General features: G+C 37.0%; 8 protein-coding genes across 13 annotated transcripts in view; 3 read left to right on the forward strand and 5 right to left on the reverse strand.

Annotated features, from left to right (window-relative positions):
• ALA3 (aminophospholipid ATPase 3) overlaps positions 1 to 10,027 on the reverse strand; it is an 11,470-nt gene extending 1,443 nt beyond the window's left edge. Inside the window, exons 1-24 of the mRNA XM_021977368.2 lie at positions 9,614 to 10,027; positions 8,553 to 8,618; positions 7,833 to 7,894; positions 7,371 to 7,452; positions 7,013 to 7,123; positions 5,930 to 6,007; positions 5,718 to 5,814; positions 5,449 to 5,555; positions 4,998 to 5,063; positions 4,698 to 4,819; positions 4,477 to 4,576; positions 4,289 to 4,366; positions 4,072 to 4,188; positions 3,607 to 3,756; positions 3,393 to 3,497; positions 2,921 to 3,063; positions 2,275 to 2,376; positions 2,104 to 2,167; positions 1,801 to 2,013; positions 1,453 to 1,618; positions 1,238 to 1,317; positions 898 to 1,137; positions 312 to 533; positions 62 to 229 (exon numbers count right to left, since the gene is read on the reverse strand). Of these exons, the coding sequence (XP_021833060.2) occupies positions 62 to 229; positions 312 to 533; positions 898 to 1,137; positions 1,238 to 1,317; positions 1,453 to 1,618; positions 1,801 to 2,013; positions 2,104 to 2,167; positions 2,275 to 2,376; positions 2,921 to 3,063; positions 3,393 to 3,497; positions 3,607 to 3,756; positions 4,072 to 4,188; positions 4,289 to 4,366; positions 4,477 to 4,576; positions 4,698 to 4,819; positions 4,998 to 5,063; positions 5,449 to 5,555; positions 5,718 to 5,814; positions 5,930 to 6,007; positions 7,013 to 7,123; positions 7,371 to 7,452; positions 7,833 to 7,894; positions 8,553 to 8,618; positions 9,614 to 9,778 (2,904 nt within the window). The 5' untranslated portion in view covers positions 9,779 to 10,027. The remainder of the gene's footprint in view (positions 1 to 61; positions 230 to 311; positions 534 to 897; positions 1,138 to 1,237; positions 1,318 to 1,452; positions 1,619 to 1,800; positions 2,014 to 2,103; positions 2,168 to 2,274; positions 2,377 to 2,920; positions 3,064 to 3,392; positions 3,498 to 3,606; positions 3,757 to 4,071; positions 4,189 to 4,288; positions 4,367 to 4,476; positions 4,577 to 4,697; positions 4,820 to 4,997; positions 5,064 to 5,448; positions 5,556 to 5,717; positions 5,815 to 5,929; positions 6,008 to 7,012; positions 7,124 to 7,370; positions 7,453 to 7,832; positions 7,895 to 8,552; positions 8,619 to 9,613) is intronic.
• A 1,146-nt stretch (positions 10,028 to 11,173) lies between these two features.
• Positions 11,174 to 14,301, reverse strand: BPEP (transcription factor BIG PETAL P (BPE)). Its single transcript, XM_021977367.2, has 6 exons — positions 13,485 to 14,301; positions 13,048 to 13,245; positions 12,814 to 12,879; positions 12,499 to 12,567; positions 12,322 to 12,393; positions 11,174 to 11,665 (listed from the first exon to the last, which is right to left on the reverse strand). Exons 1-6 carry the CDS (start codon positions 13,815 to 13,817, stop codon positions 11,540 to 11,542), a joined length of 864 nt encoding a protein of 287 aa, XP_021833059.1. The 5' UTR covers positions 13,818 to 14,301; the 3' UTR covers positions 11,174 to 11,539.
• Positions 14,302 to 20,399: 6,098 nt separating this feature from the next.
• Positions 20,400 to 28,922, forward strand: LOC110772882 (RUN/FYVE domain protein). 3 transcript variants are annotated; one of them, XR_002529164.2, is made up of 14 exons: positions 20,400 to 20,716; positions 20,795 to 20,839; positions 20,920 to 21,018; positions 21,170 to 21,280; positions 21,446 to 21,620; positions 21,711 to 21,767; positions 22,069 to 22,205; positions 22,314 to 22,373; positions 22,472 to 22,549; positions 22,976 to 23,049; positions 23,484 to 23,649; positions 23,750 to 23,833; positions 23,992 to 24,197; positions 28,234 to 28,922. XR_002529164.2 is itself a non-coding variant. In XM_021977365.2 (13 exons), exons 1-13 carry the CDS (start codon positions 20,624 to 20,626, stop codon positions 24,076 to 24,078), a joined length of 1,266 nt encoding a protein of 421 aa, XP_021833057.2. In that variant the 5' UTR covers positions 20,400 to 20,623; the 3' UTR covers positions 24,079 to 24,367. The 3 variants fall into 3 exon arrangements, 2 of the variants coding, with proteins under 2 accessions (XP_021833057.2, XP_021833058.2); XM_021977365.2 differs by lacking the exon at positions 28,234 to 28,922 and having other exon boundaries at positions 23,992 to 24,367; XM_021977366.2 differs by lacking the exon at positions 28,234 to 28,922 and having other exon boundaries at positions 20,401 to 20,716; positions 24,022 to 24,367.
• A 1,567-nt stretch (positions 28,923 to 30,489) lies between these two features.
• On the forward strand, positions 30,490 to 34,861 carry LOC110772881 (uncharacterized). 2 transcript variants are annotated; one of them, XM_021977364.2, is made up of 9 exons: positions 30,490 to 30,989; positions 31,510 to 31,590; positions 31,690 to 32,184; positions 32,681 to 32,816; positions 33,104 to 33,266; positions 33,871 to 33,999; positions 34,155 to 34,349; positions 34,453 to 34,575; positions 34,683 to 34,861. In XM_021977364.2, exons 1-9 carry the CDS (start codon positions 30,776 to 30,778, stop codon positions 34,788 to 34,790), a joined length of 1,644 nt encoding a protein of 547 aa, XP_021833056.2. In that variant the 5' UTR covers positions 30,490 to 30,775; the 3' UTR covers positions 34,791 to 34,861. The 2 variants fall into 2 exon arrangements, with proteins under 2 accessions (XP_021833056.2, XP_021833055.2); XM_021977363.2 differs by having other exon boundaries at positions 30,491 to 30,989; positions 31,501 to 31,590.
• A 121-nt stretch (positions 34,862 to 34,982) lies between these two features.
• On the reverse strand, positions 34,983 to 37,144 carry LOC110772880 (uncharacterized). The gene has a single exon (XM_021977362.2). It carries the CDS (start codon positions 36,989 to 36,991, stop codon positions 35,042 to 35,044), a length of 1,950 nt encoding a protein of 649 aa, XP_021833054.1. The 5' UTR covers positions 36,992 to 37,144; the 3' UTR covers positions 34,983 to 35,041.
• A 323-nt stretch (positions 37,145 to 37,467) lies between these two features.
• On the reverse strand, positions 37,468 to 40,752 carry LOC110772892 (Vps51/Vps67 family (components of vesicular transport) protein). The gene is made up of 6 exons (XM_021977381.2): positions 40,425 to 40,752; positions 40,011 to 40,108; positions 38,867 to 39,911; positions 38,056 to 38,769; positions 37,833 to 37,969; positions 37,468 to 37,693 (listed from the first exon to the last, which is right to left on the reverse strand). The coding sequence occupies exons 1-6, from the start codon at positions 40,596 to 40,598 to the stop codon at positions 37,504 to 37,506; spliced, it is 2,358 nt and encodes a 785-aa protein (XP_021833073.1). The 5' UTR covers positions 40,599 to 40,752; the 3' UTR covers positions 37,468 to 37,503.
• A 366-nt stretch (positions 40,753 to 41,118) lies between these two features.
• LOC110772863 (glycerol-3-phosphate acyltransferase RAM2-like) lies at positions 41,119 to 43,648 on the reverse strand. The gene is made up of 2 exons (XM_021977346.2): positions 42,903 to 43,648; positions 41,119 to 42,295 (listed from the first exon to the last, which is right to left on the reverse strand). Exons 1-2 carry the CDS (start codon positions 43,512 to 43,514, stop codon positions 41,396 to 41,398), a joined length of 1,512 nt encoding a protein of 503 aa, XP_021833038.1. The 5' UTR covers positions 43,515 to 43,648; the 3' UTR covers positions 41,119 to 41,395.
• Positions 43,649 to 46,532: 2,884 nt separating this feature from the next.
• LOC110772893 (hydroxyproline O-galactosyltransferase GALT6-like) lies at positions 46,533 to 50,437 on the forward strand. Of its 3 annotated transcripts, XM_021977382.2 has the most exons (7): positions 46,537 to 47,837; positions 48,011 to 48,243; positions 48,324 to 48,614; positions 48,717 to 48,845; positions 48,934 to 49,107; positions 49,859 to 49,966; positions 50,086 to 50,437. In XM_021977382.2, exons 1-7 carry the CDS (start codon positions 46,976 to 46,978, stop codon positions 50,293 to 50,295), a joined length of 2,007 nt encoding a protein of 668 aa, XP_021833074.1. In that variant the 5' UTR covers positions 46,537 to 46,975; the 3' UTR covers positions 50,296 to 50,437. The 3 variants fall into 3 exon arrangements, with proteins under 3 accessions (XP_088103617.1, XP_021833075.1, XP_021833074.1); XM_088247491.1 differs by lacking the exons at positions 49,859 to 49,966; positions 50,086 to 50,437 and adding an exon at positions 49,370 to 49,852 and having other exon boundaries at positions 46,533 to 47,837; XM_021977383.2 differs by lacking the exon at positions 48,717 to 48,845 and having other exon boundaries at positions 46,535 to 47,837.
• Positions 50,438 to 68,620: the final 18,183 nt, after the last annotated feature.

Here is a 68,620-nt window from a genome sequence, read left to right on the forward strand (position 1 = left end):
AATTTATTCTACAGATGCAGTAACATTTGGCATTATTAATTGTCTCGAAAGAATAGAGTACCTTGTCAAAAAGGCCAACAATGATTACAGGCAAGGCTGTGAATATGACATTATACAGTGATTGAAACCAATCATCATAAAACCTTTGACCAGAAAATCCAGTTTGAAAGGTGAACCAAAATTGAGTCAAAGTGAATGTAAGATTCTTGTAAAAGAAGTATGTAATAACCTGAAAAAAGGCAATAAGATTTGTCAAGCTTGTAACCACCCAACAGATGTTAAGTTTTTTGTACATTAAAAGAAATCCAAACCTTGCATAATCTAATATATGACCACCGTCCATGCACAAGCAGTAAATCAGTAAGAAAGCGGAACTGAGCAATAGCAAAATCACTAGCCATCACTGCTTGCATTCCTTCTTGCCCACTTATTCCAACGCCAACATGAGCAGCTTGAATCATGCTCACATCATTGGCACCATCACCGATGCTAAGTGTTATCTTCCGTGCACCTTTTTTTACCATACTCGTCACCTGAAGACAGTGGCAATGCTTTTAAGAAACTACATCATTTTTTATTTTTTTTAATAGGAAACACACAAAGTATGTAATCAGAGAAAGAACTACACTGCATCAAATTTTAAGAACTAAAACTTGTTAACCCCCACTTCGTTACTGGTTCAATGGGTACAATTCCTGGAAGCTATTCTAGGTGTTTTCAGCTTCCAAGAACAGTTATAATGATAGTGTTACATCCTAAATTAAAACAAGTTATAAATTCAATTTTGATCATAAAATAGAAATTCATAAAGGTTCATTATAAATTGAGTTCACTTTTCATCATCTGCTAATTGCTCAAACAAATAATGCTGAAGTTCAAATTCCATTAAAACCTCACCTGTGCTTTCTGTAAAGGGGAAACTCGACAGCAAACAACAGAGTTACAATTCAAGCTCAAGTTGAGTAGTGTCACTCGTAGACTGGGGTCTAAGGCATACATCAAACATTTCCCATCTATCACAAGTGCTAATTTTGGTCCAGTAACAGTGTGAAGATAGTTCTGTGCTTCCTCGAGGCACCTCCTTAGCTGTTTTTTGACTTCTTCTTTAATGACACGTGCAATTTCCACTTGGTCTCCCTAAATCAGCAAAGTGCTATGTAAATGGAAAATACCATGGTAGATAGTGATTTCTAATCTACATACAGGCTAAACGTGTAAGAAGTAAGTTTTTGCATACCCTGTTCTCAACTTCCCTAATCACATCAGTTTCTGAACTGATAATGAACTGTTTCATTTCATTGTTGATCAAATTGCATGCTGCACAAAATTTACAATGAAAAAGAAATAATATCAGAGAGAGAGAGAGAGAGAGAGAGAGAGAGAAGCAAGCAAATAACAAAGCTGAGACGGAAGGTGAAGGGAAGCACCAGCTCTCATAAGATACTGACTTACCATAAGCTATATTTATTGCAGTTTCCATCTTGTCCCCAGTTAGCACCCAAATCTTAATACCAGCTCTTGAAAGAGTTTCTATACAATTTGGAACTCCTTCTTGAAGCTTATCTTCGATGGCAGTGCATCCAATGAAAATGAGATCTTTCTCTATAAGTTCAGCCACCTTCATTGATTATAAAATTAATTTGCAATGAGTTAACATCAATTTCAATAAAAATAAGAAGAAAAAAAAGTGTCAACAGAAGAATAACGAAAACAGAACTCAAAGAAATAAAGCTAATGAAAACAAGCCAAAACCAGAAAATGACAGCTCTTCAATACAAAGCCAGATTCAACAGAACATACCTCATCCAACTTCTTTTCACGATCCCGTAGAGAGGATTTAGCCTGAATAAATTTCTCATTCCAGCTTTCATATATATCAGGGCTTAAATCTCTATAGGCCAGGCAAAGAGTACGTAGTCCAGAAGATCCAAATAGTTCCAAGTGTTCCCTAGATACTTTTTTTAGATCATCCTGTCCATCAGCCAATCTCTCGTATATTACATTATCAGCACCCTGTCAATAGCAGGTTCCTGGCGTAATGTCAATTTCTTTGCCAACTGCTCAGCAATTTCATCCAATATGAAAGCCTCAATAAAGTATTACCTTGCAGTACAAGACAAGCCTGCCATCTGGATAACGGCATACAACAGACTGACGCTTCCTCGTACTAGTTATGCAACAGAAATAATGTTAGTGAAATTAACCATGAAAATATAAAAGTACCAGGCCCAAAAAAAATATGTAAACATATATTTATGTAAGGAAATAACCCACCTATTAAACTCAAGCACATTTAGAATCTCGTAAGACACATCTTGTATTTTACCAACTTTCTCAATGTGAGATTCACGAACATATATCGCAGTAGGAGTACGTCTGATAGAAAAAGAAACATATCAGCCTTAAAGTAAGATGGACTAGCCTACTTTTAGAACAGCTCTGTCAAAGCACTTCTAGCAGGACCAGCAAAAGAATAAGAACAGCGTTCTTAGCACCAAAAAGAATAGCCACATTTCAAATAAGATGGAATTTTATTTACAGATGAGATAAGATGGAAACAAAATTATGAGTAAAACAAAAACAAAGTTCAGTGTTATGTAGGGCCCGTTGGTTTCTTGTTAGAGATAGAGAGGAAATACATAAAGGAAAAGAGAGATGAAGGCTGGTGGAAGAGATGACGGAGAAATAAAGAATGAATAAAACAAAAAACTTGAAAATGAAAAAAACTAAAAACAAAAAGAAGCTAAAAACTAAAAATGGAAAGGTTACCAAATGGCCTGTAATGAGACCAAACTGAACCTCCCCTCACACAATAAAATAAGCCATTTTTCATGACAGGAAAACCTCACAGAGCCAGATCTTAAGTTAAGTATGACATATAGCATTCCCATAAAATAAGACGGAACTGAGAAGTGCAAACCTGTAAAAGAAGAAGCCGAAGTTCTTTGCAGCAATTACCAAAGCGGACTCATCAGGGGATGCAGCTTGATATGTGATTTTTTCTGGGGTCTCTTCACCCTCAGGAAGCACAGTGTGACATATAGCAAGGCATCTGAAGAATTCCTACCAATAGAACAGAAACGATCAATACAATTGTCAAAGCTAACAATTTATGATATGCCTTCATGGTATGTCAGAGACTCTGAGTTAACAAATTCAGTCATCGCAAGAATAAGCCTGTATGAAATTCCCTCTAAAAAATAAACTCCTATAAACCATAAACCAGATGGAAAAGAAAGAAACACACACAGATGCAAACGCTATTATAATCCAAGAGAAAAGGGAGAATAAGAACTCCCAACATTGAGCATGCTGGAAGTAACTCCATGCCACAATGACTACACGGAACAAAAGAATACTTTAATAAACTTCTAACAACTAACAAAATCTACCTTACAAAGATCAGGATTAGGCTCATTCCTCCAAGCTCCTCGCATAAGCTTGGCATCATCAAAGTTAAATCCCTTCTCATGTGCTGTATTGGCTGACTTGTACCCCTGCAAGAAACATTAGAATCATAATTTCATTCAGAGGAAGATTTTTCCATTTCATATGTATATAAAATTAACATATATAATAGTGAGAGAGTGAGAGAGAGAGAGATACCTCATCAAGTTTTATACCATTCCGCTGTGCTACTCCCCTTTCTATTTCAGTGATACCAGTTCCATAGACCTCTCCTCCAATTGAACACTTGAAGAACTCCATCAAGTTTCTTGTTAGAGTTCCAGTTTTATCAGAAAAAATGTATTCCACCTGACCAATAGAAAGACTGTCACCCTTGAAAAACAGCATTTTAAAGTAGAAAATTGATAGAGATTCAAACAAGACCATTCCTCAAAGAAACTAAAAAATTGTAAATGTTTCTCCATTCTAATAACAGATATGACAATAATCACAGTAATTAATAGTAATAACAATAACAGTAACTATATAAAGACAATGAAAATAGTGACATTTAAACATTTTTCCCGTAATAATAACTTTTAAAAATAGAATAATATTAGGATATAAATAAATAAAAAAGAGCTTCTGCGTCCTGAATTAGAAAGCCAATATGGGATAACTTACCTGTCCAAGTTCCTCATTCAAATTTGAAGTCCTAGCCAAGGCAGGGGTATTGCTTTCAACATGGTACATGCGCAAGTCATTATTGATATATTGGGTAGACTGAATAAATTTGATCATCTGAAATTGATAAAAAGAACTAATAAATTTTTGAACCCGTCAAAAATACCATTTTACATTGTACTAGCAGGCAGATACAGTACTAAGCAAAGAAACTTGCCTCAATAGAAACGTAAAGTGAAATAGGGATTATAGTTGAGTACAGAGTAATGAGGGTAAACATCGTCAGAATGATAACCTATATGACCAACAAACAATATAAGCAAAAACAAATGGTAAAAAATGAATTGCTGAAAAAAAAAAACCCCACTGTACAGCAACTGTTTTAATGTAGATAGAATATGTTACCAGAAAACGGTTATCAGGGTCAAATGAGCTGTATGCTGAGTCCTCATTCTTTTTTCCCCGGAGACCTAAGTAGTAGTACTTGTGGTTGATGAATACACCACTGTAGAATTTCATACAGCAAAAACATCCATCATGTGGAAAACTAAAAAAGGAATTCGACTGGCAGGATAACCATCAAAGGAAAATACATAATTAAATTACAGAATAGCATATTCTCATACCTGCTTATGGCTCCAATAAGACACATCATAAAGAGAGTAGCAAAAAGTGCGAGTATAAGTTTGTCAAGTTTCCTCTCCAATGTACTTCTTTTGGAAGGAACATTCATGGCATTCATCATAACCTGCAATTTAACCAAAAATTGTAAAATTTCTATAATTCATAGACAGAAGATGCAAAAGCAAGGGGCACATACAAATAACATAAGATGAAAATGCAAGCAGCTTCTAATACAACACATAAAACATATAGGTGGGCGATAAGAAAGTTCTTTTAATTTACTGCACTTCATGATAACATACCTTGGTTTCATGACCTGTAAATATAACAGCCCCAACCATGTACTCAGTGTTCCTGAGACTGCACCCCTGAAAAAAAACATAGCAAAGTCCCAATTCCAATGAATTTTCCAGGTCAGTTTCACAAATTGATACGAGAGTCAAACTCAAAATCAACATCAAACAAATAATGCAACAATATTAGGGATCAACAATACAGAGATTCACAAAATGCACAATTCTATATTTAGAATACAAAGAAAAAAGTTCATGCATGGCAACTAGTTCAATACAAAAGTGAAGTGCAAGAATGTACAGTTTATTAAAAGACTACTGCTATCGGCTGCAAAAATACATTTACAGAAAAAAGGGGGTGGAAATCCATGAGAAGCTATCAAAATCACATTCTAAAATAAATTCATAATTGTCAAAAGAAAAACAAATAGAAGTATGAGAAATAAATCACATATCATACTCGCAACATAATTTCATTTGGAGTGAGAGGTAATGTTTGCTTGTCAATGATGAGATTGCCAGTGAATGTGTATAACGAATTGTTAGGTTGTTCACACTGCACTTCTCCTGCAATTAGGAATAGAACGTTCATTAGAATTGAAACAAGTGACACATCAATTCAGCAATCAAATTTCACACCCATCACATTTAACATGAATACTTAAACCATCGGTTACAAATTACATTTATAAAGACTTGCTAACCAGCGGGTTAACTAGAATACTTAACCTTTGAATTCAGATGCTTTCTCAGGAGTCAAGTAATCCCAAGTCTTTTCTAATGCTTTTCTTATCTTCAAATTAGTTTCCCCATCCAAATTTGCAGTCTGCGACCAAAAGCAAAATATTTTTTTTCAACAAAAAGGGGTAAATCCATAAATATTAATCATAACAAGAATACAATTTAGTTAAAAAACTAAAATGGATAAAAGAATCAAAGACCTCAATGTAGCAGACACCATCAGGGTTTGTACTAGCAAGAAATAGTAGATCTGCAGGGAAGAATCCGTTCTTCTTAATCTAAAAACCAATACAAAATATCAGCTTCTAGGTAAAGCGATTATAACATTCTTTTTTTAGCGCAAACAACATTCAAAAATATAAGCAGAACAAGCATTTTAAAAAAAATGCAAACATCCAAGGAAATATGCATCATTTATCTGCTGATTGCTAGAAAAATGTTCATTGTAACCGTATTAAGCATTACTCAATCCCATATTTCAAAAACTTTGGACAGCAAGGAGAGAGAGAGAGAGAGAGAGAGAGAGAGAGAGAGAGAGAGAGAGAGAGAGAGAGAGAGAGAGAGAGAGAGAGAGTTACAATTAACAAGAACTTCCAACGTTGCCATCACAAGACCATGTTTAAAAACATCATCACATTGACGAGTTAAAACTAAAGAGAACATCCAGCCATTTCATATATCTCAGGGTCATCTTTAGACACATCATCAATACAACAATGCTTCTCAAATAGCAACAATCTCTATTCTGTAGAATTGTGGTCAAAATGACCATGCTTTAGCTCAACTGCAACACACAGTAGTTTCTATCCCCAAACACCCCCTTTCCCACAAAGAAAACCAACTCCCACGGACTTCAGTTGTTTATAGTACCTATCATTGGACACCGAAAAATAAACTCCCATGGAATTGAGTGGTCAACTGTGAATACGAAGCAAAATTTTTACTAAAAAGATGCTCAGATAATTCACACGCCAGAAAAGTTCTACAATAAACTATGATGAGAATAGAAGTGTAAATAAAAAAATATGATAAACTGTTAGAAACAATCAGCAGAAATGAATAAAAACACCACATATGAGATGATGCTCAAATGCTTATGTAATATATTGGTGGGAAATTTTTTGTCAGCCCCAGGGTCGGGTGGGGGACGTTTTACAACATGCAACAACTATCATCATCAACAGAGGCGACAACCACTATCCCTATTACAGCTTAACACAAAATCATCATAAGATGCATCAAATACATTTCATAAAGGATACATAAGAATGCAGTACACTCACCCTGACAATATCTCCAACCTGCAACTTTTTCCAGGGAATACTTTCCCATTTCTGATCTTGCAAGACATCAACTGAATTATTATTTATCGTCATATCATTCTGGAAGCGCTTCTGTTTTACATAAATTAAGAAGAAGAAAAAAAAAGTATAATTAAGCATTTGTCCTCACTTTCATACTTAAATGCATAACTAGAAGATAAAACTTCAAAGCTCAGCTATCACAGAGAGAGAGAGAGAGAGAGAGAGAGAGAGAGAGAGAGAGAGAGAGAGAGAGAGAGAGTAGATCTTGGAAACACAGAAAAAAGGTTATAATGAAAATCAAGGCTGCATAATATAATAAGCAGCAACTGTTACTCACCCAATCCTCAAATGCTTCCTTAACAAGAGAAACGAAAAGCACCAAACTCAGAGGGACCACATTGGTTACAGGATGCACAGGACTGCAATATTAGAAATAGTTGAGAACACCATGCGTAGAATTGTAACAATATTATAAATTATTAGGGTAAATCAATTGTAGTCAACCCTTCATATTTAGTGACACCAAAGCAATTGTTTAGCAATATTCCAAAAGTGTGATTATGAATTCAAAGAATCTGAATTTAAGAAAATATGAATTCAAAGCTCCTTGTTAATATGAATCCAGGCAGTTTGAGTAACAATTTGCGAATATAACCTTGTTAAGTTTTTTACAGATGTCATTTCTGGTTAATTTGGAAAAGTAAAATGATAATTGAGTTCTAAAATTTTCACTCTAGTGAATAACATACTCTTCATGAATCTAACAAGAGGCGTACTAAACCAATTAAAGTTAATATACCTGATTGGCGTTGTTGACAAAATTGAGATCGTGAGAAAGTAGAGATTAGCTACCCGCCTGAACTGTGAATGTAAACACAGAATTTATCAGGATCATGACAACACAAAATCGTAGGTATTGGCAGCAATGAACTAACTTTAGTCAATTTCTTTAACTTATATGTAACCTGTAGCAATCTGATGTTCCTACAATTCATTGCAAACCAAAATGATAAGCTTAAAAATGCATCAGCAAGCAAATTGATTTAACAACACCTAAGACAGAGAAAAAAATCATTGCACTTGTCATGGGAAGTGATGTCTACGTTACTAAAGCGTTACCTATCTGAGTTCTTTTCCCCAGGATATAAAAATTTCACACAAACACAGAAGATACTGACTACGGCATCATATCATTAGTTACATTATGATAAACAGAAAGTAATAAGGACAGGAAAATAATCTTTGACAGATAAAAGTTTAACATCCAAGCTAAAACCTAAAATCAATTTAATTAAAATTGCCCTTAATTTTGAGATTTCCAACTTTAGCCCCCAAGGAATGTATCTCCTATAGACTCTTCTGGTCCATCTAGTCTAGTTTCAAATATCCAAAAGAACCATAATAAGAAGTTGTCTTAAAAATAAGGGTCAGAAATTTCCATAGCAAATCACATAATAACTTCTAAATTCCAATATAATCATATCCATCTAAGTAGCCTGGAGGCCAATAGATAAATTACCTGTTCAAAGAGTCCTTTCGGCAAAAACGTAAAGAAGTTGTACTTCGTAGTTGATATAGAATTCCCCTGGAAATATTGAACGCATATTAATTAAAACTGAATACAAAAAAAAAAGAGAGTCGGATGCAAGTGACGAGTAAGCAATATGACATCAACACAAGTGCAAACATTACCAATTCATGGATATCATAACAAGTAATTGATATTAAAATTCCAACAGACATAGGTGAGTGCATAAGGAGACATAAATTATAACTCCAGTATGCTCATACAGCCTATTGGTGGTAAACGGTGCAGGTAAAACAAATTGCTGAATCCATTCACTGCGCTAGAAAATCTTGACTACAAACATTCTCAACCCTGAGAAAGCCAAATCCTAATATTTTGTGCTTCTATCCAGCAGAAAAGTGGGCAACTAACACTCTATTTTCTTCACGAACAATCAATAATAAAAAAATTTGGCAGACAAAGTAGAATGCTAGTGAAGCCTCAATTGACAATACTGAATGGAAAACCACCCACATTGATAATTCGAAACACGCTGTAAATCTTTCTTGCTTTCTTTTTTATTCCCTTATTGTTGAGGGCAAGATTTAAAAAATAAATTAAGAAAAACAGCTACGCTGGAAGCAGCTTAAATTTACTCTAACAATAGTATTGTGCTTTGCATGACCCTTGCCCGTTATTCCTTAAACCATGAGTAAGCTTCATTTAGTATAAACATCATTCTAACATTGAAACAAATAGCTTCAATACCAAACCATCAATCATTAACCACGACAACTAATTCAATATCTTATTTCTATGAAAATAAGCCCCCACCCACCCCTTCTTGTTGTTTTGCAGGAAAAGCCTAATGAGTGAAAACCAAATTCTATAAAAAGAAGAAATGGACGTATCAAACTAAGTCAGTGAAGTTTCAATTTTCCTATGTCAAGTGAGGAAAAAATCAGCAACCCAATATTTCAATTTGTGTTTTCCAACCAAACAGGAAAATGAGTAACGGAGAACCTGGACCTAAAGACACCCAAAAAAAACAAGAAGAAGAAAGGATCACGAACCGGGAATCTGACGGGGAGATTGGCCTCGCGATCATTGCAGAAAATAGTGCGGTGACCCGGCGCCTGGGGCTGGACTCGTCCAAGTCGAACCGTTGACGTACGCTCGGGCTGCGAATTCGAATTGCGACCCAGCCGCGGTCTCGAGGACCGATTCCATCCACTCATCTTCGACCCGATCCGAACTCAACGACGAGTCGTTTCCAACAAATATTCTCCGATCGGTCTTCAATCGTCGTCTTCTCCCTTGTTCTCTGGTGAAATGGTGGTGGTTTAAACACCTTAAGAGCCAGAGGAAGTGCGTGCGTATTCAACGCCCCCTCGAACCTGTCTTCATTTTTTTTTCTTTTTAATTTCTTTTCTTTTTTGAGCGATTCGCGAATTTGGTTTCTTTTGCTCTTTCGAATTACCGAGTAATTTTCTCAGCGCGTATGGTAAGAGATCTGGCGGCTTTCTAGATGCCGTGGTGATGGTGAGGGCCAAGGAGATGGGACTGTGATTTCACGCGCGAGTGGGAGCGTGGCCTCCAGGGTCAATAGCTTGTGCGCAAAGGAGGACCTGGTAAAGGAAATAGTCGTGCGGCGTCGTTTCGTGGTTGCCGTTACTTATGAAATCCCAACCTGTAGGATAATGTAACGGTCAGTTGAGAGACTTGAAAGGAGACAGAGGTCGTGGAGGTCTTGGGGCGGTTGACGGCCTTATATAAAGTTATAACTACCCCCGTGACGTTAGGTTTTTGCAGCCGGGGACATTTTTGTTCTTTCACTACCTTTTTTTTCCTAAAGAAAAATAGCTGAGACTAAAAAGACATACACATATTGAGGTCCAGTTTTCCGTTATAGGGCGCATTTTAAACTTTATTACCTTTTATAATTTAAGATTTAATGCCTTTCTTGGAGAAGGGCTTGTTAGATAATCATTTCAATTTTAGTTTTTAGTTTTCATTTTTCATTTTTCATTTTTTGTGCTAGAGTATAAAGGAAAATGAGAGTGAAAATAGGAGTGAGAATGAGATTTGAGAAGATGATGAGAAGGGAGGATAGGAGGGAGGAGTAACAAAAGTGAAAACAAAAACTTGAAAGTGAAAACAATTTCAAATATATTTCAGTTTTCAATTTTGTTACTCCTCTCTCACATCCTCCTCTCTTATCTTCCCTCTTAAACTGATTTTCCAAGTCCAAGTCCAATGTCCTCCTTTCCCCTCAAATTTGTGTCTCAAAATATCATGCAGGCACATGATCATAATCAATTTTCCTAAGGATGTTTGCATAGATCTTTTGAAATTTGACTTGTATGGTTTACAAATCCCATGTGGATCTTTTGTTGTAACGTTGTTCTTGTTTCAAAAAAGAAAGAAAAAACTTTATTGCTTATAAACATTTACAATACTATCTGTCCAAAAAAGCCCAACCCACTGAGGAAGCTCCACAAAGACACAAAGGCCCGCATCCAGGGATGAGAAGAGACCCAAGTCAATATGGATTTGCAGAAAGCGAAGGCGTCATTTTCACTTATTTAGGGTAGTTTCAGCTTAATAATAGTTCAAAGTTAAAACAGAGTGTACATCTGAAATATAGAACAAGCAGCATTCTTTTTGCAAGAAGGCTACTCATTTTCCGGAGGTTGTGTTTGGGTATTTATAAGGAGAAGAATGTGTAGCCTGCTATAGAGGATATATCAAGTTAAAAAGTTCAATTTTCCAACACAAATACAAATGGAGAGATGATGTTTAGTAACTTTAACTAAGTTTGAGCAGCCTTTCCGTAGACAGCCAAAACCACAACTCCATGCTCTGATGTAGGATACGAGAAGGAGGTCTTCCTTGATTTAACATAATGCGGTAGCTGTATACTTTTTTTAACAGATAATGAAGGAGGAGGAAGCATTTGCCTTGATGCTTTTATTCCTGGTCGAAGAGGACGTTCTAGGCTATGTTCTTTCAAAACCACCACCAATCTGCATGTGCAACCACTCCGGTGAAGAACCCCGACTATACTCCCTCGGAGGTTGTGTACCAAATGCCATTGCAGCAGTATCGAATGTTTGTTGACCGAACTGCAACGATAAATTGATCTGTTACTAGAGTGATAGTTCATAAAATAGAGGAATGAATCACCTCCCACATATTTTTTTGCTTGACCTAACATAAACTTTACCTATAACTAAGACTCTAACTGGACACCGTTGTCTATCCACACATGTTAGAATTATAACTTCCAATATTGATCGATACACGGAGAGGAAAGGATAACCAGAGAGGAAAGGAGGGATGCATTATTTTGAACAAGGTTATATGAAGAGAATGGAACTGTGGTCCAACAATGTTGACACACCTTATCAGAACATATAAATCTGGGGTTTCCCTCATTTAAATGGACAACGATGGATAACAACGTAGATGGAGAATCTCACATACAGTAAAGAGGTACTCGGGGAACTTTCGTTGTCCTCTTGCTCTGGTTTTACTTTACCAATTTCCAAAGAAGACTAAACATAGAAAATTGATGGCATGTGCATGTTTAGATTGATGACTTTGCACTATCTGGAAAAAGAGTTTCAACCATGATATGCGCAATAATACAATGGCATATGGGAAAAAGTTGCAACTAGCAAACAAAATGGCACTACCTATTATGATGCATTCCAATAGAGAAAACGTGACGACAGGGCAATTCCAAGCTCTAACAAGGATATGGAATGTACGGACTTACATCTTTAGAAGGAAACACCTCAATTCCGGGGTTCATTCTTGTATTGACTGCTTCAAGCTTCATTGACAGGAACTGCAACATCCCCATACATCGATAAGGCTCAATTATAAGATTACATGTGGGAAAAATTCATAGTAAAAAATGACGGACCATAATGAATTGGAAAAATATTCATACCTCCACCTGACGCTGTAGTGATTGGATGTAATTAATTATCTCATCAAGGACCAAGGCTTTCCCAATAACCTGAATTAGATAACTTGCGTTAATCAGCAGTTTTCTACCATGTTAAGCAAAGGCTGCAACTAAACGCAATACAATCGATGCAGCATGTTCAGTTCTGATGTCTAACTGGGTTGCAGACTAAGAGAAAAAATTATAAATTAAAACAAAAAATAAGAAAAATTTCTTGCCAACTATTTCTAACACATTTTCATGCAATTAGGTGTTGACTAGTAGATGAAATTTATTTTAAGGATGGCCATACCATACCTTATTACAACCAGGGACCAGATCTTGGAGAATTTTCATCCTCTCACTTATCTTTTCTCTTCTGGCCTGTCAACCACAAAGTTCCAGTCAGTATCTCTCATTTAATAGCCCAACATAGCAGATACAAATTTCCATTGCTTAAAATTCAATACATCTGCATTATGATTATGACTTGTAAAAAATAAATTAAATTAAAAACATCACAGCTTGTTGAAGAGAATTGAAGTAAATTACTCTTTCTGCAAGGCTGTGGCTATCAGTAGCTTGACCCCTCCTAGCTCGCACATGGATATAGTCCTGCTTAGGTGGATCAGGGGGCTGAGTACTTTGTTCCACCGGCTTCCCTGAACTGGTTTCTGCTTCGGCTTTCAACTCACGGGTCTCATCGGTACTTCTTGCTGCTGTTTTAAGCCTTTTCCCATCACAATCACTCTGGCATACCAAAATATATATAATTTTAGAAATACTCGCAATTAAAGAAGCAGCCTTGCTCCAATCACAAATATATAGATTTAGAAATTTGCAAGAAGTTTACGTAGCAAACAGTAAATAGCACATTTATACTTCAAGTTAATACAAATCAACGAACACCAATAATAGTAACCAAATCATAATTAGCAGCAAGCTAAACAGAGTTTAAGCAATTGAATTATATTGAATGAAGGACGTACCCCGCCAATATGGCCACTGCTTTTGGGGGACTCGTCCTCTGCATCGCGCCTTTTCCTCGCGGCACCGCCACCGTGGCTGCCTCTAACGTCCAAGCTCATCGGATTCGGATCACTACCGGCCAAGACGTCCCGAATCGCACCCGAAACGTCCCCAAACTGCGCGAAACTCTGAGCGAAGTTCGGCCTCCGCAGCCCCAGCGCACCTCCTCCTCCAGAATCCCCGACGCTCGCGCCGCCGCCGTTCATCGGGAACTGCCAGATCTCCGAGAGATTAAACGACGTCGCATTGGCATTCGAGAAGGAGCACTCGTTGACGAGCGTAGGCGGATCCATTTTCACACTCCGATCCGATTCAAGTTCGGGTTTGGATTTGAATTGGAGTTCGAATAAATGTTTGCATTCGCCGGATTCAAATATTAAGTTAAATCTTAGCCGCGAAGAGGAAAGAGAGTGTTTTTTAATAAGTAGTCGCTTCGGAAAACAAGATGAGAGAAAGTGAGAGCATTTAAGCTAGAAATGGATAGCGAGAGGTAGAGAGAGAGGAACTAGGAAGAGAGAGAAGCTCTGCGTGATCTCCTTGGACAGTGGAGGTTGGTTCGCACTGTGCCTACTGCGTACTGGTGAGTTTTCCCTTTAGTTTTCTCTTTCTTTCTCTTTCCTTCAATTTTCACAACACACACTATTTTCATAGACAGCGACCTCGGTAGTTGCGAAACCAAGTCACTTCCAGTGAGAGCTTTTCTCGGAGCCTCCAGCGTTTCACTGTCCCTTTCTTTTCATGCCCTCTCCCTGCCTTCTCTCTCACTCTTCTTCCACTCTTATGTAAAACCTCTGCCTCGCTTATCCACCGTCGGATCTAAATACAAGTCCAGTCAACCGCATTGACGGTGGGGGACGATACCCTTTTCTTTTTTTGTTATGAAAGAAGATGGGGTCGCGCTCACGTTTTCACAAAGTACAAATTCAAAGTACTCTCTTCTCGTTTCCCGTCTCGGGTCACGATACTTTGGTTATCTGAGTTAGATTAAATTGGGCTTTTGCGTAGGTTTGATTAAGGTAGCTTATGATTTCCTAAAAGGGGGGCTAGTGGGTTTTGCAATAATTTAATCATTGTTATGATTATGATGTGTGTTATGGGTCTAATTAATATTTAAGATTTGACTAAGCATAGTTTTAGATTTGATGTGTGTTAGGGGATGAATGGGACCATTTTTGGAAGCTTGGTCCACCCCTGTCTATCATGATCGTTGTTACCCAAAAGGGAAATTGTTGCTCTTTTATTTTTCTGAAAGAGGAATGCTAACCATCTTCTCTCAAACCTTCTCTTTTGGACTTTCTTTCTTTTTCTCATGACATGTGTCTTTTTCTTTACACTTAAAATAATGTAATTAGGGCTCGTTTGGTACGGCGGACTGTTTTTTGTCTGAAAGACTCCAAATGGAGTAAGGAGAAACATTAGTTTAAATCGAAAATTTGGTATGCCAGAATTTTAGGATTTTTTTTCTTCAAATAATCAGACTCCAAAGGCAGTAAGGGATATAAATAAATATAAATAAAATTATGAACTTCCCTTGGAATCTGATTATTTGGGGTTTTTTTAAAAAATATTTTCAGTTGTTACTAAAAATGCTCTTTAACTTTATTTAGTAGTTAAAAAAAATGCAATTAATGAACTTCCTTTCGAAGGAAGTCTTTTTTCACATTTTTTATTATTTAATTTTTTACATGTGGTAAGAGAGTTGTGAAATTGTTTTTGAACAAATTGAAGGATAAAACATTTAATAAGGGTAAACTTGGAAAAAAAAATTGTTAGCTTGTTTGATGCATTAGTTACATTGTTTTAAGTGTAAGGAAATAACACATGTCATGAGGGAAAAGGAGAATGTCCAAAAGAGAATGTTGAAGAGAAGTTACTAGCATTCCCCTTTCTGAAATTAGATATCTCAATCCCAACCCAACCAATCACATTAATTGTAGTTAATTAAGTTGGATCCGGATCCTTTGTTCTAATTTTCTCTGTCATGATCTGCTTTACTTTTGTTCTTCATACGTCACCTCATTAAAATTTAATTTAGAAAAAGAGGACCTGAATCCAATTAAGTTGGAGTAAATTAGGAAGCCTCAATATTTTTCATTCATTGCTGTTCTGTTCATCTCATTGCGTTTGAATTTCTATTCCGAAACAACTTTCACAAAGAATCATTACCCTTCAAAAGCTTATAGGAAAAAGAATCCGTAACAGCGATTTTGGCACTCACCAAACTCCATTTTGGTAAACTCCACGTGCAAATAAGGATGTATGCATGAAATATTGGGCATTGCCTTTTGGGTAAAATAAGATTCTCATTTCATGCGCATTTCTCTACAGCTTAGTAAGTTCCTTGTCTGTTGCACAAGTGCAGGACCACTTGTCAGCAGTACTTCCCTTCCTACGACTAAATTTGAGAAATTCTTCAGTGTGATTGTATGCTACGTGTTATTATTAATTCATTTATATTATAATATATATTATATTGTAAGTTCATGCAATATTAATTGTCGTCCGATATTTGTTGGTGTGAAATTAGTAACGTCATGTGCCGGTGTGAGTAGTAACCTTAGAGAAGAAAACTTGTGAATTAAAAAATAAAATTTTGGGTGAGTACTCTGGACAGGGTACGTACTTATCTTTAACAGCTAGCATGTATGGTTCAGTACTGAAAAAATTAAAATGCAAAGGCTCTGGCATTGCTCTGACCTAGTTTGGTATATGCAATTCTCATTTGTAAAAAATAAAGAGTGATGGATGGATATGACGAATATGCCAAACCTTTGCCCCTTTCTAATATCAATTGTGGTTAGGCATACGTAGTCGCAGGAAAGGATATGTTGCTCTTTCTCTAGATAAACACTTGCATAAATTCAACTCGTGCAATTCATCTATTTTGTCACGTGTGCTGATTGTGATACTGGTCTCTGCTTTGTCGTCTTTGGGATTGATACCCGATAGATATGGATACCAGCAAAGCAAGGGAAAAGCTTGATATCGTATAAGATGATGATGATATATTTTACCGGTAAAAGGTTTATAACTTAAGTAGTTAAGAGTAGCAATCCTAATATGTTCAAATTATATGCTCCATCGTTGTCGGTTAAGGCATGTGGATCTGGGAGACATGATGTTAAAGAGCACGTGCTAAATTCTAAGAATTACTGTTACATGGAGGAATTAATTCAATCTAGCATCGCATGTGGAAAGTTACTATAAATGGTAATGCAAACGCCGTCCATTGAGTTTTGTTTTTTAACTAGGAGCTAGGAGTCTACCAGCCTCCCCTGCCATTTTATGCCAGATGCTTGTGCTCTGGAATTTCTATCGATTTTTTATTATCTCTTTGGGTGGATATATATCAGTTGTATACAGTACGTACTAAGACAGATGGCTGGATGTGGCACACCATATGATGATGTGATAGTACAAAGCAGGGGCGGCCCTGGGGTGGCGCAAGTGGCGCCACCGCACAGGGCCCCCGATTCTTGAGGGCCCCGAAAAAAAATTTCTTTATATTATATATATATATTATTATTATAAGAAATGTATATATACTATAGCATGCTAATTGTTTGCATAAAAGCGTATGTGGTCGAGTTGGCTTTCTAGCGCGCCTCTACTTAACAGAGGTGCCAGAGTTCGATTCTTATTGAAGTCAATCAATTGCCTTTTTATATTTTTTTTAGCATTATAACAAGCTTTACATAATTATAAAATAAATAGAAAATAGAAACACCTTTAAAAAACGGGAAACATCGAAGGTAACCACCAAACGGAGTATATATATCCCCCAAAGACTTTCTACTCCTCCCCTATAGTTCTTAAAAGAAAAAAAAAAGTTTTCTCCTCTAAGAAAAGTACTTTCTTCATTCAAAACAAAACAAAAAAAGCTTCATGACTTCTTCTTTCTCTTAAACTATGATTTTCTAGTAAGTAATCATCATCATTCATCAATCTCTCTTGGTTCTTTTTTCAATCCTTTGAAATTTTTTGTTATTATTTCAATTTCAAGAATTTCAACACTAAAAAGAGAAAACCCTAATTCCTAAATTCATAAAGACCACTCAAAATCAAATAGGCATATTCAAATCTCAATTCAAATTCAGGTATGCATCTAAATTTCAATCTATATATTACATGACTTATTTTATTAAATTATTATCATGTTGATGATTGGTTATATGAGAACATAGTTTTTAGAAATATTTATCTATTTCCTGTTGGGGTTTTCTTCCAGGTTATAGGGTTTTGGAATTTTTCTTTGTAATCTAAACATGCCACCTACTAGAAAATACGTTTCTGGATATACAAAACGACTTAGTTAGTCATTACATGTTTATTGATGGTGACTTTTAGTTCTAAAAAAAAAATTGTTTATGACATTAAGTTATGGCAAATTTTTATTTATAGTATTTTTCGTATTAGATTATGTGAGGCCCCAATTTAAGTTTCGCACAGGGCCCTCAAAATCTCAGGGACGGCCCTGGTACAAAGGGGTAAAAGAGCTTTGCTCCATACGCATTTAGTCGACTTTCAGCACTTTGTAAGATCCGCACTAACTAACAACTTTTGGTAGATGATTATTAATTAAATTAACATTTAAAAAACAGTGTTCATGCACAAGTGAGTAACTCTCAATTATCCAAGTCCATTTATGAAGATCTTATAATATATATATAAACCGCGCATGCAATTGTCCATTTACTTGGATAGTTGAAAATCATTGTGAGAAAACGTCATAAAATAAAACAATCCATATATGTGAGAAAACAATCGTTCATGCATGGGCAATTGTCCATACATCATAAAATTATTATAAATCCCACATTTGCAAAAGATTTGAATCATTGGCAAATAAAGAGCTTACAGATACTTAATGGTACCTACTATGAGCAGAGCCAACCTCGATGATTAAGTGTTTGATAACTGTAGATGTCAGAGCAGTTTATGGATTATGCATAAATATTGTCTTTTCAATGTAATGTAATATGGTAGATGAGATGGGTTGGTCCCTACTTAGTGGTTGATAAGTGGTTTAGTTGATTCAATGCTGAGTTAAGTAGTTGTTGTGACACATATATATATATATATCTCCTTATTTTATTTACCATAAAATAATATTCTCAAGTCTTTTATTTTGAGTGATCATAAATTATAAGGGTTTTGTAACATCCATATTACAATGGGTTTATAACTCAATTGATTAAATTAAATGCATTTATTTATGCATTCAAGGTTATTTATTAGAATATCATCTCCTTTAATATCGCTTGTATGTATGGAAGAGAGGGAAAAAAAGAAGAAGTCTATACATATGCAAAATTGCAAACTGGTAAACAGCCTGTGCTTAGCTGCACAACATTAATATTTTGGACTTTTACCAGATAAAAAGAAAATGGGGTCGTGATTTTGACCATATAAATGAAGCCCAATGAAAAGTTGAGTGGCCCAGACACCTGGCTTCCCGGAACACATTGTCCACGCTTCCCTCTCACTATACTAATAATTCAGAGGTTTTGATCCAATTGGCATGCTTTTTCCATCAACACGAAAACATGCATCTAGATTCTCATCAATTATTATAACTATTTTTGAATGAAAGCTGTAAATCCTGCTTATTTGGAAGATAGAAGCATAGAGAAAGAGCAATGCCAGACAGCCTAGCTGGACAAGCAGGTGGGGAACATATGTGATAAGCTTTTGAATTCTTCTCGCGACGGTTTCATCATCTTTGTGACCCATTTGGGCACCCATATTTTCAACACAACTGTCAGTGTCCATTACATTCTGTATGGAGTTAGCTAAGTTAGCTTAGCTGCCTGCACACTGCAAAACACTAGTCAATCCATCGGTCAACGGTAAGAGAAATTGGCTTAACATGCCATCGAAAACCAACCCTAGTTGGTTTAGTGGTGATACATATTTTTTCCTAATATCTTAAGTTCGAATTCGTAACCCCAGCATTAAAAACCAAAAAAAAAAACAAACAAGATACCTAATAATTTTATGATATCATAAAATTTCAATACGTAGCTAGCCAATGAGCCAAGCATCTCAAAAGGGAAAATGTCATAATTATTGATGTTATTGAAGGCGACCTGATATTGAAGCATCAAGTAATATCAACAACTGGTTATCTGTATGTTACCAGTTGGTAGGCCACATATGGAGCTTCAAACACGAAATGTCATGCATGAGCATGACTCATACATAATTAAAAAGGGCCCCAAAATTATTAATTTGTAAATGACATAATGGTTTAATAAATCCTTCAACAACTAAAAAAGGTTTTTTAGAGCATCTCCAGCGCAGGAGAAGAACCGGGCAAAAGGCCCCCCTTGCAAGCCCAAGCAGCTCTAGCGCTGCAGCCTGCAGCCTGGTTTGGCGTGGGTCCCACCAGCCCGGGCAAGCCCAAGGGCAGGTTTTGCCTGGGCTTCAAACCGAGTTTTGTGACGTCATGCTGACGTCACGCTGACGTCAGCGACCAAAAAAATATTTAAAAAAATTCAAAAAATATCCAAAAAATTTTCAAATTTTTTTTTTAAAATACCAAAAAATTATAGATGCTTTCCCTATAAATACATAACAATTTTATTTACTTTCTAAATTGTTTATATTTTGTTGCATAATATTTTTTTCCTTTCTTGCCTTAGACTTGCCCTAGACTTAGCCCTTGTGGGTGGAACCACAAATGCAAAGGCTGACACTATTCACGTGAATAGTGGCAGCCCTTGCTTGCCATTGCCTTAGACTTAGCCCTTGTGGGTGGAGATGCTCTTAAAGAAGAAAAAACAAAATTCCGACCAAAAAACAAACAGAACGATAAAAAAGGGGTTATATCTCAAATAATTAAATAATTAAAAGTAGTTATCACTAAATCCGAGCTCCTTTATTCAAATTTCCCCGGCCCTAATATCAATTGTGTAAAATAAAAAATTAGCATAATAACTCCATATTTCAGTGGCGGGAAAGTGTAATGCGAATTAGCGGGGCCATTCGATGAAAATTTCAATCGGGCAAAACCAGAGACCGAAAATTAAATCCCTCAAAACTAAAAAGTGGCATGCAGTGCTGAGGGCACAAACAATTACAATTTACACAGGTAGATATGGAACATTTTGGAGAGAAAATGGAGTTGCTTAAATTCTCCAAATTCAAGCTCCAGCTTCGTACGCTCATCACCGAAGTCCGAGAACTCAGAGTAAGAATTATCATCGTCTTCAACACCACTCTCTCTCTCTCTCTCTCTGATCGGTTTTTGGTGAATACACATCTCCAGGAAAAGGAACGCTCTGCCACCGAGCAACTTAGTCTTCTTATTCAGGTTAAAATTGAAAATCAACTTAAACTCTTTCTTTCAAATTGCATTTTACTTCTTCGTATTAATGAAGTGTTTGGAAACAGAAACAAAAGCAAACCGAGGAAGAATATGGGAGGAAATTACAGGAATCGCAGGCTGAATTAGCTTCCTCCAATGAGCTGCGCCAAAAACTCGAAAGAGAGGTTCGTCAAATTACGTAAAAATGTTTGCTGCTGAAGTGTTTGTCGAAATGCTTGTTAGAGATCATAGTCAATGTGATTTTAATAGAGCTGTTCCCCCCTCTTTTTTTTAATCCTTTTCTCCAATTGTTTTTGTGAATGCTTGTTCTTTCAGGCAAGGTACCTTCAGAATGACAATTCTATGCTCGAGAACAAGCAAAAAGAGTTGAAAGGAACGATACAAACCCTACTCCAGTCGAGGGACACATTCGTTAATGCTTATGAGGTTCGTGTGTGTGTGCCAATTAGCAGAGCCTGTCTCTGTGTATATTTATATTGTGTGGAGAGAGATTACCATACAATATTGTTAATACTTTTTAATTCCATGGTGAATTTTTAATCCTACATATTTAACCGACACATTACTCACTGGCATCATATTCGTGTACAGGAATCCACTTGTGAAATGAAACGCTCAATTCAGTGCAGAGATAGAAAGCTTTCTGTCCTATCTGAGAAGATTAAATATCATCTATTGCTATTTGATTCAATAGAAAAGGAGGCAATGTCTGTAAAGAAAGTTGTGGATAACGTGCAACGTATCGTGAGTGAAAAAGAGGAAGTAGGCAAGGAGCTCTTTGAATTCTTAATGTATGCTTATATTGAATTTGAAGCTGCAGTTTCAGATTCCTTCTAACTTGCTGCTTTGTTAACAGTAGCTGGCTTAAAGAGCAAATTGGATACTGTTTCCACATTTGAGAAAGTATATATAGGTAACTCCGAGTTCTTATTCACCTGCATCTAATAGTAATCTAAGTACAAACCTTGTTGATTATTTGGGCTAGGTAGTGAAACTTGTGGGTCATGTCCAAGGAATTAACTTAACTAGGGGCTGTCAAAATAATAATAATAAATTTTTTGGTGTAACTGTTATGCCAGAATTCAACCAGTCTGTACCATTGTATATCAACTATGGATGTTGCAAATTAAGTTATTCTATTGTTCAAACAGAAGTTGTTGGATGTAATACTTGATACCATCAATAATTTATTGGACATGAACTATGTTATGCAGAAAGGATCTGTGACCTCGAAAGCAAACTGAATAATTATGAAGGTGAGACTCGGAGAAAGGATAGAGTCATCTCAGAACTAGAAGCACAGATGGAGGCAGCAAAAATTTGCAATAACAGCCAGACACAAATAGAAGAGATATCCACACCAGCATTTAACATTCGTTTGTTTGATTGATTCCTAAAGTATAACCTACTCTTTTAGCTTAGTATTTATCATCAACGCCTTGTCTTAATTTACCCTTACCTTCAGAAAATTATATCATCAAAGGATGTGGTCATACAGAATTTGATGTCAGAAAAACAGGTTTAAATTTCAGATTTTTTCATTATTTATTTTCAGCTTAGATCTTAATGACTTCTATTGTTGAATTCTAAACTCTACTTGAAATATTCCATGATCAGGCATTGCATTTTGAAGTTGGGAGTTTGGGGATCATCTTAAGGAAGATTCAAGACACTATTAGAAGTATGAATGAAGAGGTAGAGAACGTTTGAGTTTGATTTAAACATATGAGTTTCTGCTTCAAAACTTTCCACCCGGGACCATAATCAAGTTTAATTATAGACAGATACTGTATTGATGGTAAATATATATGGACTTAAGACATCTACCATTGCCTTGTCTAGAGATTAGGTATAACCTTCCATTCTGTCACCTGACTAATATATATACAAAGTTGTTTTCTTGAGAATAATTGTCCTTGAGCAATTCTATTGAATCCCACATTTCTAATTGGTAATTCTAATCAATCAATGTTATATGTGATATTTGGTGCGACTTCTTAAGTTTTTTGTTTTTCTCTGTTGTAATGCATCTAGAACCTTCCCTCAGTATTTTCTTGATGGATCTCTACCGAAGAAACTCATTGCTTCCTTTGTGGGAAATGTCTGTAATTTATATGCCAGGATAAAGGGGTAATTTCCTCAATGCTGGAACGCCAAGGAGGATGCAATATGATTTTGACGAAGGAAGATAATAGGTAGAACTAATATTGTTATCATCCATTCATGAGTTGTATAGCCGTTTCCAGATTTAAACTTACCAACCTGTTTCAATATGAGCTGTAATGTGATAACAGTAGAAAGACATCTTATTCTCCCCATTTAAGATCTATATCGTCAACTGCGTTTATTAGGTGATTGTAAATCAAAGGTATTGTCCAGTTGTCCTATACAAATCAATACATTGGAATGCAATATTGGCATTCCTGTTAAATCTCCCAGCAGGCATGCTTGCATCTTGCTTGTCGTGCTTTCTTTAGAAAACAGGAAATTGTATAAACTGTTCTGTGATTGGGGAAATATGTTCTTATTGGAGATAATAAACAAATACCATAATGCAACATTGGTAGTCGTTTTGCTTTTGCTAGGTCTCGCTGTTATATTTTAAGGAACATTGTTATTGTCCTTTCAGGATTGAAGATGCAGTCAACAACAATGCAGAAAAGTCGCAAGAAAAGGCTTATGGGATAGGCGTTGGAGGAAATACAAGTTTTTCTTGTTCACCTATTTCTCAAAAGTACAAGTCAGCTGGCAACGACTTACAAGAGAACAATGACTTTGACTCCTGTGTGTCAGAGGCAAGTGAATTTTACAGGTTGTAAATTGAGAAACACTCTACTCGGCTATTCTATATACTAATGTAAGTGTTATTTTCCTTATTCAACAATGCACTGGCAGTTTAACTGTTCTTCCCCACAGTCAGCTTCCTCAAAACCTCAATCAGGAGCTACTCTTCCAAGTGCCTCAGTAAATGATAGAAAGGTATGAGGTATTGTCACCTTGTGTCACATTAGCTGCTTTAATGAAGTCAGGCTGAAATATTTTTTCTCAACGATACACACGACGATTTAGTAAAATTTAGAATGAATTATTTTGATGCATTAGCAAACAGCTCAAACTAGTTTGTTTGACTTGTTCAGCTTGCCAAACGTAAAATTTTCAATATTCAGGATAATTGCACAGCATCAACGCATATAGATTCAGAGTGCTCAACAACCCAAGATTAAGCCTCACATAATCCAAATTAGGTTCGTGGACAGTACCCATCAGATCATTTTCATCATGGGAAGCATAGCTGCATAAGTAGGAGGATGCAAAGACGCTGGGAGTTGGCATCAGAAATTAGGTAAATTCTATAGCTGTCTTAAAATAGTAGATATTGTGGATGTAGAACAGGTTGGGCTATGGTGACTTGAGCCCACCCTGTTGTTTTATTTTATTTTTTTGGTGGGCTGACCTTTCAATGCTAGGCGGTTTTTAAGAATCTCTGGTGTTGAAAGCTTCAAGTTTTTTTAACTCAATTTCTATGAGCTCAGGCTGACCTCAGCTGAGCTAAGCTAAACCTTTGGATACAATTCTAATCGAAATGCTCTATGAGGTTATATTTTGAATCTAGGACAGTGGCCATTGTTACAAAATGTCAACCAAGTGAGTACAAAGTTCATTAGAGAAACTGAAGCTTAATCAAACATCTATTTCTATTCAGACAATCTTCCTTTTATTAGAGGAGGCTCTCTAGTCTCTACCTAAATGTCGAAAACTGAATTAAAGACAGAAAAATTAGATAAAAAATATGTGATCACGTGCTGAACATTTGCTCATTTCAGGAAAATCTAATAGGCATCACACATATAGGATAAATTAAATTGGGAAAATACTTCCCTCATTACCTATAAGTAGTAATTTCTACATTTCTATTAATGACAGTATGTCATGAATGTAGAAATTTTTCTTTTTGTATTTTTGTTGAATTCTTTTTGAACATGAAGAAGGCAAATAATATTCATTAAATTAAGAACATTAGGAAGGAGGATTGTGTGTGCATGGTTGGTCTGTGAAGTGTGAAGATTGTTGTGGATCGGTGTTTGTTAATGGGCATACATACAGAAAGTTAAACCTAGATCCATGTTAAGTTGGCGTGCAGCTTTGCCCGGACGGCACGTGAGTCAACTACTGTTTCCCAGATGACATTTAATGATTCCCTAATTCGAGAAATGCCCATGACAAGTAGTAATTAACACAGTCAACTTGGTTTAATGATTTTGCTGATTCTTTAACTTTTAACTTGTTTTGGTTGATCCATAACCATGAATCTTGAATTCTCTTTTCTCATCTCTTTGGGCTTAGCAACTTGGATATTTTGAAAAGTTAATCCCAGGAGGAATATAGAAGCTGGAGAGAAACAAAAAATTTAGGCTTTTTTCAGCTTACCCACCAAAAACTTTGGAGTAACGGCCACTCCAATAAATTTCCAAACAAAATGGACTTTGGTTCCCAATTAGGAGAAAAACTTCGTTAATTGAATTAGCGCCTCTAGGTGTAGTGCAAAAGAAGTCATGGTAGATTTGGTTTTGTTAACTTAAAGTTAGACCAGGCATTAAACAAGGGTCATGCTAGGGAGACCAACTTGGGAGACCAACTTGGGTACCAACTCTCTAATAGAGGTGGAGCCCACCAATACAATGGGTCCCACGCTCTATTAGAGAGTTGGTATCCCAAGTTGGTCTCCCAAGTTGGTCTCCCTAGCATTTTCCATTAAACAAAGAGATGGAGGAATCTGAATCAGAATTAACAATAGCAGACAATGCTAAGCCCAAGACCATAAATGAAGATACTCAAGATTTTTTTAGCTATCCACCTTATATTAGGAATATCACTTTCTTTTCTTTTTCTGTTTTTTTTTCTCACAATAATTGCTTTACTTCTCTCGATGTTGGAAGAGATCACGAGTTCAAATATCCTCTCCATTAACTTAAAAAACAAGGGTTAACTCACTACTTATCAGGGGCGGCCCTTAGGTAGTGCAAGTGGCACTACCGCACAGGATCCTCGAAAATATTTTACTTGCATATTATATATATTAATATTATAAACATTTTATATATTCCAACGCGCAGTACATTGACACAACAAGCATGTGTTTGGCTCGTTTGGTTTCAAGCACATTTCTCTTCATTTAAGGCCTTTTCGAGTAGAAATAAAGTCCTTGGGTGTGCATTTTTATTTTTTACAGACTCTTTTTTTTCTTTGTAAAAACATTTATATATATAAAAAAAAACCATCAGTATATATACCCTCATGCTTTCACCTCCAATCAACACCAAAAGGAAAAAAAAAAGTTAATCATCATCATCATTCCTCAATCTCTCTTTGGCTCTTTTGTTCAATCCTTTGAGAATTTTTGTTTTCATTTCAAATTCAGGAATTTCAACACCAAAATATGAATATCTTATGTTCTAAATTCATAAAGACCACTCAAAATTTGTGCCATTGTTGATGATGAATTTTAGTTATATAAAAATAATTGTTTTATGACATTAAGTTATGGAAAATTATTATTTTTACTATTTTCATATTAAATTATGTGAGAGTCTTAGTTTAAGTTTCATACAGGGTCCTTAAGATTTGCCATGCTACTTATTAGGTGTGCCTTCAACATTAATTAGGCTGTGAAACCACAATTCAATGTGATTAAAAGTGTTTACCTCTATACATAGGTCCTATAAGATTAAGAATTTAATAAATTTGTTAGATATCAACGGGGTTGTTTTGAACAAACTTTAGTCAGCTATTAACAAACAAAACATATTTACACTCATTACAAACTTTAAGTTTTTCATAATTTGTTCCACTACGAGGTTCAAGAAATATGAGACATTCATTTTAAAGGTGTAGTAATTGAAATAGTTGTGGCAGCAGCATTCACACAGGACGTGCAATGCAATCCCCATCAAAGGCCCCACTTCAATTTCTTGTTCCATACATAATGCGGTGATTGCTGTTGCTATCCGTGTCAGGCACGAACGCTTCCTTATGGAAGTTTTCGTGTTGAATGTTTGATGTTCGTATTCATTAATTGATTGCTGTTCAAAATTTTGGATTTACTGCTGCAACTTGGGTCCCTGCCATTGCCAAGTCACGTACACCACAAAATAATGTAAAATACTTTTGGTACATCCAACATTTCTAGTTGTATCTCATATTTTATTATTTAATCTAGGCTTATTATCACAAAAGGTCCCTAAGGTTTAGGAAACTATCAGATTGCATCCTTAATGTTTTTTTGTGTCATTGGTGGTCCTCAAGGTTAATATGTGTAATCACAAATGGTCCCTGCCGTTAGGTTCCGTCAAAAACTCCGTTAGTTTGCTGATGTGGCATATATATATATATATCACAAAACATCCCTGAGGTTTACACATCTATCACAAATGGTCCTTGCAAATTTTTTTAATTTTTTTCATTTAAAATTCATAAAATTTTGGTTTTTTTTTTTAAATCTTATGAATTTTAAATTATTTTAAAATATACATTGTATTTTAAATACACATGACACTATATTATTTTAGATGTGGGCTCCACATATATGTCACATCAACAAACTAATGGAGTTTTTAAAAATTAATTTAAATTTCATAAAATTTAAAAATGAAAAAAATCAAGGGTTTAGGGTTTATAAATGGTCCTCAAGGTTAAAATCCTTATATAAATGGTTTTTTCATTTTTAAATTTTTTGAATTTTAGATTATTTAAAAAAAAAAACTTCATTAGTTTGTTGGTGTGGCATATATGTGGAGCCCTCATCTTCAAAAATATAGTATCATATGTATTTAAAATACAATATATATTTTTAAATATTATAAAAAACAAAAACAAAATTTTATGAATTTTAAATTAAAAAATTAAAAAAATTTGCAGGGACCATTTGTGATAGATGTGTTAACCTCAGGGATGTTTTGTGATATGTATATATGCCACGTCAGCAAACTAACGGAGTTTTTGACGGAACCTAACGGCAAGGACCATTTGTGATCACACATACTAACCTTGAGGACCATAAGTGACACAAAAAAACATTAAGGATGCAATCTGATAGTTTCGTAAACCTTAGGGATCTTTTGTGATAATAAGCCTTTAATCTAAAGTTGATATTTGTTTGGTTGGACAAAGCAAAAAGAAGTATCACTAAAAAAAATAATATATAAGTAGATAAAATATGAGTAAGACATTGTAGTTTTTAGCATTAGTTCAAAGTTTCAGTATAATTTATTTTTTTATAAAAAATCACTTTTGGTCTATGTAATTCGCCGCTTTTTTCACTTTGGTTTTTGTCATTTCAATTTGGTTGTGATTTTCTGTAAAATGTTTCTAACGTCTGTCAGGTTTTGGTCATGTGCCCCTCATGTGGAGGGGCAATTTCGTCAAATCGTGCCCACCTTAAAGGTCTGAAAAGCTGCCCTCGAAAATTTTGTGGATTAGGGGGTTCTTCGAAAATTTTTAGTTACGGGTTTTGAATTGGTTCAATTCATTTATGGTTTAGATCTAGGGCAAGTAGAAGGTGTTGAAGACGGAGGAGCTGGCCTTTGTAGAAGAGCTCGTCGGCGGGGCAGAGGATGTTGGAGGATTTTCTAGGAGAGAGAGAGAGAGAGAGAGAGAGAGAGAGAGAGAGATGGTGAACTCGAAATCTGAGAAGGAGGAGCAAGAGAAAGAGTGGTTTGGGGAGGGCGACAGGGTTTGGGATTTTCGGTGGGGATGATGAATACGATGATGCTTCTTCACTTTGATCATGTTCATCTCATCAACTTTTCTCATCCTCATCTCCATTATATTTGTTCGAAGCAAAACCAAAAAGAAAAAAGAGGGAAAAAGAAGGGGAAACTCCATAATGGTTTTTGCGAGTTTGAGAGGAGATGATATTAATGGGTTTTGTTTTAAGGTGGAGTTTGGGTGGCGGTTCGTGTTTTGTACGTCAAAAGTGGTGTGGATCTGGAGTTGGGTTTTGATTTGAGAAGTTTATTTTTATTTTAAATTTTTTTGTATTATTTATATTTTAAAAAGTTAAACTTTTAATCATTTGTGGACCAAATTACCCCTGCACAAGTGACGGAAGTTACAAACATTTGACAGAAAATCATGATTGTCCTTAAATTGCTTGAAATTAGAAGTATATAGGCAAATTGACCACATTGAAACGACAATGACCAAAATAGTAAAAGTGGCAAACTACAAGGACTAAAAGCAACTTTTTGCTTTCTGCCTTTTTTTTTTAATGTCGTGGTTGATATAATTTATGATAATAAATTTTTTTATTCAATTTAAAATTTGACTATGTGTCATTTTCACTCAATATCAAGTCGCATTTGATACAATATAGAAAATTAGTCTTTTCTTCAGCGTACGCAAAACACAAATACAAAGAACAAAATTGTAGAAGTGCGGGCTTTATAAAATGGAAAATACTTGTCTCTTTCTTCTTTTTTTTGGTGAAAATCAAGGTATCCCCCGCGTGATTGCGGGGACTAACCCCCGAGGTACTGTCGGGCGCAAAGCGGGGACCTCTCCCAACAAAGTCTGCTCTTTCTTTGGGAGTGAGGAATTCCTACTTTTTTGTTAATTACAATTTAAAATTTGTGTCAATATTTATCCTTTTATGTTTTTTTAAATAATTATTTTGAGATATAAATAAACCATACACAATTTAATTTTTATAAACAAACCTAAAAAAAACCCAAAAATAACAGCTGGCTTTATTTTATTTTATTTTGATTATTAAATTACTTTGATGCCCTATTGAGTGTTTTGGGTTTTTTATGAGCTTTTGGGGTTGGGCTTCTTTTAAGAAATCGATGACAGTTTTATATTTATAAGAAGTTAAAAGCATTTTTGTTATGTTATAAATGGACTTTGGGTGTGTTTCTAAAGTTCATTTCATATAATGTATTTTTATAATTTGAGCCCCTATATTGGGTATAATAGTGAATCTCTCAATTATTTTTGCATATGTGTTAGACTGTGATTTACAGGGAATAGAAATGCCTCCTTATCTTTATAAAATTAGAAATAGCATGGGTTGTATTTATTTGTTTTTTATTTTTAAAATATCTGGAGTATCAAAAGCAAATCAATTTTGGTTGGTGAGAATGAGTGGACAAAACAAAAGCGTTGAGATCTTTAAAATGAATTTCCCCTTCCTCTCCAATCCTCCTATCCTCCTATCCACCTCTACCAAAAAAAAGTTCTTCTTTTCGTTTGTTTCTCTTTTATTTATTTATTTATTTAGCTTTTATTTTTTCCTTTATTATTAAAACAAATAATAATATATTTTAATCATTTCAACAGAAGAGGTACATAGAAGCCGACCTTGTTGTAATTGTCGAAGAAGAAACTGTGAGGCCATGGCAATTCGTGGACTGACCCAGAGGAGCTGGAAAGAATAGACGACACATCGTACACCAAGAAACTTGTACAATGAACAACGTAAGCTAAACGCCAACAATAACATCACACGTTCCCGTGTTAAGGGATCACCATATTGCGCCACGTGGAAAAATGATTGTCGTTATGTGGGCCCCATCTTCTTCAACCTCCCCCACCCCACCCCAACAATGACCAGCCGCTATTAACTCATGTCATGAGATGCCTTTGTGCTTGTTTGGCCTTAGCTGCCACACCACACCATAACTGCCGTCACTGCCTTTGTTTCTTTTATTTGACTGCAATAAAAGCTTTCTCCTTAAGCTTTGGTTTCACAAAAGAAAAGAACAAAATAAAAAACAAAAAACAAAAAACAAAAAACAAAAAAAACAATAAACAGAGCAACAACCAACAAACGGTAGCTCCCTTCACCTCTCTCTCTAACTATAATTATGTTATGGTGACGGTGTTTGTTGATCTCTGAGTGAGTGAGAAAGAAAGAGGGGGGGCATGGGGGCGTGTGTGTCAACGCCGGACCGGTGCGTTGGAGGGAGATTGAGTTCGTCCAAGAAGAAGAAGAGCCGGAAGAGGAGGAGAGATGGGGTGAAAAGATGGGCTAAACAGTCTCCGGGTCGGGCCGCCCGGTTGCCTGAGGGATCACCGGACAGGTTTGATGGGTCTGCTCCTCCTGATCGCTCCACCTTCAACAACCCCACTTTCCAAGGTTCATTTTCTTTAATCTCTCTCTAGAATGGGATGCAAATTTTGGAGTTTTGATTTAGTTTGTCTTTTGGAATTCAGTTCTGGGATTCTCTTCTTTGGTTGAATGGTTTGGTGGTTGGTTTTATTTATTGGAATTTGAGCTTTCCAGAGCCAGAATGCTAGTTTTAATTTTCTTTGAGACCAATTGATCAATTTAAGCTATGTTCCTGTTTTCTGGAAAAGGTTCAGTCTTTAAGAGGATCCTTGGGTTCTTTCTGGTGACTAACAAGCTGACCACCTTCCCAATTGGAGGCTTTTGAAATCTTCCTCGGAGCTAATTGATAGACAACAAGAAGAAATTGCTTATGTTGTCTTTGTCTTTTATTACAAATGGCATGTTGGAATACAATCTCTCTGACAAACTAGTCAGGCTTTGGCGGCATTTTCTTATCAAACGTTTTAATCCTCAAATTGCATGTTACTGTAATTTTTCCTTACGGCCATAGCCCCTGATTTTTATTAAAATGTGATAGCATCCACAGAAAGTATCGAAGAGGCATGGTTTGATCCAGTTGCAATATTTGAATCGGACTGCGATGAAGATTTCCAAAGTGCTCCAGATGGTAAGTTTTTGAAATTTCAGTCACATGTGCATTCTTTTTCTTGTTCTGATTTATTAGATGTCTTTATACTTGAATTATTGAAACTCTTATTATTTGCAGAGATGTCATCTTTAAACGGCTTTGACCGTGTATCTGTATCTAGTAATTCGTCTGTGAAAGATGCCAATTGTGGAGAGTATAATGTCAATGGCCTCCATACCTCTTCTACTGATCGAATGCATAAACCAGGGGATTTTTCAACAGAAAATTCTGCAAACAACTCTGTCACTGTGGTTTCTCAAAGGAGCAATGTCCAGATCATGAATGTTAATGACGTTGATACCCAAACTAAATTTAATGATCATTCAGCAATTGAAGCAAATGAACCTGTGTTCCTTGATGAAATATCCTCCTCTGTGGATGAAGCATCTGCCAAAGAGGAAGGAATACTGGATAATTGTGGGATTCTTCCAAGCAACTGTCTGCCTTGTCTTGCGTCAACCGTTCCCTCTGTTGAAAAGAGAAGGTCACTAAGTTCTAGTCCACCGAGTGCAAGGAAAAAGGCTGCCTTAAAATTTCCCTTCAAATGGAAAGAGCAAGCTAATGCAAGTTTATGTAAGAACCAGAACTATCTTTAAGTGTATTAATATTTCACATGCACACAGTAGAAACAAATAGGATAATTTTTTTTTTTGTCATCATTATTATCTCGAGTATGCATTTTCTTTAGTCTTTAGCCGCAGTCTTGTTATTCATCAAGTAGTTATCCTTACGCTGGTTTTTATTCCTTTATCAAATCACTTGCATTGCACCCATGGGATTCTCAGTGTTTGGTTCTTTTCAAATTTAATATTAAATTGTCATCCACAGTGAATTTTCTCTTAGTACTTGGTTAAGTAATGTTGATCCATGACGTATTTTCTACCATCTCTCCTAGTTCTTTCCTCAATTGGTCGTTGATATTTACTTGTTAAAAGAAATGGTCATAATATTTTATGGTAGTTCTTAGTGTCCATTCATTGTAAGCATCTTGACTCTTTTGTCTAGTATAAACATTTCCTATTGTAATTCCTTTAACCCTTTTCTTTTTTTTATTTATGTTCAATTCCAGTTTCCTCAAAGATGCTTCTGCAAAGACCAATAGCAGGTTCTCAAGTTCCTTTTTGCCCTATAGAAAAGAAAATGTTCGATTCTTGGTCACATATTGAGCCAAATACATTCAAAGTTCGAGGACCGAATTATTTTAGGTAAGATTCTCAGAGGAAAGTGTTCAATTGGTTTACACACTAGTCCATGTATATATGTACATTCATATAGCATATCAGACATTTCATATTCTGCGCATACATTCAGACACTTTTCTTTTATGTTAACATAATCTAATGAAAAAATGTCAGTAGTAATATTAGTGGGCATCCATTAACATATAAAAAATTCACTGTCATTCAAAAATTGAGATTCACTTATGCAGATCTATTGTTGCCAGAACTATTTTTCCACTAGACCATTGTAATTTGATCTTCTTTTATCGCAGGGACAAGAAGAAGGAATTTGCTCCCAGCTATGCTGCATATTATCCATTTGGTCTTGACGTATTTTTATCTCAGCGAAAAATAGATCATATAGCTCGTTTTGTGGAACTCCCTATTGTTAATTCTTCTGGAGATCTTCCTGCCATTCTTGTTGTAAATGTACAGGTATTTTTCTCTATCCCCCACCCCCTCCCTCTCTCCCTTTCTTCCTCTCTCTGTATGAATGCATATTTGTCTATTTTAAATTAGCCAGAGAATAATGGTTTTCAAGCTCCTAAGACAACTTAAATCCTTGTTTGCAGTAGCCTCAAGCCATCCAGCTGGGATTTGAAATTCAAAAATAAAATAAATAGGATAATTTAAATGCTCTCTAAATTGCCCAGAAGCTGTAACAAGTTAACAACTGAGGAGTTATACCCTGGCACCTATCACATTTATTTACCACACATGATTCCAACTTTAAAGCTCTCCCACTCTACCACACCATTCACTACTTAAACAAAGGCCCAGGGCCGTGTAAATCTATCTTGCTTGTAGAAGTTGCTCCCTTTTTTTTCTTCGTATGATCGTTTTGTTTCAAATTTTAAAGTTTTAAAGTTTCTGGTGGTGGAGTCATTTGTCATTGAATCTGAATTCAAGAGTTAAGTGGTTGGGGTAGTCAGTCTAGATACGTTGTGTTTAGTAAATTAAATGTACATGGAATTGCTTTCTAGAAGTGTGTAAAACTTATTCAATTATTCTAATACTGTCCTTTTCATGAAATCTACAGGTGCCATTGTATCCTGCTGCAATTTTTCAGGGTGAGACTGATGGAGAAGGAATGAATTTTGTTTTGTACTTTAAGCTTTCTGATACATACTCCAAGGAACTTCCACCTAATTTTCAAGAAAATATCAGAGTAAGATGGAGCCTTTTGAAGTTTGCATTGCAGCCTCAGTTCATGCTGAACTTTTTTGTATATATCATTTTCGCAAGTGATGATGACGGGGCAGTCATCCTAGAATGATGCATAATACTTTTATCAATTCATATCTGTGCCTTTTTTCACACCAGAGGTTAATTGACGATGAAGTTGAAAAGGTCAAAGGTTTTCCTGTGGATACAATTGCACCCTTTCGAGAAAGGTTGAAAATATTGGGACGTGTTGTGAATGTGGAAGATCTTCACTTGAGTGCACCGGAGCGGAAGCTTATGCAGGCTTACAATGAAAAACCAGTTCTTTCACGTCCTCAACATGAGTTTTACTTGGTGAGTGTATTTGTATTGCTTAATTTTTTTTGCCCCATTCTTCCAAATTCGTCTTTGGACGAACAGATTCTGTTTTCTTTTTATAATGAATACCTGAATTCAGGGAGAAAACTACCTGGAGATTGATTTGGATATGCACAGATTTAGTTATATCTCTAGGAAGGGGTTTGAAGCATTCTTGGATAGGCTAAAGCTCTGCATCCTGGATGTTGGCCTCACAATTCAGGTAAGTTTGTCCAACAGGTTAAATTGAGTCGTATAATTCACTTTGTGTTTTTCATGCTGGCTTTTTGAACTTGTTCATTTATATCTCACATTTGCATTTTAAAACAGGGGAACAAACCCGAAGAGTTGCCCGAGCAGATCTTATGTTGTATACGATTGAATGGAATTGACTACATGAACTACCACCAACTGGGGTTGACCCAAGATCCCCTTTGACCCCTGTAAGTGTTGGGACAATGTAAATCTTAAAATCAATCATTAATACAGCAAAAATTCAAGAGGTTTCATCTTTTGTGTAGTTGTAGACTCTAGTAATCTCCAATGAATTGAGGCAACAAGCATGCCATAGCAAGTGCAAAAATCATCACAGCCATGCACTAATTGTAAATGTTTTTATAAATAAAAGAATTTGGAACTAAATGTAAAAGTTATTTAGGTGGATAGGCCTTCATGAGTTTTCAAACACATCAACCAAACCATGTAGGCTTACAAGGAGGGAGAGGCTTTCCACATAAGCCTCTGTTTCCAGAGTAAGAGCTCTGGGGAAAGTCACTCAAGGGTTTACCCACTGGGATTTCCCCGACCAAAAGATTGTCTGATAAATCTAATTGCTTCAGCTTTCTCAACTTCAAAAACCCATTTGGAATTTTACCAGCAAAGCGGTTTTTCTCCAACTTTAGCGTCTCTAACATGCTTAAATTCGCCACGGCCTCTGGCAAGTTGAAGCCTAACTTGTTGGAACTCAAATCCAGACTTTGCAGTAACTTCAGTCTCTCTATGGATGTTGGAAATCTACCTTGCAAAATGTTGTTTGATAAGTTGAGAAGCTGAATGCCACGCTGAGCTCCTACCCCAATTTGCTTCATGCCACTGGAGAATTTGTTATCAGAAAGATCAAGATATGTTAGTGATCCATCTGGGAACCCCTGTCCTATCTCGAAAACTCGGCTCATCGAGCCCGATAGCTTGTTTCCATGGAGATCAAGCACACCCAAGTCGTGCAAGTTTGTGACTGAGTCAGGGATCTTTGAAACAAGTGAGTTCCTGGACAGGTTTAATAAGTAGAGCTGAGCAAGGCTTCCAACTCCAAGCCATGTTGGAATGCTTCCAGTAAGATTGTTGGCTGATAAGTCCAGTTCCTGAATTGGACTTGGAGTTGAGCGCAAGAATACTGGAATGTTGCCCTGGATCCCACATCCTGCCAAGTAAATCCGAGAAAGGGACGGCAGCTCCGCAAGCCATTTTGGGATGGAGGTGAGGCTTAAAAGGTTGAATGACAGATCGAGCGCTTGAATATTTTGGAGGGAAGACATCTCAGAAGGAAGTGGTCCTTGGATCATGTTATGAGAGACGTTGAAGAGTATAAGCTGGGAGAGCTGACCAACTGATTTTGGTATTTGACCAGAAAATTGGTTGCCATTAAGGTATAGCTCTCTCAAAGCTGATAAATTACCAAAGCTAGAGGGGATTGCTCCCTCAAGCTTGTTATTTGCTAGGGAAAATCTTTGGAGGGAGACCAGATCTCCAAATGTGGGTGGTATTTTCCCTGTAAGATGATTCGTATGCAGCCTTAAAAGCCTAAGAGAAGACATTTGGGCAGAGCTTGATGGAAATGGAATTGGTCCCTCAAGATAATTAGTGTCCAAGCACATAACTGAAATGGAAGTTAAATTAGCCAATGAAGGTGGAAGATTCCCAGCCAAGAAATTGCTTGAAAGATCAAGCTCTTCCAAGACCTGCAACTGACCAATTCTCTGTGGGATGTGACCAGTTAGAGAATTGTCATGAAGATCCAAATATACCAAACTTGTCAAATTTGTAAACGAATCAGGCATGCTACCCAAAAGTCGATTTGAATACAAACTTAGCCTCTTTAGATTCTTAAGGCTCCCCAGACTCGATGGGAGTGACCCAGAAAACTTATTCTCAGGCAGCACAAGTTCTTCAAGTTTTGACAGCTTACCAATGCTTTCTGGGATTGCTCCACTGAGGTTGTTGCCATAAAGAACGAGCCTTCTGAGCTCCGGGAGGTGAAAACCTATGAATTTTGGAAGTGTCCCAGAAAGACCAGAGAGCCCACCAAGATCTAGGACTTGAAGAGAGGCTAGGAGGGTAATTGAAGAAGAGAACAAGCCTTCCATCTGGGCTTGGAAAGGAGAATCATCAGATGAAATGAAAGCGGATAGATTTATTTCTGCCACTCTGCCAGTCCTATTATCACATGAAATGCCTTCCCAGTTGCAACAATTGCCACCAACCCACTTTGCCAGCCGGCCTGAAGTGTCAACATGAATTCCAGACTTGAAAATGGTTAGGCCTTTCAGGTCACTTGGGTTGCATACTTCTTTTAGTCTTGGATTTGCCTCTCCAAATGTTAAGATGGTGATGAGCACAACCCACAGCAACTCAATTGTCATTTTGTTTGCACAGAAGGAAATGTGATTTTGAGAAAGTGTGTTGAGTTTGTAGGATTTGATTTTCTCTGTTTTTTTCTGGGTTAGAGGACAAGTTATTAACTAGAGTCAAAGATATCGATTGTGCTTTCTCTTTTTTGTCTTCTTTTCCCTTTACAGGTTTTACTGCTCAAAAGCATATTTGTGTCTGCACATGATGGTCTTCACCAAAGAAAGAAAAAAAAAAGAGCATGCACGTGATAGCCATGCTTATTGTTTAAAGAAGTCAAAAGGATCAAAATATTATACATCCAATTAATCTGAAAAGTGGCAGAAATCTCTCTTTTTTTATCTTTCTGTTAAACCACCAAGCACCAACTCCACTGCTCTTTCTCACCCCTAAACTCATCATCACCAGGTTGACCCAAAAAAAAAAAAAAACTCATCATCACCATGAAATGATGATTCTAATTGCGGGTAAAATTTTGAAGACAAAATCCTTGTTATCAACAAATGAGTTTGTCAACAGCATGTTACTACTCTCTATAGTTGTGAGCAAAATTGCTCTCACTTCCATGAGAATAGATGGATGATACAGATTTTGCTGATACTGATTGAGTGGGGCTGGTAACATCTTGTTCTACGTTTGAGAAGTTGGCTTTCCCAGTCAACATCTTTATTGCTATTTGAGCTACTTCAGCAAACCAGTCATCCTCTGGCAACACACTGCCAAAAGAAGAAAAGAAAAAGAATGTGAATTAAGGTATACAGAGCAATGCTGATATTCTCTGATTAACAAGCATTCATAACATTTTTGTTTCTTTAAGCTATTTTCAATTAAGATTTTAGCTTTTACTTGCTGTACCTGTACGGATCAACTCCAGTAGCTGTAACTGCATCGATAGCTCGACCGATAATGTTCTTTATAACTTGATGGAGATGCCGAGAAAGGTATCTGCCTTGGGATGCAAATAGCAGCACGAACTCCATATCCAAATAGAACTGCATGGAAATCAAACAAAATGTTAACGTAGATTACATAGGTAGAGCAAAAGATTCATTTAGCAAATGAATATGAATAAATATACCTGTTGAAGGCCAAGAGGACCTAACGGCTTTGGCCCCTCTTCTATTTCTGCCCAGAAGTTCTGATCATCAGAAAGCCAGAGGATCACAGTCTCTGTCAGTCTCATTAATAGGATGGTTGCAAACCTTTCCCTTCCCACAAAAATATCTGTTGCAAGGTTTGCTAATGTTGTCAACTTAGCGAAAAATTCCTGAAAGATAGGGGATGGGAACCATTCAGGGTCTATATTTCCGTCCATACTTATGTACATGTGTGCATTGAGACGTGTGTCACCGTCTTCTGTGAAGATGAGATCAAGGGCGTGTAGTCTGCAGAAGCTATCTCTCAACTGTTCAACCGAACGCTGAAGCCTCTTCTTCCATTCCCTGCTTGGCTCGGGAACACGGTTTCCCCTGTCTGAAGATCTCTTAGGGGTTTCCATTGTTCTGTTAGCTTGCTGACCCTGCTGCAAGGGCAAAAGCTTCATAGCGGCACGTGGGAGTAGCTCATCTGCTAACAATGATGCATTAGCTAGCAAAGCTAACTGTTGGGCTTCTGTCTCTGCCATCCTAACGAGTTTATTTCCTGAACCTTCCAAGTTCTCCTCGTTCTCCACTGAACCAGGTACTGCATTCATCAGCAAATTGACGTAGGAGTTAAAGGCTAGTAAAACACCTTCTAATGCAGGACCATCCAACTGCAGGGTCTCGAGGGGCGCGACATCCTCAAAAAGTTCCTAAATCCAGATATTATTAGCAACATTAGTTAATTAGTTTTTGTGAAGTTGGACATTCCTGAACAAGTGCTGAAGTAAAAGTGAGATCAATGGTCACCTGAACCATTGAATTGAATCTGTGAGCACTGCTTGAAAGTTTTGGCTGGTATGCGCTCACAGCATTAAGAGATGAAGTAGAACCCATAAGGCGTGCACCTACGGGTGGATAAAGAAGCAGCCAATCATCAGCAGCAGCTAACGCAGCACTGCTCTGCTCAATTCTTTTTAAGTTGGAGCTCAATGCCTGCTCAAGGAAGGGCCTAAAGAGTCTCAACAGAACCGGAGAGAGGCACAATCCACGAGCTTCTAACAAAGAACAGTGTCCCAAGCATATATGAACACACTCAGCAGCAACTCTCATACTCCCAGAAGCTGCTGATGAAGCTAGAACATGCCTCTTTAGGAGATGAGCAAACGCCTCCGTCTGTTTGACTGCCCAAGTAACAAGCTCAGATGTATAAGCAGTCTCCTCACTGAAAACTGTCAAGGAATCGCTTGCTGCTTGTGCAATGCTTGAGAAGACAAGTTGTGAAAGTGCAGCGATATATGCTAATCCAAATGAAGTGCTAGTTGAGCTAAGGCCTTGCATATTGGACTGCAACTTTTGACGGTGAGCATTAAGTAGCAACGTATGGGAACGGGGACCATCCCCGAGCTTTTTGAGAGCTACAACAGCTGAGCGAAGCTCAACAACGCGAGTGGAAGGTTGGCACATAGTCTCTGCAAGCTGATCAATCAATTTTTGTCTCTGTTCAGTGATTGTAATCTGCATTGACAAGAATGCCGCTGGGCTCAATTTATGCCTGTCCTTAGCTTGGTCCACAACACGTTCTCCTTCGTCCAAGGCAGCCAAAGCTTCATCCACTCTTCTTTCGGCCAAGAGAACTTCAAGGGTGTCATGAAATTCCCCTAACCAATTCTCTATCTCGGAAAGTTCCCTATTTTCAATCGATGTGTCCTCTTTGGTGAAATCTTCATAGCCAGCAGACAACGAATCAACCCGAATTCCTTCAGATAACCCATGAACCAAAGCTGCCTGAGTAGATAGGAGATTTCTCATTGAAAGGAGCTGTCCCTCAAGGTCAGAGATCTCCTTAGATGTACTGCAAACGAACCAATATAAATAGTAATATATGCACCAAAGCAAATTATAATCAAGGCTGAATAATTAGAAGAATAGGAAGGGAATGAATGGCGCTCACCGAATAAAGGCTGAATAATTAGCATACACACTCTTACGCATTTCCTCTGCAGATGCCGTCTTCAGCTCAACAAGGTAAGAACAGAGGTGCTTTATCTCCTAAAACCATCATCAATGCCTATATTATATTACAAATTCCAGTAAAATTCTTCACCATGCATCACTAGAACTAAATACTAACAACAAATTAAGCGTAAAATTATAAAAACACAACCAGATTTTGTTTGCCTGATTCTAGAAAATCGCATGTCTTGTTCTCAGGAACTCTGCAACGATTGACGACCCTTTTCATAATTTGGTTTTACAGACCCGACCCCATGAAAATAACGAAAAAAGCAAACATATCATACAATCAGGAGCGGCATGTAGAGAGAGAGAGAGAGAGAGAGAGAGAGAGAGGTTGTGGTTCTCTGACCTTCTCACTCATTGTGTGGCATTTTTGGGTGATAAAGAAATCAGGGTCGAACTGAGAGGTCTTGAAGGCCTTAAGCCTATCGCTGAGAGGCAGAGTTCCTTCAAGCTCCCACGAGTCTCCTATACTTGACGATATTGATCCTTGCGAAAGATGCGAGATCGTCGTCGAGTCCATTTTGATTTTCAATTCTTTATTCTTCCACTGCCGTTTTGTTTATCTATAACATCAACAAAAATTATAGCTCAATCTGAATATGATTTCATTTTTTATCACACAGAGAGAGAGAGAGAGAGAGAGAGAGAGAGAGAGCTTGCGAGAGGGAGGGAGGGAGGAGACAGAGGCGGGCAAACGACATGCTTTTGCAGCCCGTTACAAACACGTAGGACTCGCTTGGTTTGTTTTGGATCTATCCCAACCATCCATTCGCCCAATTGAAATGAATCTATCATAGCCGTTGGATCTTCACTTATTTCTTTACCATATTCCTTTTCCTTTTCTCATCTTTTTCTTTTATATATTGATTTTTTGACAAGAGAGATATCCTAACTATTTTAATATACGGGGAGGGGGTTTGAACTCGGGTGCAAGGGACCGTGCCTTGATCAACTGACCTTAATCCACATTCGCTCTTTTTTATTTATTTTTTATTTTTCAAAACAATTCCTTAAACCTTGCCCAAAAATGAAAATAAAACTAAAAGCAAAATTCCACTAATGGTGATTATTCCAAACAAACAATAGGACAATACAAATACATATTTTCTTCTTGGTACACTTACACTACACTACACACTCTTTTTCCTTGTCATTTATTTCTACATATTTGACTGACTAAATGAAAAAGTGAATAATTACCCAGGCACCAGGTCTTTTACCTGATCAATGACATATATAATTTTTGCAGTAAAAAAACAATAACTAGACTAGTAACAGTAAAAAGCTAGTGAGAGTAAAACCATCAGCTGAGGTGGCCTAGCATCCCATGACTTTGTTGGGTTGGAGCAACGGTTTCTCAACGACAGTCCCGTCATTTCCGGCAAGTGCCCGGTACTTATCTTTTCTGGTAAACCCGGTGTACTCATACGAGAGGCTGGCCGCTATAACCCTCTGGATATAATTCGCCACGTCATGGCTCGACTTCCCGGACCCACACGTCAGCTCCGCCGGCAACTTGTTCAAAAACGTGACTTCATAAGCCGGGTTCGGGTTCATGAAGAAGTAAAACGGGTCCATACCCTTCCACCCACGCGCCGTCGTCCCGTGAAACATGCTCATTCTATTCACCATCGCCACCGGGACCAGCTCGTCCGTCAGCTCCGCGAACAGAGCGGAGAATCTCAGTAGAAACGGCTCCCGACACGTGGTTCCCTCCGGGCAGATTGCCAGGTCGCCTTCTTCTAGAAGCTTCTTGATCATGGCGGCGTCCCTGGCCCGGTCGCGGCTGAGGCGGACGGTTTTGATGGGGGAGATGAACTCCGAGAGGCGGGAGACGGAGTAGGTGACGGCGGGGATGGGGCGGCCGAGGGCGGTGGAGAGGAAGATTGGGTCGAGGAGGGTGCGGTGGGAACAGATGAAGAGGACGCCGGATTGGCCAGTGGATTTTTTGGGCGGCGGAGGTGGGGTGCCCTTGACGGTGACGCGGACGCCGAGTGCCCAGAAGGCGTAGTAGACGAGTGGCATGGGGAGGAGAGCCCCAGCGGAGATTCGGAGGCAGGCGAGGAAGAAGCCGACGGGGAGCCAGAGGAGGGTTAGGAGGGCCATGAGAGGGGTTGGCTTTAAGACGAGGCGGCCGTCGTGGAAGATGATGGGTTTTGGGAGCTTGTCATTTGTTACTGCTTCCACTTCTGGTTCGGCTGGCACCATGTAACCCTCCTGCAACAATATTCATTAAGTTCATATATACATGTTCTTGTTTAATTAATCTGAGTTTGATGGCACTAAATTAATTCTAAGTGTAATGGTAGAAAGATCATAATAGTGAACCATCTAATGTGACACGTTCAAACTTACCATGCTATATATGTCAATTATTATGATGGTTTATAATGTGTTTTATTAATGTAATATCTTCTATATTATTGTAAAATAAAGTAATTAGGTTATCAATTTAAAGTATCTAATACGTGTAATACATTAGATATTAATTTATTACATTAATTTCTGGACACTAACAACTGATGTGACAGTATTTCATTTATTTTCATTTTATAACCACTTTAGACCTTATTTATTCACGTTAAATAAGAGATTATCACATAAGTTAATGTTGGTGTCTAAAAGCTAGTGTCTCTAGTATTATTGCTAATATTATTTCTCGTATCACAATCTCACATTTAGAATTGATTGCGCTAGAAAGAATTCGTTCAAAATATTATGAATTTAGGTTGTAAAAGGGGGTCGGTAAGCAAATATGTACGTTAGTGTACCTATCAAAGAAAAAAACAAAACAAAATTTTGAATAGCATAAAAAGTGTCTAACCTTGCAAAGTTCCATGAAAGGAATGTCAGTGTGCCTATCACCAAGCCCAATCTCTGGCTGGACATCTCCAAAAGCCTTTTTAAGAGCATCTGCTTTCTTCTTCCCCACAAGAACACCAGGTAGGCAAACAAACCCAGTAGCCTTACCCTTATGAGTTGCAATTTCAGTCCCTAAAACCGTGTCGAATCCAAGAAAATCCTTCAAAAACGGCTCCACCATAATCCTCGGATTTGCAGTAAGAATACATCTCTTCTCACATGCAGACAGCACACGCCAAGACTCAGGGTGCAAATCGCTCGAATAAAACTTAGGCAGCACAGCCCTGGCCACAGACTCAATCTCGGAAACCCTCACACCAGCAAACGTTGCGAAGATGAGAACTTGGATCCCAGCAGATTCTGAGATAAAGTAATAGAGAAGTCCAGCTAATGGTGTAACCAAGAGCAAGAAAAGTAGCCTTAAAATCCCACCAACCTCAAAGGCAATGAGGGCAAAGTAAGGGAAGGAGCTTCGCCCTCTAAGCAAAGTTCCGTCCATGTCGGCAACCACCATGTGCTTTTCACGGCCGTTTGACGTGCATTTGTCAACAGTTGGGAAGGTCGCCGTAGCCATATATATCACTCAGAGTTTAAAATATACTCTCGTACAAGAATGGAGGGATTCGAACTCAGGTCTTCGAGTTTCAAACCCTAAACTCTAGGAGGGTTTAAAATTAAATTAGAATAGTATATATATATATATTGTACTCTCTAGCTAGCCGACTTTTGAAATTGAAGTTGTACATGTGTTGGTTGGGTATATATAGATAGAGGAATGTTAGCTAGAGACAATATTAATATTACGTGGGTATGAAGGTACAAATAATAAAAGGAATGCCAGGGTGTCTTAAAAGGGACAAATAAATTTAGATTTGGTTTATCAGAACAATGAAAGAAAAGGTGGCACTTGAGAGACAACTTAGTTATGGTATATCCAAGGGTGGGAGACCCTTGTTTTTGGAGTTGGAGATTTGGGTTTGCGGCAATTTGCTGCTGTCTTTATTTGTCTCCACCGCCATTTGTTTGTCTTGCATTGTTGCAAACTTTGCATTCATTCATATAGTAATTACCTCAACATGTAGGACGCGTGACTTCAATCCCAAAAAAAATGTTACTCGATTGTGAAATTTTTGTATGTTTTAGGTATATCAATTGGTCAGTGTACCATTTAATATACATATGTATATTAAATAATATTTTCACATATCTTATGCATTTGCGGAGTCAATTAAGGCCCACAAGGGTCACTTGACCCTTCTCAACATTTTGAAAATATTATATTTATCTATATTATCCAAGTTGTTTTATAGGTATACTTACTATTGACCCTTCTAACAAATGTAAATTGTCTGCAATGAACATGAATATGATATATATTTATTTTCATGTCTTCATATATCATTTATATGTGTGTGTCATGGATTTTGGTTTTCTCATTCTATCTAAAATCAACTTTTGATACTCTTTCATGATTTTTAGGTTGCTAGAATTTGGGTTGTACTTACTAAGATATTAAATTTGTGAGATTGAAATTTAATCATTATAATGAATTCTTATATATATTTTCCTATAAAAACTAAGTTCATTGTAATTATAAAGCTATTTAAAGTTGACCCTCCTTGATAGAATTCCTGACTCCGCCGTTGATCTTATGTATGTTAGATGGTACACTAACTACTCGGAACATACAAATATTACACGTTGGGATGTTGCAAATTGCAATAGAGTTGGAACCAATTAAGAAGCCAACTGCATATGTTGAATTCTTTTTATTTTTTTAACCATGGGACCAAATCAGAAAAATGACTGTCCCGATCGATCATTTTTAGCCTAAGGCCCAACCATTAGGGGCTTTGTCCTTTCTTCTTCTTTTGATTTTTTGTCGGTAGGCTTTGTCTTGTCTTGGCGCGTCGTCTCTTCTTCTCTTTTCCTGGGGCTTGTTTTGTTTTTTCAGTATTAGTAATGAATTTGATCATTGAAACTCTCCCTGGTTTGGAAAGTTTTCTAATTATATTCACAATCATAACCCAAAAGAACGCTGGAAGTTGTAAAATCATGCTAATTAATCACATTTTTGTGTGGTAATTATGACAACTAATTTAGATGTGGTAAAGAAATTGTATTTTTTACACAAATTCAACTAAAAAAGCAATGCGGCGTATTATCAACTGAAAATGACAAAGACTTGCCAAGATTTTATCCATTTTTAGTATGGTATAAAATCTTCTGAAAATTATATTTTCTCACTCTATGTTAGTAATATAATTAGGGAAAATTATAATTTTTTTAGATGATAATCTGAATATAAATCTTTTTCGTTGGTACCGAGGAGGAAACAGCTAAAGTTAAAATCAGTTGCAATTTTAAAATTTGAAAAAAAAAACACTAAAGAACAAGAAATCTCCAACGATTAAATACCGCACCACCAACCAAACTAGGGCTCTCTACGTCGTCGTCTTGAAGTGACAAGTCCCACCCCCACTGGGCCACCGGTGACCGGCCCACGCATTCAAATCATGTCCCCAACGGTCTGACACCCCTTAATACCCAAAATCTTAACCAGTCCAATCCATGGTTAAAGTAAAGCAATAATTTAAACCACTTTAACGTATGAGGCCGTCGACATATAGGTTTTTGCCTTCCTTTATTTTATTTTATTTGTATTTATAAACGAAATATTCAAAGTACATTACAAAAATCTTATAACATAAGGAATTATAAGGTACATCAGAATCATTTAGGTATTTGATGATATCAATCAAGTAGCTAAATAGTTTATAAATAAAAGATCTCGGGTTCTAGCTCTGTATTTACTTTGTGTGTTTTAATTTTTGTGTGTGTAATAAGTGCATAAACTTTTTTTGAGTTTTTTGCGTGTTCGTAGTCTCAACTTGTAATTTTTTTACTTGTGAGAGTTTAAATATTGTAGTTTGCAGTTGTAAAACTGTGTGTTGAGGTGCGTTGTGGTCTATGCCTTGCAAGCTTATGAATTTTATGTCGGAATTTCTTTGGCCCATTATGGTTATATGCGTAGCTACACTTGTGCGCCCAATGTTTATGATGGAGTCCTCCGTATTTGTAATAGCCCTGTGTATTTATGTGTATTTATATTGACTCTTGTGGCTGACGACCTTTGTGCCTAAATTATAAATGCAATATGTCATCTTTATATCTATAAAGAAAATATTGAAGGAATATACTCAAACAAATGCATCCTCTTTAAAAAGACTTGTACACCTTTCAATCACAACTTACAAGTTGCCAATAAAAGTTATGAAATTCCTAAGTTGTGATATTTGGTTTTATTATTCTTATTTCTTAGATCTTCATGTTCCTTAGCTTAGCGCATCTAACACTTTAATAAAATTTTGATATTATAAAACAAAACTCATTATTATAAAATGGGGAACAAATTTCCCCTGAGAATGAAAAGTTGACCAGGAAGTCCACAAACTGAAGAAAATGACTCTTGTTGATCACCACTAAATATTCTTCTTTATAAGAAAATTTAAAAAAACAAACAATAATGAATTAATTACCAATAAAATACTCTACCCAGTACCTCGCCATGTTCAGCCGACACCATTCCTTGAGTCCTGAGCTACTTAAACGGCGTCGCCTTCGTTGGTGCGTGTGCCTCTTTTCTTACCAACCCAATCAAGCAAAATGCTGGGGGAGAGCAATGGGAGCGTGTGAAATCAAAAAATATTTGGTTTCCTTTTACGGCATAAAATTTTCAAACGCGTCAAATTCGACAAATGCTAGTCTAAAACCACAGCTCTCTGCTTTCTTTCCCCTTTTGCTCTCTGAAAACATTTTATAATTAAAATATCTATATGAATTTCTGAGCTCTATATCTCAGTCTCTCAGACTCTCAGTGAACCCCTCTTTCCTCAATTTCTTCAAATCTAAGGTTATTGAGTGGCAAAGAAACCAGAACAAACCCATTCATTCGTTGGTCATTTTGTGCTCATAGCCCTGCTCATTGTCCGTACAAAAAGCTGACATTTTTAGAGCCATTGCGGGACAAATTCAATGAAGCGAGGCAAGGTCGACTCGATGCTGCCTCCCAGTCGACTCGGAATGGTTCAAATTTTGATTGGTGCAGTGTTCGTCTACTTGCTCTTTATCACCTTCGAAATCCCTCACGTGTTGAAGCACGGATTCGGGTCGTCGGGTTCAGACGACAGTCTCGACGCATTGCCCAGAACGTTCATGCTCGAAAGCGAAGAGGAAATGGGCGAGAGAGACGCCACAAGTAGACCCACGGAGGACCCGTTTCGGGACTCTGGAGGCTCGCCGTATAGGACCCCCCAGAGGCGAACGCGCGAGGTCAAGAAAGTATCGGGCTTGGTCTTCAAGGACACTCTGTTTGACGCCAATGTCAGTAGAGACCAAGTCTCTGAGCTTCACAATGCCGCCAGGAATGCTTGGACAGCTGGGAAGAAGCTCTGGGCCGAGCTCGAGTCCGGGAAGCTCGAGTTTGACCTGAAGAACAAGTCCGAGAACCGCTCCGAGCCGTGCCCGTACTCGTTTATACTAAACGGGTCCGAATTTGAGGCCCGAAAACGGGTCATGGTTCTTCCATGCGGGATGACTTTGTGGTCTCATATAACGGTGGTAGGTACGCCGAAGTGGGCCCACTCGGAATATGATCCGAAGATATCGATGTTGAAGGAGGGAGACGAAGCAGTGATGGTTTCGCAGTTTATGATGGAATTGCAGGGTTTGAAGAATGTGGAGGGGGAGGACCCACCGAGAATATTGCATTTCAATCCGAGGTTGAAGGGGGATTGGAGTGGGAAGCCAGTGATTGAGCAGAACACTTGTTATCGGATGCAATGGGGGTCTGCGCTTCGGTGTGAGGGTTGGAAATCACGGGCTGATGAAGATACTGGTAGGTGGATTCAATGTATTTTAGTTGTTTTTCTTCATGAATTTAGGAATAGGGTTCTTTGTTGTTTTTTTAGGGGTTGCATTTAACTAAATTTAGTCTTGGTAGGTGAAGTGTATATTATAGAGCTGTGCCAAGCTAATGCACACGTTTGCTGATTCTTTGATTTATCAAAGTTGATGGGCAGGTGAAATGTGAGAAGTGGATTCGTGATGATGATGATCACTCAGAAGAATCAAAGGCCACATGGTGGTTGAACAGGCTGATAGGACGAACGAAGAAGGTGACGATAGACTGGCCTTACCCTTTTGCAGAGGGAAAATTGTTTGTTCTTACCGTAAGTGCTGGTTTGGAAGGTTACCATATCAATGTTGATGGTAGGCATCTCACTTCTTTCCCTTATCGCACGGTGAGTACTGAGTAGCCTTGTGATATCGTCTTACATTGTGATGAATGCAGGGTATCTTATGATTTATACTCCCTTGTCAGGGATTCGCTCTTGAGGATGCTACTGGACTATCTGTAAATGGAGACATTGATGTGCACTCTGTGCTTGCTGCCTCCTTACCCACATCACATCCTAGTTTTGCACCATCGATGCATCTTGAGATGGTTTCCAGATGGAAAGCTCCGTCACTTCCCTACGGACATGTGGAGTTGTTCATTGGCATTCTGTCTGCTGGCAACCATTTTGCGGAGCGGATGGCTGTGAGAAAGTCTTGGATGCAGCATAAGTTAATCAAATCTTCTCGTGTTGTGGCTCGTTTTTTTGTAGCTCTGGTAAGGGTGAATGTAGAAGGCATTGTTTTGTGCTTTGATGAACCACTTATGTATTAGTTGTATGCCAAAGATTTTACAGCTTTTGGAATTATGTTCTGATAGCATGGAAGAAATGAAGTGAACATGGAGCTAATGAAAGAAGTAGGATATTTTGGTGACATTGTTATAGTTCCTTATATGGATAACTATGATCTTGTAGTATTGAAGACTGTTGCAATTTGCGAATATGGGGTAAAGTCTCATAACAAGACTTCAACTTGGCTATTTGTTTTTTTCCTTATGGAGAATACTGAATGTCAATGTATGTGGCTCTTTACAGATTCGAACAGTGCCTGCAAAATATATCATGAAGTGCGATGATGACACATTTGTCAGGGTGGATGCTGTGCTCAAGGAAGCGTGGAAAGTTCATGGACATAGAAGTCTCTATATTGGAAATATTAACTACCACCACAAGCCTCTTCGCCATGGTAAATGGGCAGTGACTTATGAGGTATGAATTCTTCTGTGCTTCTCCAATCATTCTAAAGGAAAGTTTATACAACTTCTACTGTTTATAAGTCCCTTTCTGGTCTAATCCAATCATGAATCAATTCTGGTATTCTCGACTTGTATGAATTGTCCTTTAAATTGATAACTAGAATCTCAACTATATTGCTTAATGTGCTTTTATTTTAAAGGAAAATTTATACAACTTGTCCGTTTTACTAGTTTCTCTTCTAATGCTCAGGTTTTATTGTAATAATATAATGCAGGTGATCTTGTGCCACGTGTTAGTATGTCTTCTTGTAAATTCCCTTTTGGGATGCCTCTTAGTTGAGCGTTGATGCTTTAGATTAGAGTAATTATCTTCCCTTCAAGATGTTCATAGATGATGTGTTTTGTAGCAATTAGGAGATGGAGGAATAACTTTTTACTTGAAAGAAAACGAGGAGATAGAGGAACCACTATTACTTTTGATAATGGCCTACCTGATTTTTTCAGAAATTTGACATCCAAATGTTCTTATCAAACTCTAACTTTCATTTTGAAAATTTCACTCGGATTTCTTATCTGCCTGATTTTCATTGTATTTTTACACAGAACATTGTATGCGATGGTGACTAGTTTAAAAATCAATAAGAGTTAGAATTCTCTAGTACCAGTTTGATGTTTAACACTATCATTTTGTTCTTCACATTCATATAGACTTGATACATGCGTTATGTCATGAGCAATCTCGCATCTTCATGTTCTTATTCCAGGAATGGCCAGAAGAAGATTATCCATCTTATGCGAATGGTCCAGGATACGTTCTCTCCTCTGACATAGCAAAGTTCATCGTATCCGATTTTGAAAAGCACAAGTTGCGAGTATGTGTTTGCATGTGTGTAGTCTGTGCGCATGCTCACAGATTGTTATTATATTATCTACTGGACAGTAGAAGGCCATGGATGTGATGATTTAATAAATTACTGTTTATATGGTGCAGTTGTTCAAGATGGAAGATGTGAGCATGGGAATGTGGGTGGAGCAGTTCAACAATTCTAAACCGGTGGAGTATGTGCACAGCTTGAAGTTCTGCCAGTTTGGGTGCATCGACGACTATTACACCGCACATTACCAATCCCCAAGACAGATGATATGCATGTGGGACAAGTTGCAACATCAAGGGAAACCCCAGTGCTGCAATATGAGATGACCATGGTGCATTATCAAACATTTTTTCTTTACAATATAGAGAATGTGAAAAAGTATACATAGAAACAAGTTTTGCAGTCAATAGTATACCGCTGTAAATATTCGGTAGGGGTTAATTATAAACCTTTTCCAAATTCTGTCAATTTTCTCATCTATTTTTTGCTTTCTCAGCCCCTCATTTACATTATTTACGATCGAAGAGAAGCTGTAGAGCACAAAAAAACGAATGTTCTTGATTGAAATCAGAAAGATTCAACCCCCACCCCTTTCTGTCCACTTTTCTTTAGGCCTCTCAATTTTGGTTGGGCTTGTTAGAATTAGAACCATTCTAGTTTCGGCTTAGTTTGTTTTTTCATTTGTTCTTTCTTTCCTTCTTTCTTTGGGACCTTGGGGACCCCAATGCACCCAAAGAATCCCATTGTTTGCTAACATAAAGAGACTTAGAATTTTGTATAGTGTATCGCAAGTTACCTCAGTCACTGTTCTGCTTCTTTAGAATCGAAACTAACAATATGGAGATAGAAGAGTGGAGATTATGAGCCTTCTAATTGCATTCTAGAGCTTGTCAATAAAGCGATGAAAAAGAAACAATCTTTACTACAACACAAGCCGATTCTTTCTTAGTGGTTATAGACTACACTCATAGTGCAAGAAACAAGGAACTCAATTCCCTAATCTTCTTCTTCGTTTTGTTTTTATAATACGTTAATCCCTGTGGTGGTGGCTTAAAGTTGTGCTAAATACAAATCAGCTGACGACCCACAAACCTACACCATTATGTTATCCTCTTCTGCTTGATTCTCATCGAAGGAAAATATTTCCATATATCGTGCACAACCAATTCCCAGATGCCTATAAGCCTCTTTGAAATGATGAGGCAAACAAAGACATAAATAAAGGAGAAACCTCCAAAAACATCATAACTTGTCGAGGGACACGAAGATAAACAAGAAGCTAACATAGTCCATGACAGAGGGGGCACAACCCAAACAACTCTTTGAGAATTGGTGTGTAGAGGGTCATGTTGTGTGATAGTTCCATCCTCCAAGTTGAAGATACCCATATCAGATGCTTCGTCACCATCTAACAATATGACATGATATGTAATCATCAGTGTAATATATAGAATTTGACTGGCATCTAGGACACTTTGAAGCTAAAACCGAGATTGAATCATAATCGCCCACAAACATAGCCTCATCTTGTCACGCCCCGGACCCGGGGGTACGATGAAAATCTCGCGCTTGGTATGTGAGAAATAAAGAAAAAGAAAAAAAGAAGAAGAAAACAACCCGAAACATGGGTTTTAAACTAGACTTCTCTTATAAAAATAGCATCGGAGATCAGGCTCTGTTTGTGGGCGACAATGATTCAATCTCTGTTTTAGCTTCAAAGTTTCCTGGATGTCAACCAAATTCCATAAATTACATTGATGATTACATATCAGGTTATCTAATGTTCGATGGTGACCAAGCATATGATATGGGTATCTTCAACTTGGAGGACAGAACTATCAGACAACCTTACCCTTTACACACCAATTCTCAAAGAGTTGTTTGGGTTGTGCCACCCTTTCATGGACTATGTTAGCTTCTAGTTCATCTTACAATTCATGGTGTGTCCCTCGATAAGTTATGTTTTTCCCATTTGTTAGGGTCTTTTTCCATCGGAAGGCTTGTCCGAGCTTATTGATTCTTGGACCGCCATAGAGTGATGAATCAAACCTTCACTGCCCTTTTTCTGAGTTAGCGAGAACTGGGCCCAAAGCATCCCGAGGGAGAAGCAAGTCCCAGGGGAATACTTTGTTCTTCTTCCAGTGGCTGCGTGTTTTTTGCTGATGTTTCCGGCAGCTAGACGAAGAGTTTGCGATGTTTGCATTTTCTTACCAAAAGGGTAATGACTATGGTTTCAACTTTGCTTGAGAGGATGGGTGTTTCAAATTTAGGATGAAGCTTTTTGAGAGAGAGAGAGAGAGAGAGAGAGAGAGAGAGAGAGAGATAAAGGATGGGTGGCTTGAGTAGATTTCCAGTAGCTTGACGATTGCTTTGTCATTCTTTGGATGGTTGAAGATGACTTGCTGATGTTGAACTGAGATTGTGTGAGCTTGGCATGAGAGCTAAAAACCCACAAGTTTAGCAAATGAGAATGCTTGTGCTTGGCTTGGTGTTGGATATGCTTGAGGTTGGGTGTTGATAATTTGTTGTTTGTCGCTATGGCTATGAGGATTTAAGAGTTTCAAGATAAGGAGGATGAGAGGAAAAGCTTAAGGTTTGAAGGCTATGGTGTTTACAGCTTGAAAGGAAGGAAAAGCTTGGAGTTATGATTGGTGAGGCTTTATGGATTTAAGAGTTTCAAAAGGAGGAGGATGGGAGGAAAAGCTTGAGGCTTGAAGGCTATGGTGTTTATAGCTTGGAATGGTATGAGGAGGAAGGAAAAGCTTAGAGTTATGCTTGGTGAGGCTTTATAGGGAAGATGGAGGATTTCAAGGCTAAGAAAGTAGAAGAAATGGTTGTGATAGCTGAGGAATGGCCGGGATGGCCGCTGGAATGCTTACAGCAGCCGAAGGGAGGAAGGAAGGTGGTCTGATGGTTGCTGGGGTGCTTCAGCAACCAAGAGATGTTGGTCGATGGTTGCTGCTAGGATGCTTGCAACAGCTGAAGAAATGTGAGTTCTCATGGTTGCTGAGAGGCTTGTAGCAACCAAGAGAGGTTGCTTTTGCCTAGGCAATGCCTCCTAAGTTATAGAAGATGAAGGCTCTCTTTAGTTTCCAATAGGTAAAAGAAAGTGTTGGAGCTAGTCTATTTCCAACAGGTAAAAGGGAACATTGAGACATTCTTATTTCCAACAGGTAAAGTTAGGCATTGGAAAATGACTATTTCCTATGGGTAAAAGGAAGTGTCGGAATTGGCTTGTTTCCAGTGGGTAATAGGGAGTGCTTAAAGAATATCTCATTTGCTCACCCACATTGGAGAACTCCAAGTAATGGGCTTGGACTTTGTTGCTCCCAAGTAGCTAGCCTAAAGTCTCAATTATCCAAGAGCTTCCGTGGGCTTTGTGGACCTCTGTAACCTTCCACACCACAATCCCTCGTGCAAGCCCGTAAACCACATGACTTAAGTTCATGTGAGCTTGGTAACTGATTGGCATAGAAAAAATGTATTATTGGTTTAGCATGACATGTACACTATTTCTATATTTATTTAATAAATTAATTCCCAAAATACAACTTGGATTAACGCATAACCAACATTATATATTATATTGGGATTTGGGCTTCCCTTGACTTTTTTTGGCCTCAACACCATTTTCCCCAAGGTTCAAAGATATATATAAAGCTTCGGCTACGCTTGTTTTGGTGTCGAAATGGTAGGGTAGGCACAATCATATTGGGGTCGAAAAAGTAGGGTAGGCACCGCCGTATTGGGATTCCAAAACAAAGAAAGTATATAAGTTGATTTTACTAGAATACTTGGATTTAGGTCCTTCCATACTCGCATCATATTTATTTGTATTTTGAAATGATGAATTACATTACATTACACTACTCTGATTAAGGACCCTTGTACTTAGCGGCATTCATTGGGTGCATCTCTTTATCCACCCCATTGCGTTTAATGGCTCTTCATCAATCAAATTTCATATATTACACCGATGATTACATATTAGGTTATTCATTGTTCGATGGTGACCAAACATATATGATGTGGGTATCTTTAACTTGGAGGACGAAACTATCACACAACCTTATTACTTTCTACACAACAATTTTCAAAGAGCTATTTTGGCCGTTTCATGGACTATGTTAGTTTCTAGTTCATCTTACAATTTATGGCGTGTCCCTCGACACGTTATGATGTATTTGGAGATTTCTCCTTTATTTATGTGTTGTACAATTATAAATCATTGCTTCATGTATATCAATCTTAAATGATTAGAATTTCTAATATTTTTCTTTCAAGTTTTTGGTAAAATATTTTACTCCAAATCTCCAAGAGTTTCTTGGTTCAGGGTATATGAAAAGCCTAAAATAATTTCAACAATTAATTTCCAGTTTCGATTTTCTGCTTAGTGTGTTTTTTATTGTTTAAAGCTGTTGTCTTTGCCGTTTTGTTTTTGAGTTTTACAGGCCCGTGGGAAAAGGATGTTCCAAATAGTTCCAATTCCACTTTGCTTCTACTATTCTGTAGCATTCAAGGTTTGTGGAGTTGAATCCAACCAAGTTCTTTGGCCATAGAATTAATGGCCTACTGGGCAATACAAAGGAGGCCAACAAGTCCTATTGTCCTCAGTCCCTGGTTTGGGCACAAACTTTGCTTTGTCAGGTTCGTTGTTGCACTGCTCTGCTGAAACTGTCTTGAATTTGTCTTCTCCTGTTGTTGTTGTTGATCTCTTGTGGCAAACAAAACAAAATAGAAAAAGAAAAGATTAATGGAGTGCTTGAAAGTAAATGCAAAACTGTAGAAAATAAAAGAACCAGTTTAATTCTATGAGATTAGTGAGAACACTTCCTTGTTGCGGTGCTGCTTCTGCAGCCACAGAACCATCAATTCATGAAGAAAAAAAATTATGTGTGTGTTTATACAGTAGAATGATTATTAATAAAATCATAACTTACCCAACTAAAAGGAGGAGAATACGAATTAATTAATCAGTTTATAAGATTATCAGATATTCATACACTAAGTACATTGGAAAGGGGGAACTCAAACTTGAAATCCGTGGTGGTGGAAATGTGGAAGGCTTGTCAGCGCTTAATTCTTATTTGTAAAATCAAATGTAACCAGGAGTTCACCTAAACACCATATATATAGTTGCCAGAAGACTATGTCCCAATGGAGTGGTCAAGGGAACTCTAGGTGACACCTGACAAAGTTGGTCCTTCTTTCTTTCCATTTCTATCAAAACTTGTTCCGTTGTGTTGGTTAGGAGTTGCAACAAACTCTGCTGTATATATAGTGATTGGCTCTCTTTGCATTGTGTGTGTGTGTATATGTTGCATGTTCCCTATTTCCTCGTTCAATAGGAAGAAAATCGGAGGAAGAAATCAACCTTTAAGTAAAGAACCCAGACGACACTGGAGGCAAAAATGGAAGAAAGGAATAATATTGAACATGTGCCATTGTATCCTCTGTTCACATGCATTTTTCTCCATGAGAGAAGCCTTTCCTTTTCAGCCTTTTCAATTCATATATACAAGCACTAGTACTAAATCAAATTGCTGTCAGGACAGAACTGTGCAGAACCTCATATGTACTGTGGCTACTTGCTAAGACCTGCTTCTGGAATGTATGCTTTTGCATCCAAGAAAATGCTAAAGGAACAGGTTTGGATATGAAAGAGAGCAAAGGAGGGTTGGGGCTTGGGAGAGCTCACGGCCACAGGCCACTCACTTCACTTTTGTTCTCTCCATCTGACTGCAATCCTACTGCAAGGTCCAATTTTCAATAACTTCAACTCTGGCATTTTTCTTTTCTCTGCTGGTGCCTGGTCTTCCCATTCTGATCAAGGTCACGGTCTTGTTAACTATATAAGGACATAAATACAAATACCCTTCATGATATATATATATATATATATATATATATACTCTACACCATTAATGAAGTGTTTGGGGGAACTCTGATTGCTAGACCAGCCAAATTCTGCTGTTTTGTTAATGTTCCTCTCTGCATTCCATGCTTTTTCCATATAAGGTTTCGAACTTGTTCAGGGGAATGGGGATTTTTTTATCTTATTTTGCCTACAATGCCAATGCCAATGCCTCATCTTATACTCGCACTTATTGACATTAATTTTTTCTCCAAGTCATTGGAGTCTTCATTTGAATTATATTCACCACATAAGGAGGGTTCACTTGTATAGTTGTATTGCAGTAAGTTTGCAAATCATCTTGACCATTCGATCAAACATGCATTTGGCATATTTCCTTAGTCCTTGTCCAAAAATATTTTTGTAAGACAAAAAATATTTTATTTTCCCACTCGCATAGCCAAAACAAGGGCAGATGTAGGGGCTTCAAGTTTGAGGACACTTAAGGAAATGCCAGTCAAACTTTTTCCGATAAAAGATCTTTTAATTCTTAAATTGTGTACTATCTCGGTCTTTTCTTTTCAAGGTTATCTTAATAATATGTGTGGCATGTCATCCCTAGCAATATACAATGAAACGACTCTATCTGTTAAAATTTACTTGGTTATATTAACACATTGATAAGAACCATCATTATATCACATGAGTGAGTTTGACATGTTGTTTTTGATGATGCATCATGCCTCCTTATTAGGTGAGAGCAAGGTCTAAAATATCGATGGTATCGGAAATATCGGTAGTCCAAAAACACGGAAATTTCAATGGAAATATCGGGATATTATCGATATCGATAAAAATTGAATAAAAACCACGAAAATTGAAATAAAAAATTGGAAATTCTTATTGAAACATTGGCAGATGTTTATTCAGTCAATTATCTATTAGTTCATCACAAAAAATTGGAAGGAAATGCATTCCATGATGGGTTAACTTATTTAAGTTGATTATATAGCGAGCTGACAAACACTGTGAGTGTAGAAAATATGTAGTAATTAATGAAAGAATATTAAACACACCATAATCATTTATATGTATAATGATTTACTACAATATTAAACACTTTATACATTACATGGTAAGATACATGAGTGACTTAATACCACACAGAGTTCTTATAGGGTTCAAATTTTTCATTATAATATATATACACATATTTTAGCATCTTAGCACAAAAACATAAGCAACATGGTGGTTAAGGCATTGGAGGAGTGAAATGGCAAAGGTTTAAATCCTCTTTGTGTGTGTGCTTTGTGTTTTTTTTTTCTTTCCATTTTTTCCATTACATTGATATTTTCGATATTATAGTGATATTTTGACAAAATATTGCTGAAGTGTGAGCAAAATTATCGACATCGATATTTTCCGATATTATCAATATTTATACGATATGTGTATGGATATGTTCCGAAGTATCCATGACTCGAAAAAACGATAATATCCTCAATATTTCGTCAATATTATCGATATTTTAGACTATGGGTGAGAATTCTTGTGTCGTGCCCTAGGTGAAATAGTGGAAATTTTATCATGAGATGTTGAATTTTATTTTATGGCATGAATTGTACGACAAGGTTCGTTTGGGATGGATCACAGATGGATAGATGATTGACTGATCGGACCTATCATATGTTCACTAAATTATGGGAAAGATCACCGTGGTTGAAAAATGTTTTAGGAGAAAGATTCCTTTAATGGGAAAAGTGGGGAAAAAAAACATAAACATTAGAGATGTAAACTAAAGGTGTCAAACGTGTCGTGTCGAGCTGGCCTGGCCAGTTTAGAGTCGACTGCTATAATGAAACGAATTGCACGGGTTGAAGATTCATAATTACCTTCAACCATCTTCTTCCCTTTGTTTTTACATTTGACAGGTTTTGTTAGCTTCCATATGAATTAGGTACGGAGGAGTAGGACAGAGGCAACTAAGGCCCAGTGGGGGCAGCTGCTCCCACTCAATAATTCCACCCCAAGCTCATATGGGCTCGGGCCATACTCGTGCTGGGCCACTAAACGGGCTAATATGGGCCCACGTCAAATTTGACTTATGTATTGCATTTTTGTTGTAATTTTTTTTACAACTTCATTTAAATCTTTTTTAAAATTATGTATATACTAATAAGATTTATTATTTGTTAAAAAAATAGGTCAATAACTTTATTTAAAGTACATTTAAATAAAAAATGGTTAGATTATTGTTTCAGTTTTAAAAATTGAAACTTCAAAAGTAAAAATTATTATTTTATATATAAAGAAAAAAAATTATATTTTAGTATATATTATTAGAGAAAAGAAATAAACTTGAATTTAATATATAAATGTAATAATATTATGTAAAATAAGTACAATTTAATAAATAGGCTTTAAACGGGCTAGCCAATTGGATTTTGGGCCGTTACGAGCCAGCCCAACCCATTACACCTAATTACTTTATTCATAACAGTGTTGGCCTGCAAAGCTTTCAAAGCTTTCAAGCCCAAATTATATAGCCTACCTATGAGAACATGTCTATCAACTTAGGCGCCAAAGTCCAAAAGAGTCGGATTATTCAGGGCAAGCGTCTACGAGTCGCCGCACCAAGTTCACGCTTGCTTTCGACTTGCGTTCATTCCTACAATGGACTCATGTTCTAAAGAAAGAGTCTTGATTGAAAAAGTGGGCCGATTCATATCTATCTTTGAAGCCAACACAATAAAGGGGCAATACTAGTGCCCAACACACTTGACTATAACCCTAAAATTATCATTCTTCACAAACTTTATAGATTTGCCTTCGACAATTGCATACTCCTTAATAGCTTCCTTCACTTCTTCTCTGTTGGCAAACTGCATTCCTAACCCAAAATGAGGATTTCTGAGGCTAGTCTCTCTTCTAAATTGTTTAAAGTTTGGTAATTTTCTCTTCTTTCTCTTCTTTGACTTCTTTGAGTTTTCTCCACTTTCTTGTTCATCCTCAGAAGTTTCACCTTTAGAAGGGAGTGCATCAGTGTCTTCATCATCATCTGAGATAGCCCATGTACCTTAATTAGGAGGCACCATTTCAGGATCAATGTTTGGTTCCTCTTCACCCACATTTGGTGCAACATTTGCTCCCATTTTGCCTGTCATTCCAGATCAATGTTTGGCATATCATCATCAGTGTATTCATAATCATTGTCCTTTGTTCGCACCACTTTGCAAAACCCAAGGGAGGTGTCGTATAGCAGTGTAGCTCGGAAGTCCGAGTGTCGTATCCACAGAGAGCGGTGTAAAGATAGCAGAGCTGAAAAAAGAACAATTATAATTGAAAAGTAGATTTATGCAAGATTTGATTTCAAGAAAATTCAATTGATTAAAACACTAAGGCATTGGGTTTCCACTTTTAACATAAGTATGCAACTCTTAATAATTTGATCCACAAAATATTTTCCATTGTAGTTGTTCAAAATAATTAAAGCTCTTTTTAATTTCCTTTAGAAGTATTCTAAGCATAACTTGTACCATTGGCAACAAACTATCAAAAAATAATCTTCATCAAAATTCTATTAATCTTTAGTAATTCTCTTCTCTTTTAAAAACATGAAAGTTTTTTACTACACAATGGGAAAAACATGATTGAACCCATGAAATAGAATATCAAACATTCATCAATTAATTAAAAAGAAAACTACAAATTCCATTTGAACAAAAACTACAAAATCATATTAAAGCTTAAGTTTGGATCAAACTAATAAAAATTACACACTTATATTAAAAGCTTTCTCCCTAGCCTTAGCTAGGGAGTTAGTTCCCCATAAAAACTAAAACATAAATTAAGACTATAAAAGAAATGGAGGAAGGAGAGAGCTCATAGAGTTTGAGGAGCTTGGTGTATTTTCCTTCTACGGCAACACTCTATTTATAGAGAATGGGAATTGCTCATGTTGCAACTTGCTTTGATTAAACTATTATTCCACCTTGCTACAAAACCAATAAAATATTTCTTCATTTATTTTGTTCATCCACCTTGCCGCCAAGCTCATCCAATTTCTTTTGTTTATGAAATTTCATCTCTTTTATTGGAATACACATCAACATATGTAATCAATTCAATTGGCTTTTATTGTGCTGTAACCACATTCTTCATTTATAATTCTTCTTGGCTTGTGGAAGTTGCACCCCATGCATTCTTTTTAATTCTTTTCTTGCTTGTTGCCAATCTGACCAAGAACCTACTAAGAGAAAGTAGTTATTTAATTTCCAATATTTTTATTAGCATAATGTCTAAACTTATAAAAATCAAACTTTAGCCTAAAAGCTCAAAATAACATAAATTAATGCACTAACAAATATATATTTAGGGATAGAAATTGTAATAATTATGTGCTTATCATCCTTTAACTCTTCATCCTTCTCTTTTTCTTCATTTTCAGCTTCACTACCATCAGATTAACTTGCACATGTTCCTCTTCATTGTCTGCTTCATTACCATCAGATTCAACTTGCACATGTTCCTCTTCATTACCATTTATATGCCCTACATCTTCTTCAGCTACATTTGCATACTCCTCAAAATCCAACGATGGCCATACCTCTTCTTTTTTACTACCAAGTGTGTTCTGGTAAGTTGGATCATGAAAATACAACACAACAACTCTGTTTGATGGAATGGTACCAACTAAATTTGCAATGCACCTATCATCTAAAACCTCCTTAGCAACATCTTTTGCATGCACCTTATAGAACACTTTTAGGCTCATCACCTTCTGGGTTATATCCACTTTATACCCAAGCTCTGCCCCAATTTTATTCAAATCCAATAGTGACAAATAGTCATCCACACAGTTGTCTGCAAAGCATACATTCCCACTCTTATATACATCATTTTCCAACAAACTGAAATGGTGGAGTTCCAAAGTGCATAGCTTGGGTGTATCAGATAGAAATATAATATTACTTTGATTACAACATCTGACAGAAAAACAATATTTTCAAAGCTTTGAAACCACATTTTCTTGCCTCAAACCAAGGACAACAACACAGGACCACACATGCAGACAAAGCTTAAACCTATAAAATATTCAACGCACTAAGTTAAAGTTGTAGTAACTTACCATACTATGGATGGTCTCCAGACAACCTTGTTGCATTCCTAAAAGGACACAAATTAATGTGCAAACAACCAATTAAAAATACCCGCAAGTGCACGAATCTATTGAGGTATAGATTATGTAAGTACGGGGTCGATCCCACGAAGAACTTGTCGGCTTCCTATAAGTTCTAATTTGAGTACGTAAAGAACACTAATTTAACACACCACAAATGCACAAATGCAAATTGGAAATTAAAAATGAGTAAAGAAACGTAAAAGAAATGAAACAACACAAGAAAACTAAAGAAAAACACAAACAGCATTTTCTATCACCATTTTATCACCTATTTATCACCTATGAACAGTACCGTGAACAGTGGAAATGAACAGTGACGACCGGTCGTGAACAGTGACGACCGGTCGTTTTTGGGCAGATTCATGTGCGACCGGTCGCCTGAACAGTACGACCGGTCGTATTTGGGCAGATTCGTTTCTCTGTTTTTCCAGTTTCGACCTCTGTCCAGTGTTTTGCCTATAACTTTCCAACCGTACGTCCAAAATTCACGTTCTTTATACGGTTGGATTCAGCACAGAAAATGGAAGAATACAGCGCGGACCAAAAGTCCAAAACAATTAAGGAAACAAATAAAATTCAGTAACAAAGACACATAACGTGTCAAACACGCAACTCACACACACATTGGGGAGGGGGGGGGGGTTTGATTTGTTTGAAGTGACCTATTTCTATTGCATGAAAGTAAATGGACTTTGAAATTAAATGGGAATGGCAGAGATGAATTATCAAAGAGTGGAAACAAATTGTAAAAAACACTAGGGTTTCGGAATCCACCCTAAACAATTCTACCCAAGTTCATGAATACTCAAGTGATGAACTCTAAACGTGTTGATGAAAATGTTCGCAATCAAGACCATGGGTCGTGGCTCAAGACGCATTGATTCTCTCTAATATACGTAAAGTGCATGGTTCGTGCTACAATACTTGTGCCCTCCCCATAACCGAACCTAGGTATGGTTCGTACTTCGATTCAATTACAAGGAGAACCCATTAAGTTCAAAGAGAATATGAACATCACAAGAATCCTAATAGCATGGTGTTTACATTAGGTATTCAAGAAACCAATTCACATGGATGATTCTTACTTCATCCATTTATTGCTTAGGATAACATGAAGATACACATAATCCCAACAATCTCAAGAAGCATGCTTTCAAAGATGGCCAACCAAGGAAAAACACACATCAAGGATAGATTAATTTGGTGAATTGGAATTCATCAACAATATCTAGAAATTCATACACTCAAGTATCAAAACAATAAGGTAATCATGTTTAGGGCTTCAACCTAAGCCCTAGCTATGGAGTTTAGTTCCTCATACTTATTTCAAATACAAACTCAAAACAAAACTAGAAAGAAGTTACAGATTTTGTGAACATGGGAGCTCAAGGTCTTCAATGGTGGAAATCTCTTCCACTTCTTGCTTTGTTGCCCTTGTCTTCCTCCTTGAGCTCCCTAGCTCCAAGCTTCATCTCCAGCTCCAAAATCTCTGCAAATTGTGGAATGATTCTGATTGCAATGGCTGATGCTCTTTGCACTCCTTTTGCTTCCCTCTCTCCTCCTTTCCAGCTTTTACTTTTAGTATTCTAATGCAAAGTCTTCACCCATTGTCTTCTTGTCCCCTTGCAAATGATGAAGCCTTGTCCTCACAAAGATGCCAAATGCTTCAGAAAATATCTCATCTACTAAGGTAAATTCTTGTTACCAAGTGTTATGGTAACAAGAATAATCAAGATGACACAATGGGGGTAAAAGCTGGCCAATTCCGGATTTCCAGAGCTGTGGTAACATGCTGGATTGGTTGGATAGGCAATACTTGTCCAATGGAGCTCAAATTTGGATATGTTGTAGTTAACATCCATTGGAACAAGTCTCATGAAGATCATGACCTCATCCGAGCACCAGAGCATGTTGATCCCAGGCCAAGAAGTTGACCTACGAAAATGAACAAAAACAAAGTTTATAACCAATAATGCACTTTTAGCTCATTTTCATTCCAACCAAGGTAAAATCTAAGAAAACACAAAAAGGAAGTAAAAAGCTATAAAATGTCAAGAACTAACTCAAAATAGTGGGTGAATAACATGAAAAATCATGTGTAAAAATGAACCGAACAAACCTAAACACTGTCCCCATGTGAAGTTTCTTTGTAAATACTGTCACTTTCGATTGTCCCAAAACCGAACCCTAAAATCTTCAATAATGCACTAATACTTCAATCAACACTGTCTACCTTTCAAACATCGCACTTTCGACCACAAATCGCACTTTGAAACATCGCAATCAACAAACCCTAACCATTTTCCCCTTCCCCTCTCGCTCGCCTTTTCCTCTGTTCAATGTCGACCTTCGATAACTTTCACTTCCAAAACCGGTGTAATCCTTTTCATATGTGAAAATACATTTTTGCCCATGCCAAGGTTTCGCTTCCAAAATCGGCGTAATCAATTTAATTTGTGAAAAGACATTTTTGCCCATGCCAAGTAGGACTTGTCCATGCCATATCATCAAATTTAACGGAAAAGTTGACTAAGATGACGGAAATTATAGTTTCTAAAACTGGAGGCATAATTAAAGTACCACCGTAACAATTTAGCAATATGAGGGATGTAGTGTGGATTTCAGCTTCACCAAAATGGATTAAGCTGCATCCTCAACTTGTGATACTCGCAAGTGCACGAGCCGTTCGGTAGTATAGCGTATGTAAGTGCGAGGTCGATCCCACGAGGATTGGTGATTGAATGATCCAATTCATTTTTCCTACACAAAACAGAAATGAAAAAGAAAGGAAATAAATAAAACAAGGAAGAAAGAAATAACTAACTCAAGCAGATAAGTTCCCAAGTTCAATTAGATTAATGGATTGATTCTAGCTAAAGTATGATTAAGCCATGGTGTGTGGTCATAACCTTGTGTTCCTAATTCCCTAATTTGATCATTTGTTGTCTAACCTAAAATTAAGCATTAGGAACCCATTAAGCATAGAAGAACAATTTAAACAACCAAGCATGTATCTAATCCCTGTTGTCGAATGTCCATACATACTCTTCCTATTCATAGTTCAATTCGAATTAAAGCATGGTGTCTACTCTTAATTCAAACCAAGATAGCTAACATGCAAGCCTAAATGGTGATCAATCATTCAAACTAGCATATTAACTTATAAGCATAATGAATAAGAACAAAAACCATAATTGAAACTTGGAAACTAATTCAACTTGAAAACTTAAGAAAAGAATTTACATAACAAAGAAAAATAAATTACAACTAAGAAGCAAAAGGAAAGCTAGAATTGAGAACTAGAAAGCAAAATTAAGAGAATTTGAGGGAGAGAAGGGAAGGGAGCTCTAGAGAAGTGTTTGAGAGCTCCCCCCCTTGAGGTGTGTTTACAAGCTTGGGAAACCTCACTATATATAGGCCTAAGGAAGCTGAAAATCTGAATTAAGTATGGCTAATGCATACAACACTTGTTTTATAAAATCTGAAATGGTTGATGCACTTCACTAATGCATACAACACTTCCATTATAAAATCTGAAATGGTTGATGCACTTCACTAATAAATCCCACCAGCAGCCCTAGCTCATCTTCATGTCACCATGACCAAGCTTCCAACCAGAAATAATAGCTCATCCTGAGGTCAGCATGACCAGCAACTTCAAGGGCTTACGAATTGGGCTTCCCTTAAGCAAATTAAGACTTTAAGCACTCAAACTTGAAGTTCAGAATGTCTTCTTTCCAGCCATATATCATTTGGGCCAATCCAAGGTCGGAGGAGGAAGTTAAGGCCAAAACAAATTGCTAACTCATTTTGCGCGCTGATAAAATCCATCCTGAGCATGGCTCTGTGTTTGCTAGGTAACAGACTCCATATTTATCCAATGGGGCTGAATTTTGGATATGTTATATTACACACCCATTGGAACAACTTTCATGAAGAATGTGGCCTCATCCGAGCTATGTAGGTTGCTGAAACAAAGCTTGCAATATGACCTACGAAACTGGGCTGGCAGGGGACTGTAGCCAAAATTGAGTTTGTCTTTAAGCTCTTCATCCATTCATCCAAATTAGGCCCTAACATGCATGGATTGCATCATTTACTATCCAAAGCCCTCATTATTACCTAAAGCTCAATGAACTGAAAGATAAACACAAAAAGGATTAAAAGCACAAGTTTAACTCAAAAACATAACCAAATCATAAGCTAGAAGGGTACAAAATGATATGTAAATATGCACCGATCAAATACCCCCAAACCTAGATTTTGCTAGTCCTCGAGCAAAACAAAAGGAAAACAAAGATAAAAACAAACAAGAAGTTAACTAGACCACTTTCGTAGGTAACTCGATTGCATTGAGCATATGCAACAAGCCTTTAAACCTCTAGGCATCCCTAGTAGGAGGAGTTGTGTCTCCTGAGGGTTTAACAGATACGATACCCACAAACGTTTTACTGACTCTGTAAAACAAGGTAATTAGAAAACTTAAAAAATTGTTAGTCCTTAAGAAAAATAAAAAACAAAAAAAAAAAAAAAAAAAAAAAAATTACATTAACAAAAACAAAACAAAACAAAACAAAAAAAATTACAAAAATAAAAAGAACTCAAAACAATCTTTCCGAACATTTTCTGAAGAGAAATGACTCATGCACATGACTCAAAAGTTTTAACAATAAAAGCTCAATTTTAAACATTATTCACAAAGCGGCAAAGTTCAAAACATAATATGCTCAAAGTGTGGTAGTGTGATAGCCAAATGCAACAAATTCCCCAATCTTAGTTTTCACACAATTTCAAAAATCATACAAAGCACAAGTTCAACTTCAAATCTCACCAAAGTTGTCCTCTCACAAATGAATCACTCGGAAGAGGGCTATAATGCAACACTCAGTTATAAACATGAGATTAGAGTTAAACCATAAAGACTTAACTCGAAATAGAAAGATGAAGAACTTGCATTAATATGATCTCAAGAAGGATGCCAAACACTTAAAAGTAGAAAAATGAATGCAATTCAACCACATGACATTTAAGATCAATTTAGGTCTTTAACATAGGTTGTAATGGGGCCAAGGGTGTAAGGTGAGTAAGAAATGAAAGGTATGGATAAAACAAAGTCCAAGGAACTCAAAATATAAGAGCATAAAACAATTGTTTACAAGACTTCGAATCATCACAATGAGAATTTATTTTTCTTTTACATGATCAAAACTCCTTATACCTTCATTTACATTGATTCACTCCTTTCCTGAACAACCACCAATTTATTTTGAAGGCCCAAAAATGAAACCCAAAAATGAAATTTCATTCAACCACCACTTAATCACAACTTTTCTCTTTTCTTTCACCAATTGTGTGATATATATATATATATATATATATATTTTTTTTTTCTTTCGAAATGTAACACCCATTCCCTATGAGTTCCTTAGAAAGGTAAATATTTGTTTTTCGGGCTAAGGCGAGGAAATATAATTGGTAAATGAAAGAAAAGGTTTACATGTAGGCTCAATATGGTTAACAATGGAAAATCATGCTTAAGCATGCATAAGGTTAGCTTGAAAGGCACAAACGATCCAAAGAGGGCCTTAATATCACTTCTTAAATGTCGTGAAGTCAAATTGCATAAGAATAAATGACTTTTAAGTGTTCAACCAAATCAATTAATAATGAGATCAAACAACAACTTAGATGACAAGAAATTAAGAGTATGTGTATAACACTCATGAATTGAAGTACAAGGCTCAAAAGCTCACTTTATATGGTTGGTTATATAAGTCTAATTTATGCTTCATACAATTCTTTAGATCATGCAAATCCTTTAATTGGAAAATTATAAAACAAATGGCAAGTGTAAAGAAGGTTTCAAGCATATCATGCTAGAACAATGCCAATTTTTTTTATTTATTATTATTTATTTATATGAAATCCAATTTTCATTTAAGTCATGCAAACATTTATCACAATCTCATCAAATGTGTTCGGAAAGTGACTAAACAAAACAAGATTCAAAACAAGAAAGAAATTTAATTTAATTTTTTTTAAATTTTAAGAAAAACCAAGTTTACTTGCTAAACTCCAATACCCCCAAACCTAGAAATGAGCATTGTCCTCAATGTTTAAAAATTAGCCACAAACAATGTCATAACAAGAAATGAAAGGTACTAAAGTAAATATAAATCACAAAACACACTTGAATTAAAATACACAAATAAAATAAAATAAATAAAAATAAAAATTACAAAACAAACAAACAAACAAATAAATAAATAACGAAACAGTAAAACACTCAAAACAGTAAGCCCTAAACAGACAGTCTTACGCAAACTAAAACCCAAACGTTTGAAAGCCCAACCCCAAAGAAAGTTAACTCACTTTGAAACCAAAACAATGGTGAAAACCCGACCCACAATGAAATCCAAAGCCCACACGTTTTAATTTTAATTTTTTCTTAAAAAGATAAAACGTGAATTATGAGCGCAAAGCGGGATTTCTAAAAAGAGGGAATGTGGTCCCTGATGTCGTCTCATGGATAGTCATGGGCAGACTGAGCGAGACACGTGTTGACAGATAGAAGCGCCGCAGATTTCACAAGCAGAAATTACGGGCTCATGGAAAGGCGTGAAGGCTTTACTGAACGCGTCCGTTCAGAAAAGACATGTCGTGATAAATGAGTTGGGTATGGTTGGAAAGCGAGAAGGTTGTGGGACTCGAGGAATGCTGGAGATTCAGAAATGCTTAGACGCTGCAATGGCTAGGGTTTGTCAAAGACTATGTATATAAGAAGGAAAAAGATGGGGATAAAAACAAAACCACAAACTCAGAAACACAAAAGAGAAAAGAAGAAAAAAAAGATCAGAAATCAAATGGCCTCATCCTACCCATTTTCGTTGGATCTCAACCTAGCTCCACCAACTCAGACATTGGGCCAAGCAGCGGCACCAGTATGGATGCCCTACTTTGGCTCCTCCCGGGGGCCTGTGTCTGTCAATGACTCAATACTCCTAGACAACGATGTTGCTATTGGAGTTGGCAGAAATTTAGTGACTCCCAAAGATATACGTGTGTTCGGGACAAGGGATGACAACCGGGTCACGAGTGATGCCCTGGCACTGAGCGTGCAGAGTACAGCATGTGTCGCAAGTTTGGGTCATCGCCTACTTGCGAAGTCCCATGAGGTGGAGGTGCTCAAAGCTCAGTTGGCGGCGGAGCGAAGTATGGTTGAAGATTGTCAGAGTGCTATAAAAAGCTTGAAAAGGGAAAGGTCAAGGATAGTGGAGGTCAATCGACACCAGCTAGAAGTATTGCGGGACGAGAATAAAAACCTATCAAAGATGGTAGAGTTGTATTCTCGCGACATGCGAAAGCAGCTGGAGGACCTAGACCGACCGGGTAAACGCAAGAAAGCAGATCACGAGAGTAGTTACGCTCAAGCTAAGATTGCGATATTTGGGAGCTCAAGTGATGAGCCCCAAGAGGCTGTGCGTGAAGACCCAGAAGTGGACATCCAGACGGCCAAACTAAAAGCTCCTATGGTCGAGACACCGAGCGCCAAGAAGAAATGATTTCAGTTTTTATTTATTTATTTATTTTTAAAGTTTTTTTTTTATATATAAAA

This window comes from Prunus avium, chromosome 1 (genome assembly GCF_965620075.1).
Source record: "Prunus avium chromosome 1, drPruAviu1.hap1.1, whole genome shotgun sequence".
Lineage (NCBI taxonomy): Eukaryota > Viridiplantae > Streptophyta > Magnoliopsida > Rosales > Rosaceae > Prunus > Prunus avium.

Coding starts and splice junctions, on each gene's coding strand:
- LOC110772880 (XM_021977362.2), bottom strand. CDS start 36,991: ATGACAATTGAGTTGCTGTGGGTTGTGCTCATCACCATCTTAACATTT.
- BPEP (XM_021977367.2), bottom strand. CDS start 13,817: ATGGATCCGCCTACGCTCGTCAACGAGTGCTCCTTCTCGAATGCCAAT. Junction 12,568..12,813: donor TGGTCCCTGGTTGTAATAAG/GTATGGTATGGC, acceptor TATCTAATTCAG/GTTATTGGGAAAGCCTTGGT. Junction 12,394..12,498: donor CACTACAGCGTCAGGTGGAG/GTATGAATATTT, acceptor GGGATGTTGCAG/TTCCTGTCAATGAAGCTTGA.
- LOC110772892 (XM_021977381.2), bottom strand. CDS start 40,598: ATGGACTCGACGACGATCTCGCATCTTTCGCAAGGATCAATATCGTCA. Junction 40,109..40,424: donor GCCACACAATGAGTGAGAAG/GTCAGAGAACCA, acceptor TGATGGTTTTAG/GAGATAAAGCACCTCTGTTC. Junction 37,970..38,055: donor GTCCTCTTGGCCTTCAACAG/GTATATTTATTC, acceptor ATTTCCATGCAG/TTCTATTTGGATATGGAGTT.
- LOC110772881 (XM_021977363.2), top strand. CDS start 30,776: ATGGGGGCGTGTGTGTCAACGCCGGACCGGTGCGTTGGAGGGAGATTG. Junction 30,990..31,500: donor CAACAACCCCACTTTCCAAG/GTTCATTTTCTT, acceptor AAAATGTGATAG/CATCCACAGAAAGTATCGAA. Junction 31,591..31,689: donor TTTCCAAAGTGCTCCAGATG/GTAAGTTTTTGA, acceptor TATTATTTGCAG/AGATGTCATCTTTAAACGGC.
- LOC110772893 (XM_021977382.2), top strand. CDS start 46,976: ATGAAGCGAGGCAAGGTCGACTCGATGCTGCCTCCCAGTCGACTCGGA. Junction 48,244..48,323: donor CTTCTTTCCCTTATCGCACG/GTGAGTACTGAG, acceptor CTCCCTTGTCAG/GGATTCGCTCTTGAGGATGC. Junction 48,615..48,716: donor CTCGTTTTTTTGTAGCTCTG/GTAAGGGTGAAT, acceptor ATGTTCTGATAG/CATGGAAGAAATGAAGTGAA.
- LOC110772882 (XM_021977365.2), top strand. CDS start 20,624: ATGGAACATTTTGGAGAGAAAATGGAGTTGCTTAAATTCTCCAAATTC. Junction 21,281..21,445: donor CATTCGTTAATGCTTATGAG/GTTCGTGTGTGT, acceptor ATTCGTGTACAG/GAATCCACTTGTGAAATGAA. Junction 21,768..22,068: donor ATTTGAGAAAGTATATATAG/GTAACTCCGAGT, acceptor TATGTTATGCAG/AAAGGATCTGTGACCTCGAA.
- LOC110772863 (XM_021977346.2), bottom strand. CDS start 43,514: ATGGCTACGGCGACCTTCCCAACTGTTGACAAATGCACGTCAAACGGC. Junction 42,296..42,902: donor CTTTCATGGAACTTTGCAAG/GTTAGACACTTT, acceptor ATATTGTTGCAG/GAGGGTTACATGGTGCCAGC.